Here is a 72,089-nt window from a genome sequence, read left to right on the forward strand (position 1 = left end):
AGTAGTTTATTAATAAAGTGTATTATCGACAGGCTCTCTTCTTGGGGTTCTTCGCGCCTTTGTGATCTTCTGTACAAAAGAGGAGGGATATCCGTTAGAAACAAGTACAGATGACAGATGTTTCTTCTCTCCAGCGATTACTGATGGTTTGGTCACGAGACGTTTAACCCGGTCGTACAGACACTTCACAATACCGCGCTTTACTGACTGAGGGTGGTGTGAATCATACGCTAGGTACTGATCAGTATGTGTTGGTTTCCTGTGGACACTGGTGGTAAGGCGGCTATCAGGTTCTCTGTAAACTGACGTGTCGAGAAAGGCGATCTTGCTGTTGTTCTTGATCTCCATGGTGAAAAGGATTGATGGTTATTGACTGTTCAGGTGTTGCAGGAAGACATCAACTCTATCCCGATCCAGGATGGTGAAAGTATCGTCTACGTAGCGTTTCCAGATCTTAGGCTTGCAAGGTGCGGACTCTATTGCTTGTTCTTCAAATATCTCCATGTAGAGATTAGCAATAACAGCGGATACAGGGCTCCCCATGGCTGCGCCGTCTCGTTGTTCGTAAATCGATCCGTTGTACTGGAAGTACGTAGATCTTAATACGAAATCCAAGAGGTCCGCGATTTGAACTGGTGTAAGTGTCGTGCGGTCAGCCAGGCCTGCGTCGTTCTCCATTTTTTGTAGCGCGGCTTGTACGGCGCCCTCGATCAGTACGTTGGTAAACAGTGACTCTACGTCGAAAGACACCATGATCTTGTGGTCCTGAATCTCTTCACTGGCGATAGTGGAGGCGAAGTCAGTTGAGTTCTTCACTGCGAAGTTCGAGTTACCTGCAAGAGGAGATAATACGTTAGCCAAGAAAGCAGACAGGTCCTATGTAAAGGTGTTGACACCTTTGTTGCCTAGAACAACAAGGCATTCGCACCGTCTTTAAGTCCGACACGACACCTCGGTCACACTTAGTGCGACCAAAGGACACTGTCAACCCGGCTAAACAAGATGGTGTTGTCTACAGGATTCCCTGTGAGTGCGGCAAAGTCTACATCGGGGAAACAGGGAGATCTTTGCAGGAGAGCATCAAAGAACACGACAGGGATATACGACTCGCCCGTACCCAGACCTCCAACGTTTCTGAACACACCCACGAGACCGGCCACTATCCTATCTGCAATGATGTCAAGTTTATTGATCGAGATCCTCACTGGTACACACGTAGGGTGAAGGAAGCTATTCACATAAGACTTCACCCTAATAACATCAACAGGGATAGTGGAATTGAAATTCCTGAAGCATGGATACCCACGATCAAGAAACACAACAACGGGAGAACGGTACAACAGCGGACCGCTGACGGAACAGCTACTCGCCGGAACAATGGAACAATAGGAGGATCGAAATGCACCAATCACAGCCGACTTTTGTGATATAAATGGTACCGTGCAATCAGTCGACCTTATCGCCCGAAGAAGACTAGCAGTAAGCAGTCGAAACGTCGCGATCTACATCTCAAGTGACTACAACGTGAGACAAACGATAATACACTTTATTATTGCATCTACCACGATGGATGACAACAACCTTTCCTCGACATTAAGTAGTTTATTATATGACCACCGGGACGTTCTTTCAAAAAACAGAAAATACACGTGTTATGACCGTTTCCATGGACACGGTTCTTATGGCAAAATCCCGACCCAGAAAGAACGAAACAGAACGCTGAGATCTGCTTAATAACTACCTTGCCATAAAATATAAACTGCTACTGATAACATTTGTCATTAATTATTCCGGATACTACAAAAACCTCCTCTAATAGGCCGGTAAGTCCAAGAATCAAAACTCCTGCCAGGAGTAATCTGCTAGAATTCTATTACTGACCTGCTTTAGCACATGCGTCATGCTCCTGCCGAAATTGTCGAAGTAGGACTTTACGCTATCCCATAACGAAAACAACTCTCTAATACAAACAAATGTGTATATTTATACTAGCCTTATTGTACAAAGAAAAACAACAACAGTTGGTGGGATGTTTTGTAGGAGAAGCATTACATACCAATCAAAGTCAAATTCAATCGTTCTGATATAGCTTGATTGACAGTAGCTCCAGTAAAACTTCGTTCGAATTTCCTCGATTGATAACTTGGTTTTCCAAAGTGCATCAAAGATTTTACACTCGCGAGTACCAAGTTACCCTACCAGGGGAGGGAGGCACTGAGGATAGCGACGAATGAAATCGGAATTGCTTTATTTTGTAGAGCATTTCCAGGCGTACCCATCAAGCATGCGTGAAAATACATTACGCAGGCGGGATGCGGGAGATTTTAAATAAGTTAATGGCGGAATGCGGAAGAGAAAACTGAAAAACGTTCTTCCTCTGTAAACTTCACAAACTCTCTAAACAAATTTTTTAAACCGCACTTTATGATCAGCTGTTTTCTTGGAATTTCTGGAAACACCCGAACCTGCAATTCGTACTTTTCACTTTTCAAAGGGAACCTACTGTAGTAAGTAGCTAAAATGGTATTGTTTACCCTCTCCGTTGACAATAATGTAGAGCTGTGACATTCATAAAAACCGAAAACGAAGACTTATGGCTAACTCGAAGCTGTTTGAGTCTGTGATGTCGTGGTCTGTTACAATGGAAATTAGGAAGAATGCATCGATCGCATCGATCGTGGAGAGTTTATTATAAAGTGACTGACATAGTTGGTAAATTCACATTCTCTCGCGTCTTAATCATGCGCATGAAGAATTAAAAAAGATCGAACGACATCAGCTAAATTCTTCTTAGCCTGCGAGCGAGCTCACGTTGGAGCACAAGGGCGCGTGGCATAGCAGCGAGCGAGAAATCCGGAAGCGAAGCCGCGACACGAGAAAGTAAACTTTGCGCCTCTTCACCAGCCGGATCGCATTGCTCGCATTGCTCGCAGGCTAAGTTCTTCTAAGGTCGCCCTCTGTCTTTAAAGCATGTCAGATAGGAAAAGATGTAACACACCCTAGATAGTTTTTTTCCTCTAGTCGCAGGGGAAGTAACTCAATATCATTTCAGTTTCTTGTTGAGCAATCATTGCGTGAATATCTGTGAACATGCTCAAATGTCACAAACGGCCTTATGACAAAATCACGTGAGCCCAACAATTTCGTTTTTGTCTTCACTTGGCACGTCAGATGCTGTGAAACTGATATTTTTTTATGAATGTTAATTACACGAGCGACCCTATTATGAACAGTGACACGCGGAAGTCTCTGTGCAATTTTTCTTGAGGAAAGCGGACGGCTGAACACAGACCACTGTGCAACGGTAAGTTACTCATTATTTTGTTTAAAACAATATTTGATTACAAGTTCGACTGATAAAAATTACCATACCAATTTTGCTCATTCGGGATATCGAAAAAAGCCTCCTCGTATAGTTGTATGGCCTAGTGGCTATTACCTTGAGGTCCTAAATCAAATGCTCTTGGCACCAATAATTTGGTAGCAGATTGTTCCAGTGACCCACATAAGCAAATGCTTTATTTCCCTCTTAACCAGTTTTTCGAATTTACCACATTCAGAGTTGGGAGTAGACTGCAATGAATCAATCCACCCCAAGTAGAAGTGAACACCTTAATCATAACAGGTTGATCCTGGACAGAGGTTTCTCTTCGCCACAAACAGATGTTCTATAAATACTGTCCTTCCTGTACGGAAGAACAAAAACAAAAACAAAAACAAAAACAAAAACAATATTACGTACCGCAAACACGAATTGAATCGTTCTTATATAGTTTGATTTAGCTCCATTAAAACTTCTTTCGATTTTGTTCGATCTTGATAACTTCAAAACCGCGTATTACATTAAGCTGCCGGAAGGACGAAAATACTAAATATGACGAGAAGAAAAAATATCAGGACAATTTCTTTAGACGGCCTCTCGAGGCGTATTTCCTGCCGCTTTAGACAAAATCCACTCCTCACAGTTCATTTTAGTAACACCGTGGAATTAAGAAACGATTCGCAATTTGCTGTTTGTCAATGCGTATCCCGCCATTAATTATTAAAGAGTGCATACTATGTTTTTACGAAGAAGTGTCATATTTCGGATCTCGCCTCTTGTTCAAACCCATCGCGCATTCCACCAAACCCCTGCGAAATATATATCATCCTTTTTCCTGAGTGTTTCATAGAATTCACTGTCGACCCTTTCCGATGTGAAATTCCCTGTGGTAGGTAAAAGTTATCCTTTATTTTTTGGTCTTTTCTTAACCAATTATCAATTGAATGTACTCGAGACTAATAGCAAACTCCAAGCTGTTTGGTTCTGTGACTTCAAGGCCTGTTACAACAGGAATGACGACGGATATCATCAACAGACTGACACAAATAGTAAATTTACTGGCGGTGACCCTGTATATGAGATTGTCTTTTAATACTTTGGCATTTAAAAGATTGATTAACTGAAGTATCAAACCATATTGGTCATGACGAAATTATTCCGAGCGGTCTGGTTTTTTATATCGGTAAACATAGAAAAGGTCATAAACGGCCGAAAGCAAAAATCACGTGCAGACAGCAATATCATTTATTTTGTTGTTCCGCTTATGACGTCAGATGCTGGGAAACTGAAATAGTTTTACGGATGAATAATTTGAGTGAGCAACAGAATTATTAACAGCAACACACAAACACGCTTCTGCAGTTTTCTTGAGGAGAATGGACGGCTGTATACAAACCACTGCGCAACGGTAAGTAAGTCATTGTTGTCGGCTTCGGCTAATGACATTTTACCATATCCATCGTGTTTATTCGGGATATCACGAAAACGTCCCAGTTAATTTTATTGCGTCTTGGTTAAAGCAGGAAGGTCTCGAACGAAAACCTTTCCTAGCAGTAATCTGCCAGAAGAGGATATTTGAGCTGCCTTCGCTAGCTTAAGTTATTACTACACATCCTTCCCGACTTCAGGCTTGAGCCAATAGACTGCAATAAATCGATAACACACCTTTTATTATAGTTAGGTAAGGAAGAAATTGTCCATTTCCCGACCCAAGAGGACAATACACTGAGTTCTCCTTCCGATACCTTCCTGGAGGGGGTGGGGGAGGCACTTAGAACTACGAGGAATAAAATCTGACCAGTCAGTTTTATTTTGTTTGGGCTCTTTAGGTGCATTTTGTGTTTCGTGAGCTAATAACGTATTCCCTAAGAGATCAGTTTCGCTCGCACAAAAGTACAAAATACGTTTCTCACGGGAATGCTTCGTAGTTTTCAGTTTTCAAAGGAAGTTCCACTATGGTAAGCAGCTAATCTTGTATTGTTTGTCCTCTCACTTGACAATAATAACTCGTTACCACATTCATAAAAAGAAAACACAGGGAAGGCTGAATTCGAACTTGAAGCTTGTTTGTTCTGTGATTTCCTTAGCAGAGGTCATAAATGGCTTTATCAGTCAAAGTGCACGTGCATACGGCAATGTCTTTTTCGTATTTTGTTTCTCTTTCCTCTTGTGATGTCAGATAATTTGAAACTGAAATATTTTTGTGGAACCATAATTTATGCGAACAGCACGCTATACTGTAACAATGTCACCTAGACGCCCCTCTGCAATTTTTCTTAAGGAGAGCAAACGGCTGTACACAGTCTGCTGCGCAACGGTAAGTTAGTCGTAATTATATTTTGTTTCTAACATTGTATAATTTCGGCTTCCACTGTTAACAGTTACCATATCGATCTCGCTTATTCGGGATATCCCGAAAACCTCCTCATATAATTGTATGGCCTAGTGTTTATGGTCTCGACATCCCGAATCAAATGCTTTTGCCAGCACTGCTAGTGCTCTATTAGTGACCTGCTTTAGCTAATGCCTCATGTCCCTACCAACCTGTTATGGAATACATTTAGGGTTGAGATAAGACTGCAATGGATCAAGAACACACCTCTATGATAGTCACTTTACAAAGACGTTGATCATCTCCACCAGGATTTTTCAAATGGGGGGTGGGGGGAAGTCACACTGTGTCAAAGTGACAGTACTCACCAGATTGTCATGTCGTTTTTGCCACCTGTTGTAGGTTGTTTCCTTAAAAAAGGCTTACAAAAGGGGGAGTCACGGACACCTTAGAATCCCCCTCCCTAAGCTACGCCCTTAAAGTAGAACCTAACTCTGTCACAGAACGGGCTTCTTTCAGTTACGAAATGCTGTACACATACTGGCCTCACTGTAAGGACGATAACTAATACAAATTTGGCATGTTTTGCTCTAGCAACATCACGAACCAATCAACCTCGAATTAAATCGTTCGCATATATCTTGAATGAGCTCGACAAATATAAGTTGGATTTTCTTCGATTGATAATTTGGGGGTCGCAACAAATCAAACGAGGCAACGTAGGATAACGAATGAACTCTGAACAGTAGTAGTAGTAGTAGTAATATTTTTGTTTTGTTTTGTTTTGTTTGTTTGATTGTTTGTATCTTTGTTTTTTTGTGGCCTCTAGAGGGGTATTTCGTGGTCATTGAGCTAATGCGCGCTCCTTGGAAATCACTTCACTGAAACTTTAGAGTTAACAGAGAAAATGCGATTTTCTGTTTTCTATATTATTCTTCTGTATCTTACCATGAACTCTAAAAGAGTCGCGCCTCCAGCTCGCCGAAAAGAGGATATTATCTTTCCACCAAGGTATTTTTACCCCGTACCCTTTTTTAAACCCACATCCCGGATACCCACAAACGCATGCGTGATACGATCATCTGTTTCCTTGAAATTTGGGCTATCTCGTCTGCATATGAAAACTAAAGAGAGCAAAGAATGTAATACTTATTAGAATTACTCTTTTATTTAGCTGTCTTCCAGCTATTTTATTTGTTTTGGTCATTGTCTGCCTTTATCTTGCAGGGGAATTCCCTCACTCTTATTTCAGTTTCTTGGTGGTGGTTTCCCTTTGATGTCAAGATAGTGTAACTAAACACCGTAAATTTACATCGTACTTCAAAACATGAGCTTTAGCTCTGCCAGAAAAGTCAATATTAAATACTATTAAATCATTTCCTGTGGAAGAAATTTGCATGTATAGCGTGACAAATGTTATTTGGGTTGCGAGCTCTAACAATGAGTCACGCAAGAAAATATAGTCACGCGAATGAATGCTCGCTAGAAGTAACGCATTTCGATATACAATCTGCTTAACTTCTTCTTTTTTATTATTGAAACAGTTACTGTTGTTGACGCGGTTTGATTTTGGATTCACCCTGTTGTTCTGAACAGACTGGTGAGTACAAATTACTTTACAGTAGGAGGATATCATTTAAAAGTTCTTCATAACTTGTGTGCAAGAAGCAAAACTTTGTTTATTGTGGAAGGTGCTGCATTCCCTAACCTGGGCTTAATTAATTTACCGTACTTCTGTACGAATTAAAACGGTTTACGATTTACAATTTTTTGGAAGTGAAATTAACTGCAGTGAAACCTGTATTTAGTGCACACCCTTAGGACCCTCATTAGTGTCCGCTTAATACAGGGTGTCCGTTCAAAACAGGTTCTAATATGTCGTGCGATAATAGTTAACTAGTAACTCTTTTATAGCACAGTGTACCACAGTGTAAGATCAAACATTGCTCATAGAACAATGTTCAGTCAGTAAATGTATCAATCTGGAATAATCGCTTAGCTTTAAAACGACATCGCTGAACAATGTTAAAAGAGTCTCAGCTAGACCTCTAGAAGTAAAAAGCTCTCGAAGTGTCAGCTCGTTGCTGGTTTTGTGCAACTTGGTGTCCGCGTCCGCTTAACAGAGGTGTCCGCTGAATGCAGAGTTTTTTTGCAGTGAATGTGGGATGAAAATTTTGGGACTTCAGCTAGTGTCGACCTAATAGAGGGTTTCCACTTGATATGGGGTCCGCTTAATACAGGTTTCACTGTAAATGCTGTTTCGTAGGATAAGACAAGCGAACTTTCTACAAAGTCGATTCGACAGCCACTGCACAGATTAGACACAGATTACACACAGATTAGCAGTATGGTTCAGGTCTTCCAAAACAACATTGTTAGCCATGAGACTGTCAACATTATTAAATTAAAGCTTTGCACTGTTCCTCTTTTTGTAATGGGTGACACGTTCAGGCGAGCTTAGTTATCGTAATCACGAGAAAGAAAAGAAATTCCGAAGACACTACGGAATTTCTTTTATTTCTTGCTATTTTACAGTGGAACTCTGTTAATACGGTCATCAACGGTCCATGAAAATTTGGCTGTATTAACGGGTAGGGTCAAATTTCATGACTGGTCTAAATTGAGTGAGGTCTTAACATATGTATCACAATTGCACTTGTAAAAAGAACTGTTCTTTAATCATTACATACCATATTAACGATGGAAAGATGAACATAACTGGTTTGAGTGGCAGTATAAACGGGATAAAATTATCAAGGATTATCCCGATTGAAATATCAGAATGTGGTCGTTGGCCGTATTAACGGGGTGGCCGCATTAACGGGGTTTTCTTATCAAGAAAAGTATGGCCGTTTCACCGAGACAAAAAAGGTGGCCGTCATAATGAGGTGATCGTAATGCGGGGTTCCCATGTACTGGAAACAATTTTGGCAGAAACATTTATCCCTCTGTAAACGAAGTGATGCACGTTCAATTTGCCTTTAAAGCTATTGGACTTTCCCATTAGTATGTTGACAAAAAATGGAGATAGCAAAAAAATTAATGACACACTTTAGAAGAATTGTTTTAGTTCAACTGGTTTGAGCCGCGTTTGAAAATAATACAAAATTTAATTTGCATTTTTCCTTGACTTCCACCTGCTTTGCAGGGGAAACTCTTACAGTGTCTTTTCAGTTTCTTTCACTTTTGGTTTCACTTTCATCACAAGATCGAGAAACTGAATACGGTAAGTTTATAAACAGCAAGCTGTCTGTGACTGATAGAGTTAGATGTACATAGAACAAATTATGAATCACGTGACTGATTTTCTTCATATTCTAAGAAGTATTAGTGAGTCAGCGAATAACTGTCCGCAAGAATCGTCTGCGCAGTGCTAATTGGTTTAACTTTACTTTCTCTTCCAAAGAGCGAACAACAACATACAACAAAGAACTTTGTCTTGCTTAATAACCATTTCCATTTATTATCAATGCTAAGAAACCCAGTACACTTTCAAAGCTATTGGACTTTACTGTCAGTATTTAACAAAGAATGGGAATAGAAACATGCAACTTGTTTTCGAGTGATTTTATTTGATTGTTATGATCAATGTTTGAACTCCTATTGTCTTGCAAGGAAACTCCCTTAGTTTTATTTCAGTTTGTATCCCTTTTGGTTTTCTTTTCACCAGAAGATTAAGAAACTGAACACGGTAAGTTTATAAACTGTGAACTGTCTATGACCGATAGCGTTGTGAGCACATATAATAAGTAGAGCTGATTTTTAATACTTTAAATTTACACTTGGAGAGGTTTGCATGAATCGCGTGGCTGATTTCTTTTTCTTGTAAGAGCAATTACTAAGTCACGCGAATAATTGTTTGGAAGCATCGTTTGCGCAGTAATAATTCGATTAACTTTTCTCTCTCTTCTACTTTTCAGAGGAAAAGGTCCTGTTATTGACGCATAGTCATTTTGGTTTCATTGTGGTCGACTCACCAAAACTAGTGAGTATATATCATTGTTTTAATAGCTTTGTTATTCATATTAGACTGAAACATTAAGTAAGCTGTTTGCAGTCGATCTAATTTTTGAATGTAAAGAAAGAACCTGGGAGAATTTGTTGCCGTAGCGTCGACCATAATCACTGACTACTCTTAACGTCATGTTATTAAAGGCTAATTTGAACCAGCTATAGTTAATGACGCTGGTGTGACTGAAACACGATTGAAAAATGTTTTAGAAACATTAGTGTTCCAAACACTCCCGAAAGGTAAATTTATTTCTCCAAGCATTGAGTAACTGTGATTTGCCGTTTTTCATCCCGCATCCCGTCCCTCAATATCAAATTTAAACGCACTTCCTGGTTGAAATGGGCACATGCTGCTCAAGCCAAAATATTTTTGTCCCGAATCCCACATCCCGCATTCCACATCCCGCCATGATTTTCAGCTTATCTCGCATATTCCTCCAAGTTTATGATTTGACACTCGAGAAACTTCGAAATAGATCTTCCATGGATGACGTATTATGACAATCAGTGTTTTCTCGAAACATCGAGAACTCCTCAAGTGGTTTTCGGGGTTTCATTTTGCATCGTCTGGTTTCTATCTTAACCAGTTAGAATAATATAGAGCTCGATTATGATATCCACGACCTTCAAACAATCATGCAGTGATAATTAACCCCAAAGTCAATTGTTTGCTGTAAGAAACGGAAAGTTTTTAGCTCTGTGAATTGATATTGTTGCCAGGAGATGGCGGCAGAAGGAAATCAATGAGATTGTGCAAACTAAATTATGAAATGAGTGCTCGCGTATAACAAATATGAGGAATTACAACAGAACGATGGCAAAAGCCATTCGTCTTTAGTTGTCGTATTTGTCTTGTGAGCAAGTCAGTTAGTTTCTATGAAAAGAAGGCGAGGAATGTAAACTTTATTCATTAATCAACTCATAGTTAGAAGAGGAGAAACTTGCCAAACTTCTAAAGAGCAAACAAAGATGCCACGATTTATGTTGGAAGGTCCACAACAGTAAACAGTCTTTCGTTTTGCGATCATATATAATGAGATTTTACTGTCACGCCAGTAAAATATAGTTAATGGAGCGTGACGTACGTTCTCAATGAGCCGTTCATGACGGCATCACTTTCTATAGAGCTATTGAGCAGTTATATTTCAAAGGTCAGCAAACTGTGAGCCTTATTGTAGCTAAACCTAAAACATTCTAGTTTCTTTACCTTCTGAACGTTATAACGTACCATAGCATTGGTGCAAAGCGTTAAAGCACTGTTCATGTTTAAGATGTTATACGTGTTAGGGTTAGCTGTTCGGTAGTACAGCCGTTCCTACTGGCTTACAAGCAGACGAGCGTCTCCATATAAAAGCTCGGAAAATTGTTCAGAGTCCATTCTGAGTTCTGAGTCTGCGCAGCGACTTCCCCCAAGCTTGTTGTTTTTTCATCGCCTTTGAACATCGCTTGCTAACCGATACTCTTGTCCGATCCAGCACATGCTGTCTGTCATTCAGCTCGTGGTGCTGGGGAGATAAGTGGGGTTGTTTTGTCACGCTATCGCCGGAAGTCGCATGGGCTAACCAAACGCAAGGCAGTGTTCCCCCATTAACGCCATCACAAGTTGTTTGTATTTGAGTAATAGCTCTGGTTCAATTGCAAGTCGCCACGGTTAACTTACTTTCGCTAGGAACAACGACATTAAGTAGGCATAAATCACATAACCGAAACTTTTTACTCGAGTTATATAGTCTGTGAAACAGAAATAATCACTTATTGTGTTTAATGCACGGTCAAGACCGAAATGAAAACAAAAACATACAACAAAGAACTTTGTCGGGCTTAATAATCATTTCAATCTATTAACTATAGTCAAAAACGCAATATGCTTTCATAAACATTGGATTTTGCCATTAGTAATTAATTCCACTGTTAATAATTTCCATTTGTTTTTGTTCTTCAGTCTCTATCACTTTTCATTTAATTTCGTCCGAGGATCGAGAGACTGAACACGGTATGTTTGTAAACTTTAAGCTGTTCGTGATTGATACCGTTTCATACACATACAACGTGTATTTCAAAGCGATGTTTAATAGTTTCAGTTTACACTGAAAGAGATTTTTCATGAATCGCGCGCGTGACTGATTTTTTTCAGTTTTTGAGCGCTGTAAGTCACGCGGACAAATAAATCAAACGAATTATTGTTTGGAAGTACCGTTGTGGAGTAAAAATTTGCTTAACTTTTCCTCCTTAACAACTTTTACAGGAAATATTATCGTTGTCGGCGCATATTGGTTGTAGTTTCATTCTAGTGACTCAACAAAAGTGGTGAGTGGAAATCAGATTTAGCTTTGTTATACATATTGGACTGAAATCATCACGTTAACTGTTCACAGTCGCTCCGCTTTTAGGAGAAGACTGACAAACCGAACACAGTAAGTTTATAAACTGTAAGCTATTTGTGACTAGTTGCGTGCACATATACAAGATCTAGAGTTTACACTTGAAGAGACGTCACGAATCGCGTGACTGATTTTCTTCCTGCTGTAAGCGCCAAAAGTGAGTCACGCGAAAAATTTAGTCACACAAATGATTGTTTGGAATCACCGTTTTTCAGTAGTAACAATTTGCTCAACTTTACCTCTTTGCTTACTTTTCAGGGGAAAAGGTCCTGTTATTGACGCGTATTGGTTTTGGTTTCACTCTGGTGACTCACCAAAGCTAGTGAGTATAAATGATGATTTTAGCTTAGTTATAACATATTCATAGGAGACTGAAATAGTGATGTAAACTGTTCACAGTCAATTTCATTTTTCAATACAAAGTCAGAACCTGAGAGAATTAGTGACCGCAACGTCGAAGCTAATCACTAACTACTTTTAACTCTGAGTCATGTATTTAAAGACTAATCAAATCCAGTTATAAGTAGCGACGTTCGTGTGACCGAAACACGATTGGCAATCTGTTTAAAAAACTCTTCCTTTTCAACTCATTAGTGTCTCGGGGCACTCAGCAAAGGTAAATTAATTCCTCCAGTCACTTTGTAACCGTAACTTTTTTTTCATCCCGCATCCCGTCCATCAATTCCAAATTTATCCCGCATTTCCTGGTTGAACTCAACACATGCTGCTCTCATCCCGCATCCCGCTTTCCACATCCCGCTAGGATTTTCAGCTTATCTCGCATCCTGTCAAGCTTACGTTTTGACACTCCAGAAACTTCAAAATACATCTTCCATGCTTGGCGTACTATGATAATCAGTGTTTTCTCGAAATTTCTAGAACGCCTCGAGCGGTTTTCGTAGTTTCACTTTCCAAAGCAAGTTCCGACGTGGTAAGTACAATTCTAGCTATCTTTGCATCGTCTAGTTTCTATCTTAAACAGTTGGAATACTATTATAAGCTTTATTATGATAGCCACGAAATTCAAGAAATCATAAAGTGATGATCAATTGCAAACTCCATTGTTTGCTAGTAAACAAAAAAGTTTGGGGCTCTGTCAGTTCTGATGTCTGTTGCCACCGAAAAAAGGAGTTGGAAATCAATCAAATCGTACAAAGTAGATTATAAAGTAATTACTGACGAAAAGTTAATTCAAGGCCTTCCATATTTTACAACAAAACGATGGCAAAAGTAGCTTTCATTAGTTGTCTTATTTCTCTTCAGAGCAACTCAGTCTGTCTGTGATAGGAACCGGCGTGGAATGTAGATTCTATTAATCAGCCCACACGGAGTTAAATTAATAGTAAACTGGAGTGGTTTCTAAGCCTGAGAAACTTCAAAAGAGCAAACAATGATGCCAAGATTTACGTTGAAAGGTCCAGGACTGTGAACAATCCTTCAATAGTATATTAATTAGATAACCGAAACGTTTCTGTTGGTTGATCTATAAGACAAAACTGACTTAACACCTATTGTGTTTTATCCATGGTTAAGACAAAGAACGAACAACATACGAGAAAGAACTTAGTCTCAGTACCTTGATAAATATTTCACTGATTATTAGCCATGGTCAAAAACCCAATCTACTTTGAAAGCTATAACGAAAAATGGGGACTAAAAAGATATAATTTGCTTTCAATTTCTTTTTTATTTGATTATTTTGCAGAACGTTTGAAACATATTTCAATTTCAAATTGTTTTAACTTTCTATTGGACCTCCTATTGTCCTGCAGGGAAACCCCCAGTGTTGTTTCAGTTTCCATCAATTTTGGTTTCATTTTCGTCAGAAGACTGAGAAACTAGACACGGTAAGTTTATAAACTGTAAACTGTCTGTGCATGACTGAAAGCGTTGTCTGCGCATTTAACAAGCATAGCCGATTTTCTTAACACTTTAAATTTACACTGGGAGAGGTTTGCATGAATTGCGTGACTGTTATTCTTCTTGTTGTAAGAGTTGTTATCGAGTCACGCGAAAAATGAAGTCACGCGAATAATTGTTTGGAAGCATCGTTTGCCCAGCAATAATTGGCTTAACTTTTCCTTCTCTTCTACTTTTCAGAGGAAAAGGTCCTGTTATTGACGCGTATTCATTTTGGTTTCATTGTGGTCGACCCACCAAAACCAGTGAGTATAAATCGATATTTTTTATAGCTTTGTTATTCATAGTAGACTGAAATCATTAAGTACACTGTTCACAGTTGATCTACTTTTTGAACAAAAAGAAAAAACTGGCAGATTTTGTAGTCGTAATGTCGACTGTAATTACCAACTACTTTTAACTCTGACGTCATGTAGTTAAAGACTGATTTGAATCGGTGTTAATATATGATGCGATTGGCATGTTTTATAAACCCCTACTCTTTAACTCATTAGTGTTTCCAAACATTCCCGAAAGATAAATTAATTTCCTTAGTCACTGTGTAACGTGAATTTCTGTTTTTCATCTCACATCCCGTCCCTTAATATCAAATTTATCCCGCATTCCCTGGTTGAAATGAACACATGCTGCTCAAGCCAAGATATTTTATCCTGAATGTCGCACCCCGCATTCCGCATTGCACATCCCGCCTTGATTTTCAGTTTATCTCGCTTCCCACCAAGCTTATGTTATGATACTCCAAAAACGTCGAAATAAAGCTTCCATGCATGACGTAGTATGATAATCAATGTTTTCTCGAAATATTTAGAACCCCTCAATCGGTTTTTCGCAGTTTCACTTTCAAAGCAAGTTCTGCCGGCCGTGTTAAGTACAACTCTAATTAACTTTGCATCCTCTGGCTTCTATCGATCAGTTAGAATAATATATAGCTGGATTCTGATAGCCAGGGCATTCGTAAAATCACAAAGTGATGATTAATTACAAGCTCCATCGTTTGCTGTTACATAGCAAAGTTTTTGGCTCTGTCAGTTCTGATGTCTGTTACCATGAGAAAACGAGAGTTTCAAATCGACCAAATCGCGCAAAGTGCATTATAAAGCGAAAACTGAGGAAAACTTAATTCACGGTCTTCCATATTTTACAACAGAACGATGGCAAAAGTAGCTTTCATTAGTTGCTTTATTCCTCTTTAGAGCAAGTCGGTCTGTCTATGATAGGAAGGCTTGGAATGTAAATTGTATTTATCAGCCAACAAATACTTAAATAGTAGACTGGAGCGGTTCTTTAGCCCGAGAAACTTCAAAATAGCAAACAAAGATGCCAAGATTTTTGTTGAAAGGTCCAAGATCGCTTTGCGATCATGCACTATGCATTAGTTACATAACCGAAACGTTTCTGTTGGTAAATCTATAAATCAGAACTGAGTTAACATCTACTCATTACTGTGTTTTATGCACGGTTAAGCCAAAGAGCGAACAACAATATGCAACAAAGAACTTTGTCTAGCTTGATAACCATTTCACTGATTATTAGCTATGCTCAAAAACCCAATATATTTTGAAATCTATTGGACTTTACCGTCAGTGTTTAACAAAGAATGGGAATGGAAAAAATGTAACCTACTTTCGAATGATTTTATTTGATTGTTTTGCGCAATGTTTGAAACTTATTTCAATTTTGATTTGTTTTGAATTCCTATTGGACCTCCTATTGTCTTGCAGGGAAACTCTCTAAGAGCTGTTTCAGTTTTTATCACTCCGGGTTCCACTTCATGAGAAGACTGACAAACTGAACACGGTAAGTTTATAAACTGTATTAAGCTATTTGTGACTAATAGCGTGCATGTACACAAGATGTAGAGTTTACACTGGAAGAGACTTCTTGAATCGCGTGACTGATTTTCTTCCTGCCGTAAGCGCCAATAGTGAGTCACGCGAATTATTAAGTAACACGAATGATTACTTGGAAGCACCGTTCTGTGCAGTAATAATTCGCTTAACTTATTCCCTTTTGCTTATTTTCAGAGGAAAAGTTCTTGTTACTGACGCGTGTTAGTTTTGGTTTCACTCTGTTGGCTCACCAAAACTAGTGAGTATAGCTTTGTTATTCATTGTAGGCTTAAATCATCAAGTAAACTGTTCTCATTCGATCTACTTTTTCAACACAAAGAAAGAACTCAGACCATCATTTTGATCCTGCTTTGGAAACTTTATGTTAACAATCAGAACCAGTTTCTAATCATATTTACTGTATGTCGCTGTTGTGACTATAGATGAAGCGCGATTGAAAAGTCGAAAATGCGTCCTTCGTGTCTCATCAGGGATTCCAATTAAGGTATATTAATGAATTCAGTTACTGAGTAGGCGTGATTTGCTGGCATTCATCATGCATTCCGTCCCTCAATAGGGATTTTACGCAAAACACGACGGCAACGGCAGCGAGAACGTCACCCAATAAAAATTTTAATGAGCAAAACAATGGCTGCTCACGTGCGTTATAATTCTTGGTACATTTCTTTGCCGTCCCCTGCAAATCTACGACGTGATCATGAAATGACCAAATTCTGCGTTGTCTGGAGAACGCGAACCACAACGGCTAATTTTTCGTATTTCTATTTGGAACTGAACACGTTTGTAGCATATTCAGTAGGGGCAAGTTTTAATACCGACAGACGCACTGGATAGATCTAATTAAATAAATGAGAAAATTAATTCCAAAGTAAAATAGAAACACATTTTTTTACCAGGCGTCGTCCTCGCCGTAGCCGTCGTATATGCGTAAGGTCCCTAATATCAAATTTATCCCTCATTTTCTGGTTGAAATAAGCACATCATGTCTTCTCAGGCCAGGCCAGTATATTTTATCCTGAATCCCGCATTCCGCATCCCGCCTGGATTTTAAACTGACTTATCTCGCCTCCCAACATGTGTTGACATTTCACATCGAAATGAATCTTCCATGCATGACGTGTTGCGATACTCAGTATTTTCTCGAAATATTTAGAACCCTCAAGCGGTTTACGTAGTTTCACTTCCCAAAGCAAGTTCCGCCGTGGTAAGTACAGCTCTAGCTAACTTTCCATTGTCTGATTTCTATCTTAACCAGGTAGAATAATATATAGCTCGATTAAAATAGCCATGACATTCAGACAATCATAAAATGATGATCAATTCCAAGTTCCATCGTTTGCTAGTAAACAACAAAGCTTTTGGCTCTGTTATTTCTAATGTCTGTTACCATGGGAAAACGACAGTTTGAAATCGATCAAATCGTAGTGCTTTTGTACTTTATGAGTGAAAACTGACGAAAAGTTGATTCACGGTCTTCCATATTTTCCAACAGAATCATGGCAAAAGTAGCTTTCATTAGTTGCCTTGTTTCTCTTCAGAGCAAGTCAGTCTGTCTATGACAGGAACCAGCGTGGAATGTAAATTATATTAATCAGCGGACACAGAGTTTAATAGTAAACAGGAATGGTTTTTAAGCCCAAGAAGCTTCAAAAGAGCAAACAAAGATGCCAAGATTTATACTGAAAGGTCCAAGATTGTCAACAATCTTTCGTTTTTTGATCATACACAGTGCGTTAATTACATAAGCATAACATTTCTGTTGGTTAATCAATAAGACAGAACTGAGTTAACATCGGCCTATTGTGTTTTATGCATGGTTAAGCCGAAGAGCGAACAACATACAACTGAACAAAGAACTTTGTCTAGCTTGATAACCAGGTCACTGATTATTAAAAACACAGTATACTTTGAAAGCTATTAGACTTTACTGTCTCTATTTAACAAAGAATGCAGATAGGACAAAAATGTAAATGTATTTCTTCAGTCACTAAGTAACCGTGAATTGCTGTTTTTCACCTCACATCCCGTCCCTCAATATCCAATTTATCCCGCATTTCCTGGTTGAAATGAGAACATGCTTCTCAGGCTGAGATATTTTCATCCCGAATCCCACATCCCGCATCCTGCCTGGATTTTCAGCTTTTCCCGCATCCCGCCAAGGTTATGTTTTCAAACTCCAGAAACTTTAAAAATACATCCTCCATGCATGACGTATTATGATGATCCGTGTTTCCTTGAAATGTCTAGAACCCCTCAAGCGATTTTCGTAGTGTCACTTTCCGAAGCAAGTTCCGCCTTGGTAAGTACAGCCCTAGTTAACTTTGTGTCGTCTGGTTTTTATCTTAACCATTTAGATTAATGTATAGCTCGATTATGATGGGCACGACACTTAGACAGTCATAAAGTGATGATTAATTGCAAGCTGCATCGTTTGCCTTTACATAGCAAAGCATCGTTAATCCATAAGACAGAACTGAGTTTAAAACCTATTGTGTTTTATGCACAGTTGAGCCAAAGAGCGAACAACAAAGAACTCTGTCTAGCTTGATAACCATTTCGCTGATTATTAGCCATGGTCAAAGACCCAATATTCTCTAAAAGCTATTCGACTTTACCGTCATTGTTTAGCAAGGAATGGAAATAGAAAAAACGTAACTTGCTTTCGAATGTTTGATTTGATTGTTTTGCCGAACGTTTGAAACTTATTTCAATTTTAATTTGTTTTGGCTTCCTATTGTCTTGCAGGGAAACTCCCTCAGTGTTGTTTCAGTTTCTATTACTTTAGGTTCCGCCTTTATCAGAAGAGTGACAAACTGAACACGGTAAGTTTATAAACTGTAAGCTATTTGCGACTAGTAGCGTGCACATACCCAAGATCTAGAGTTTACACTGGAAGAGACTAATAGTGAATAGCCAATAGTGAGTCACGCGAATTATCAAGTAGCACGAATGACTGCGTGGGAGCACGTTTTGTGTAGTAATAATTCGCTAAAATATCTCCCTTTTGCTTATTTTTCAGAGGAGCAGGTCCTGTTACTGACGTGTTAGTTTTGGGTTCACTCTGTTGACTCACCAAAACTAGTGAGTAAGGTAGTCGGTAGTAATCAAAGATTATAAATGCGTTCGACGCCGTCACTAATATATATACTTTAAATGACTTCACTTGCTGACTTTCAACCTCTGGCTATTACTAAAGTCAACATTTTTCATCAGCAATCGAGGTTTTACAGACAGACATATTTTTATTTTGAGGTCCGCCGTATAAAATACGATTTGTTGATACGTTGCGCGACGGCGCCTGTTTCCGTAGACTCACAAAAATATTTACATAAGCCTTCTAATTTCGCGCTAAAGATTTTCACATTAACTGGTAATCGGTTTCAGCGTCAAAGCTAATTTGTAAAAGTGTTTTTTTAACGTACATTATTTTAAGCTTTAAGCACAAATGTAAGCAAACATTTGCGATCGCGAACTGGTTTATCGTAAACATTCGAAGGAGCGATTATCGCGTCTAAGGAAAAAATAGCTCCGCACTGCGTACTTGTGTGTGCGTAACGTCCTTTTTTCTTTTTTTTTTTTTGAATTTTACGGGTTGAGGAAATTAAACTGGGATGCTTCTTGGAAACGAGCGTCTTCATCGGGATAGGGTGCTGTTCCCTTTCTTTCACGGGTTTTTTTTTTTTTTTTTGCCTCCCGATCCCTACCACGTCCCCGTTTGCGCCCGCAACATGGGGTATATTTGTTGGTATGTTTAGATAATAGCTAGTCTACTTACGTTAGACCGTTAGCGTCACTGTTACGTCACGTTGTATCGTTTCGTGCATGTTCTAATTCCCATAAAATGACGATCGAATCAATGACATCAAAAATTGTAGGGTCTAGATTTTCCTCCACATCAGTCGTTTGCCCTATATACACTTTGCAGCACATCATTTGTGTCAACCAAAGCATCACCTCATAATTGCACACTTTTTATTGGGTAACATGTTTCAATTTTGGCATGAGAATTAACGTCTTGGCTCAGAGAATTGTCGCAAATTCTCCACAATACGGCATCGTTGTCCGTAATTGAGGCCACGCACATCATATTTCATAACTGATCCTTAAAATGTGATAAGACTTCCTGTTGATTCACGAAATGGTTATAAAAGCCGATTCTTGACCGGTATTGTTCGTATACTAACTTTTGGTTTTGATAAAGCAACAACAGGGTGTCTGTTAACCCTATTCAAGTGTATTTCTAACAATTCAAGTACAATGCAAGTGCAATACAGTCGTTTTTAGTTTCTGACAATCCCTGACAACATGCTTAACTTTGAAATGCTTCCTACATCAGTCAGTTCAAGCCCATATAAATGTTGGCTAGCGAAATTACAATGACTCCCTTCGCTCTATTGGGCAGCCCGCGCCGAACATTCAGGCCGATAAATTTTAGCTCGCGAAAGCGTACCAGCCCCTGTGCAACCTGCACTAACCACATCAAACTACAGCCAATGAAACACAGCTGTTCCCACGGTAAACATCCCAAACCCACGGCGATTCAAAGTCGTGTTCATGAACATACAAAATAAACTATAAACCACGAGGTAGTCTTTAGATGCTCAGACTTGCTCACACCACAACGAAAACCTTGAGGTGTGTGATAGTCTTTGCGCATATGGCTTGTGACGTCATTCAAAATGGCGCAGAAAATGCAGACGTTCGAAGAAAAAATGTCTAAATAGGTCACCTTGAAACCACAGTATACCCAAGATTATGAACTGCGTCCTGCGAACGCAAAAAAAGTTCAGCTTTGTCATTCACAGTCCCTCGATATCAAATTTATCTCGAATTTCCTGGTTGAAATGAGCACCTGCTGCTCAGGCCACATCCCGCCTGCTTATTTTCAGCTTTTCTCGCCTCCCGCAAAGCTTATGTTTTGACACTCTAAAACCTTCGACATACATCCGTCCATGCATGATGTAGTATGATAATCAGTGTTTCATCGAAATATCTAGAACTCCCTCAAGCGGTTTTCGTAGTTTCACTTTGAAAGGCTAAGTTTCGCCGTGGTTAGTACAGCTCTTCAGTGCTAACTTTGCATCGTCTGGTTTCTATCTTAACCAGTTAGAATAATATATAGCTCGATTACGATAGCGACCATGTTCCGACAATCATAAAGAGGGGATTAACTGCAAGCTCTACCGCTTTCTAGTAGATAACAAAGTTTTTGGCTCTGTCAGATCTGATGTCTGTTACCATGGGAAAACGAAAGTATGAATTCGCCCAAATCGCACAATGTATATTATAAAGTGCAAACTGACGAAAAGTTAATTCACGGTCTTCCATATTTTACAACAGATCGATGGCAAAAACAGCTTTCACGAGAGATTCGTGCGATTTATGCTGGATGGTCTATGACTTTGAAAAATCTTTCGCTTTGCGATCATGAACAGTTCATTTAAAATTACTTAAGCGAAACAGTTAAGTTGGTTAACCAATAAGTCAGAACTGAGTTAACACCTATAGTGTTTTATGCACGGTTAAACCAAAGAGCGAAGAACAACAGACAACAAAGAAATTTGTCTAGCTTGATAACCATTATACTGATTATTAGATATGGTCAAACACTCAATGTACTTTGAAAGCTATTAGACTTAACGGTCAGTATTTGACAAAGAATGCACATAGGAAAGACAAAATGTAACATACTTTCGAATGTTTTTATTTAATTGTTTTGCTCAACGTTTAAAACATATTTCAATTTTAAATTGTTTTGATTTCCTATTGGACCTCTTATTGTCTTGCAGGAAAACCCCCCAGTGTTGTTTCAGTTTCTATCACTCTTGTTTCACTTTCATCAGAAGACCGAGAAACTGAACACGGTAAGTTTATAAACTGTAAGCTGTCTGTGCATGACTGATAGCGTTGAGTGCGCATATAATAAGTACAGCTGATTTTTAACACTTTAAATTTACACTGGGAGAGGTTTGCATGAATCGCGTGGCTGCTTTTCTTTTTCTTGTAAGAGTTATTAGTGAGTCACGCGAACACTACGTCACGCGAATAATTGTTTGGAAGCTTCGTTTGCGCAGAAATAATTTGCTAAACTTTTCCCCCTCTTCTACGTGTCAGAGGAAAAGGTCCTGTTATTGACGCGTAGTCATTTTGGTTTCATTGAGGTCGACTCACCAAAACCAGTGAGTATAAATCACTATTTTAATAGCTTTGTTATCCATAGTAGACTGAAATCATTAAGTAAACTGTTTGCAGTCGATCTAATTTTTGAATGCAAAGAAACAACCTGAGAGAATTTGTTGCAGTAGCATCGACGGTAATCAAGAACTACTTTTAACTTTAACGTCATGTTATTGAAGACTAATTTGAACCAGTTACAGTTAATGACGCTGGTGTGACCGAAACGCGATTGGAAAACTGTTTTACAAACTCATTAGTGTTTCCAAACACTTTCGAAAGGTAAATTTATTTCTCCAAGCATTGAGTAACTGTGATTTGCTGTTTTTTATCCCACATCCCGCCCCTCAATATCAAATTTATCCCGCATTTCCTGGTTGAAATGAGCACATGCTGCTCAGGCCAAGATATTTTTATCCTAAATCCTACATCTCGCATTCCACATCCCGCCATGATTTTCAGCTTATCTCTCATATCCTGCCAAGTTTACATTTTGACACTCCAGAAACTTCGAAATAGATCTTCCACGCATGACGTATTAGGATAATCAGTGTTTCCTCGAGATATCGAGAACCCATCAAGTGGTTTTCGTAGTTTCACTTTGCATCGTCTGGTGTCTTAACCAGTTAGAATAATATAGAGCTCAATTATGATAGCCACGACCTTCAGCCAATCATGCAGTGATAATAAATCCCAAACTCAATTGTTTGCTGTGAGAAAGAGAAAGTTTTTAGTTCTGTCAATTGATATTGTTACCATGAGACGGCGGCAGAAGGAACTCAATGAGATCGTGCAAAGTAACTTATGAAATGAGCACTCGCATATAACAAATATGAAGAATTACAACAGAACGATGGCAAAAGCCATTCGTCTTTAGTTATCGTATTTGTCTTGTGAGCAAGTCAGTTAGTTTCTATGAAAGGAAGGCGAGGAATGTAAACTTTATTCGTTAATCAACTTATAGTAAGTGGAGGGGCATATAGTTTTAAAACTTTACAAACTTCAAAAGAGCAAACAAAGATGCCACGATTTATGTTGGAAGATCCACACAGTAAACAGTCTTTCGTTTTGAGATTATATGTAATAGGCATAAACCACGTAACCGAAACTTTTCAGTTGAGTTATATAGCCTGTGAAACAGAAATAATTACCTATTGTGTTTAAAGCATGGTCAAGACCGAAATGAAAACAAAAACATACAACAAAGAACTTTGTTGGGCTTAATAATCATTTCAGTCTATTAACTATAGTCAACAACGCAATATGCTTTAAAAGGCATTGCAGTTTGCCAACAGTAATTAATTCCACTATTTAATTTGCATTTGTTTTTGTTCTTCAGTCTCGATCACCTTTGATTTAATTTCGTCCGAGGATCGAGAGACTGAACACGGTAAGTTTGTAAACTTTAAGCTGTTCGTGATTGATACTGTTTCATACACATATAACGTGTATTTGAAAGCGATGTTTAATAGTTTCAATTTACACTGAAAGAGATTTTTCATGAATCGCGTGACTGATTTTCTTCAGTTTTTGAGTGCTGTAAGTCACGCGAAGAAATAAATCAAACGAATTCTTGTTTGGAGGTACTGTTTTGGAGTAAAAATCTGCTTAACTTTTCCCACTTGACAATTTTTACAGGAAATATTATCGTTGTCGGCGCATATTGGTTTTTGTTCCATTCTAGTGACTCAGCAAAAGTGGTGAGTGCAAATCAGATTTAGCTTTGTTATTCATATTGGACTGAAATCATCACGTTAACTGTTCACAGTCGCTCTGCACTTTCGAGGAAAAAAAGGGGGACTTTCGCGAGCTCAACGATTGGAGAAAACGGGAAACGTTAAACAGTTAAAGTATCACCGTCATTTGAGTAGAGTAGCCAGAACTGGAATTAGCAGAGCACACCAGATACATAGTTTTATTATATATTTTAAAAAAATATGAATGTGACTGAGCTCGGCTATGTTCAGTGTGATTTACTTTTACTGATCGGACGCAATCTGCTCGGCCACATTTTTATTAATAGGCTAGAGTAGAGATTTTGAAGGACCCAACACTGATAAAATAATTTTGGGATCGATAAAAAGTCACAGCAATACTTAGCTAAAAAAAAGACTAGTAAGCAGCCTGAACTTTAACGGTGATTTTTGCTGGAAAAGAAAAAAGAAAAACAAAAAGTCAAATGCAACTCTAAGAAAAAAACGCATTGCCCTGAAATGATCAACACGACGGTTTTCACACACGCCAAGACAACTAACTGCATTCAACCAACGGCCTCTTATCTTCATCAGTTTTCTTTTCTTTACATTGGGACTATTTCTGCTCCCCTATGACAAAATCCATAACAGGACTACCCCCAGCTTTGAATTCGCCATTACCCACTTAGACAACCAGGTAGAAAGACGTACACAAATATATTATTACTCGAAATAGCTACAAATCTTGATTCCTGTTATCCGCTTGACAGGGCCTATAGAAAGGGACGCCATGGGCATCATAACAGACATTTTACAAGCCATCTCTATTGGCTTGGTTGTTGCTACTTTCCTTGTCAACACTGATCGTGGTCTAAAGGCCATTGAGGTCTGCCAAGAATGTTTGATCTGCCTAAATAACGAAGTACTAAAAGCGGGAAAACTTTTCAATTTAATCAACATTAGCATTTATCAAACTTTTTTCATTGCGTATTGTCATATCCCTGATTATACAAAAGCCTTAATCTACGGCAGGGAACTTCTTGAAATTTACCGCAAGTGTAGTAAAAAAGACGAGGAAAGGAATCTAACAATAGCAATGGCTAAAATATGTGAACAGCAATATAGATACAAAGAAGCAAAGGTACTTTATGAGAAAGCCATAAAAATCATGAAGGAAATGGGTGACAAAAAGGGAGAAGCCACTTCGTACGGAAACTTGGGAACTCTCTTCTTATCTCTTGGTGAATATCACAAAGCCAAAGAATATCTTGAAAAAGCACTTGCCATTAGAATACAAATTGGTCACAAAGAAGGAGAAGCAGCAGATTACGGAAACTTAGGAACTGTGTTTCAATCTCTTGGTGAATATCACAAAGCCAAAGAATATCTTGAGAAAGCACTTGCCATCAGAATACAAATTGGTGACAAAAAAGGAGAAGCAACAGATTACGGAAACTTAGGAACTGTGTTTACATCTCTTGGTGAATATCACAAAGCGAAAGAATATCTGGAGAAAGCACTTGCCATCAGAATACAAATTGGTGACAAAGAAGGAGAAGCAGCAGATTACGGAAACTTAGGAACTGTGTTTACATCTCTTGGTGAATATCACAAAGCCAAAGAATATCTTGAGAAAGCTCTTGCCATCGAAATACAAATTGGTGACAAACGGGGAGAGGCCACTTCAAATGGAAACTTAGGAACTGTGTTTACATCTCTTGGTGAATATCACAAAGCCAAAGAATATCTTGAGAAAGCACTTGCCATCAGAATACAAATTGGTGACAAAAAAGGAGAAGCAGCAGATTACGGAAACTTAGGAACTGTGTTTTCATCTCTTGGTGAATATCACAAAGCCAAAGAATATCTTGAGAAAGCACTTGCCATCAGAATACAAATTGGTGACAAAAAAGGAGAAGCAGCAGATTACGGAAACTTAGGAACTGTGTTTTCATCTCTTGGTGAATATCACAAAGCCAAAGAATATCTTGAGAAAGCACTTGCCTTCAGAATACAAATTGGTGACAAAAAAGGAGAAGCAGCAGATTACGGAAACTTAGGAACTGTGTTTTCATCTCTTGGTGAATATCACAAAGCCAAAGAATATCTTGAGAAAGCACTTGCCATCAGAATACAAATTGGTGACAAAGAAGGAGAAGCAGCAGATTACGGAAACTTAGGAAATGTGTTTCAATCTCTTGGTGAATATCACAAAGCGAAAGAATATCTTGAGAAGGCTCTTGCCATCAAAATACAAATTGGTGACAAACGGGGAGAGGCCACTTCAAACGGAAACTTAGGAACTGTGTTTACATCTCTTGGTGAATATCACAAAGCCAAAGAATATCTGGAGAAAGCACTTGCCATCAGAATACAAATTGGTGACAAAGAAGGAGAAGCAGCAGATTATGGAAACTTAGGAACTGTGTTTCAATCTCTTGGTGAATATGACAAAGCGAAAGAATATCTTGAGAAAGCACTTGCCATCAAAATACAAATTGGTGACAAACGGGGAGAGGCCACTTCAAATGGAAACTTAGGAACTGTGTTTACATCTCTTGGTGAATATCACAAAGCCAAAGAATATCTTGAGAAAGCACTTGCCATCAGAATACAAATTGGTGACAAAAAAGGAGAAGCAGCAGATTACGGAAACTTAGGAACTGTGTTTACATCTCTTGGTGAATATCACAAAGCCAAAGAATATCTTGAGAAAGCACTTGCCATTAGAATGCAAATTGGTGACAAAGAAGGAGAAGCAGCAGATTACGGAAACTTAGGAACTGTGTTTTCATCTCTTGGTGAATATCACAAAGCCAAAGAATATCTTGAGAAAGCTCTTGCCATCAAAATACAAATTGGTGACAAACGGGGAGAGGCCACTTCAAACGGAAACTTAGGAACTGTGTTTAAATCTCTTGGTGAATATCACAAAGCCAAAGAATATCTTGAGAAAGCTCTTGCCATCAAAATACAAATTGGTGACAAAAAAGGAGAAGCAGCAGATTACGGAAACTTAGGAACTGTGTTTTCATCTCTTGGTGAATATCACAAAGCCAAAGAATATCTTGAGAAAGCACTTGCTATTACAATGCAAATTGGTGACAAAGAAGGAGAAGCAGCAGATTACGGAAACTTAGGAACTGTGTTTACATCTCTTGGTGAATATCACAAAGCGAAAGAATATCTTGAGAAAGCACTTGCCATCAGAATACAAATTGGTGACAAAGAAGGAGAAGCAGCAGATTACGGAAACTTAGGAACTGTGTTTACATCTCTTGGTGAATATCACAAAGCCAAAGAATATCTTGAGAAAGCTCTTGCCATCAAAATACAAATTGGTGACAAACGGGGAGAGGCCACTTCAAACGGAAACTTAGGAACTGTGTTTAAATCTCTTGGTGAATATCACAAAGCCAAAGAATATCTTGAGAAAGCACTTGCCATCAGAATACAAATTGGTGACAAAAAAGGAGAAGCAGCAGATTACGGAAACTTAGGAACTGTGTTTTCATCTCTTGGTGAATATGACAAAGCGAAAGAATATCTTGAGAAAGCACTTGCCATCAGAATACAAATTGGTGACAAAGAAGGAGAAGCAGCAGATTACGGAAACTTAGGAACTGTGTTTAAATCTCTTGGTGAATATCACAAAGCCAAAGAATATCTTGAGAAAGCACTTGCCATCAGAATACAAATTGGTCACAAAGAAGGAGAAGCAGCAGATTACGGAAACTTAGGAACTGTGTTTCAATCTCTTGGTAAATATGACAAAGCGAAAGAATATCTTGAGAAAGCACTTGCCATCAGATTACAAATTGGTGACAAAGAAGGAGAAGCAGCAGATTACGGAAACTTAGGAGCATTGTATCGATCTCTCAGTGAATACGTCATGGCTGAAAGTTATCTTGAAAAGGCATTGTCAATTAGTCGAGATATTGAAGACTTAGACAGCGAGTTCAAATTTCTTTTTAATATTTCAGTGGTGAAGTTATGCCAGTACAAGATCCAGGAAGCGTTTGACTGTCTGTTTTTGAGTATGAACAGAAGCGAAACTTTACGAAGTTTGTTAGGGGACAACGACGATTTTAAGGTATCGTCTTCAGATGATCGCTATTTTCTCTACCGGAATCTTAGTGCATTCCTTTGTTTTTCGGGAAATCCGAACCATGCACTTTATGTTTTAGAGCTGGCTCGGGCTAGAGCATTAGCAGACTTGATGGCAACTCAGTATTCTCTTAAAAGCCAAATCTCGGCTGATCCGCAATCGTGGATTGGTATTGAAAATATTATGAAAAAAGAAAGTAACTCCTCTTGTCTGTACATTTCTTATTATAATAGTGATCTGTCTTTCTGGATTCTCAAGACCAGAGGAATCATTCAGTTCCGAAGAATAACAGTGGATGAGAAACTAATTGGTGCCGGACCAGTTGGCAAGTTACATGATTTCTTCGAAAAAAGCTTTCGGAGCTTTGGTATTTTATCCGAGGAAGATTGCGAAGATCGATCTTTAAGTGACGTTAAGAACCTCGCTGCATTGAGACTTATAGAGGAAGAAGATGAAGAAAGTCAAAACTCCGAATCGAACGTTTCTTTGTACTACAGAGCGTTAATCCGTCCGGTAGCTGATCTACTTGAGGAGCCCGAGCTCATTGTTGTTCCTGATCGCTTCTTAAACCAAGTTCCATTTCCAGCGTTAACAGATGAAGGCGGGAGGTATTTATCAGAGAAATTCAGAATCCGCATCGTTCCTTCTTTGACGACTCTCAAGCTCATTCAGGACAGTCCTGTATACTATCACAGTCAGACTGGTGCTCTGATAGTGGGGGATCCAGTTGTCGGTACGGTGCGTTACAAAGGAACGAAGATGTGGGTTTCTAGGTTACCCTGTGCAGGAAATGAAGCAGCCAGGATTGGACGACTGCTAGGTGTTCAACCTTTGTTGGGACGGCAGGCAACAAAGCAGGCGGTACTTGACGGGCTACATTCAGTGAGTCTTATACATTTTGCAGCCCATGGTAATGCCGAAAGAGGAGAAATTGCCCTTTCTCCAGTAGGACCTGCTAACAGGCTTCCAGAAGAAGAAGATTACCTATTGACGATGTCTGACATTGCAAAAGTTCAACTGCGAGCTAAACTGGTGGTACTTAGCTGCTGTCATAGTGCACGTGGGCAGATTAGAGCCGAAGGAGTCGTTGGGATCGCTCGAGCGTTCTTAGGATCCGGTGCACGGTCCGTTTTGGTGGCTCTATGGGCCATAAGTGACGAAGCAACAGAGCAGCTAATGTGTCGTTTCTACGAGCATCTTGTTCGTGGGGAGAGTGCCAGTGAATCTCTTCACCAGGCCATGAAATGGATGAGAGGTAACGGCTTTAACAACGTTCGCGATTGGGCGCCGTTTATGCTGATTGGAGACAACGTGACATTTGACTTTGGGATATAACGGTAAGTATTTGTTAGAAACAAAACGCTTTTTTGGCGGAGGGAGGGGGGGGGAGGGGGCAAGCTAATAAACGTTAACGAAACTGTTGCCATTGCATGTCATAAGTTACGAGATCCAAATCCTGCTAGACATGTCAGCAACGGTTCTTGAAATCGTTTGCATTTAGAACACTCGCGCAACGATTTGATCTGTTGGTAGTTCTCTCGAAGCCTAGCCCTCGCCAATGAAACGTGAGTGTTTATGCTAACCATGTAAATCATCAACTGGACAAACAATGTGATTTATAGACGCTTTTGTTTGATACTTTTCAGCAATAACCTCTAACAACTGAGTGCGCACTCTGATCATGAGTGTCTGTGTAGGCAAGGGTTATTTTCCTGTTTTTACGGAGGCGCATGGTAACAGCTACGTTTCCAGGCTTTTAAGCGTTGTAATTTAAGATTGCGCTCACATGCATCAAATAAACACTGTTTAAATTCGTTGCCACTTTTTCTCCGTGTGAGATGTCCTTCGAATAGAGACAATTTTAAATCAAATGGACGAGTGAGGTTTTTCAAGAAATAACTCCGTGGCAAGTCTTATGAACGAGCTAGAAAGGAAAGTAATAGCTAGAGATCAGAAAGTGAGTAGCCATTAGTTAAAGATCATCAACACATTGTCCGGGAGACAGGTGATGAGTATAGACCAATCGTCTTGATGTGACACTAAATTCTCAGAACTTACGTTAACAAAACTATACGGTAATTGAGTAGGGAGAATTAATTTTCTCTGAGTGTTTTTTAAGTCTAAATCTCTTCGATTTAACCCACTATCGCCGCTAAGCGACTGGTGGTTCAGTGTCGGTTGCAAGTTAAGGGCCTACTTACATGGTGAAAAGTTGTCCCTGTTGAGAATGTTTCCCACTCACCCCTCCTGCGACCCACTGTTACCGAGCGATTATAATGTATGAAAAATTAAAGTTTCCTTCTTACTAAGCCTAGAATTTGCCTTCTCCTTCAGGATAAGTGTTTCCTTGATTCCAGTTGTTTTTCACCCAGGAGTCACCTCGCGCACGACACAACTTCTGACTAGCGATTTAAACAGTGCGCCATTACTTTTAAAGTGTCGTTTATGGTATCATATTAAAAGTTCCATTTTTTAAATTGTTCGTGGGGATGAGTTTTCTCTTTGTGTTTTCATCACTCACTTTTTTTGACTTTCACTAATGTCCAGGAACTCAACAAACAAAAACACAACTAAGCAGGAAAAGTACTTTGCTGAAGCGTATTGGATTGTTTGCAGATTCTGTTCATTTGCAAAACGCATCAATCACTGAGTTTAGGTAGGCCAGTTAAGAAAGCTGTGTTTGAATGCTTGATAAATGATATTGATCTCCTTATAATACCATTTAATTTAATTTGCCTCAGGCAAATATCTTGTATTACTTTAGACTATGCGCCTACTGGCGACTCGAGAACTGATGATGACTTTAGGGTAGTTATTGTCTCTATAGTTGTATTAATGCGTTTGAAATTTAATTCAATCTAAATTTTAGCACTAGATAGTTTTTGACGTGTGTTGTAGTGCCTCTTGTAAATAAAGTGAGATCATTTTTAACATCACACAGTTTACTCGCTATCCCCTTTCTTATCGGTTCAGAGCTGTAGTCCAGACTGGAAACCATGCATTCCTGGTTTGCCTTCACTAATATGCAGCAGCTAAGTAAATGCATGCCGGGATCAAGTGCATGATTTCCGGGAGTTAACGCGCGGTGTCTGAGCATCTTGTATATTTGCACACAAAAAATTATAAACTTTTCTATATTGTTTTTTCCGCAACGGTAATTAAGAGGATATTTTCTTAGAAACAATGTAAAATATTAACCTGTTACTAACCTAGCTTGCTTAAGCCGCACTGGGGAATAATTGCCCAAGGTCGTTGCATTACGGACAGAGCGAAGCGAGGTCCATACAATAACGACCGCGCGAAGGCCAATATTCCCCAGTACGGCTCGAGCAAGCTAGGTTAGTAAGTAGTTTATTATATGACCACCGGGACGTTCTTTCAAAAAACCAAAAATATACGTGTTATGACCGTTTCCATGGAAACGGTTCTTATGGCAAAATCCCGACCCAGAAAGATCGAAACAGAACGCTGAGATCTGCTTAATAACTACCTTGCCATAAAATACAGGCTGCTACTGATAACATTGTCATTAAATGTTCCGGATACTACAAAAAAAGTCCAAGAATCAAAACTCCTGCCAGGAGTAATCTGCTAGAATTCTATTACTGACCTGCTTTAGCACATGCGTCATACTCCTGCCGAAATTGTCGAAGTAGGACTTTACGCTATCCCATAACGAAAACAACTCTCTAATGCAAACAAATCTATATACTTATACTAGCCTTATTGTGCAAAGAAAAACAACAACAGTTGGTGGGATGTTTTGTAGGAGAAGCATTACGTACCGATCAAAGTCAAATTCAATCGTTCTGATATAGCTTGATTGACAGTAGCTCCAGTAAAACTTCGTTCGAACTTCCTCGATTGATAACTTGGTTTTCCAAAGTCCATCAAATAATTTACACTCGCGAGTAGCAAGTTACCCTACCAGAGGAGGGAGGCACTGAGGATAGCGACGAATGAAATCGGAATTGCTTTATTTTGTAGGGCATTTCCAGGCGTACCCATCAAGCATGCGTGAAAATACATTACGCAGGCGGGATGCGGGAGATTTTAAATAAGTTAATGGCGGAATGCGGAAGAGAAAACTGAAAAACGTTCTTCCTCTGTAAACTTCACAGTCTTTCTAAACAAATTTCTTAAACCGCACTTTATGATCAGCTGTTTTCTTGGAATTTCTGGAAACACCCGAACCTGCAATTCGTACTTTTCACTTTTCAAAGGGAACCTACTGTAGTAAGTAGCTAAAATGGTATTGTTTACCCTCTCAGTTGACAATAATATAGAGCTGTGACATTCATAAAAACCGAAAACGAAGACTTATGGCTAACTCGAAGCTGTTTGAGTCTGTGATGTCGTGGTCTGTTACAATGGAAATTAGGAAGAATACATCGATCGCATCGATCGTGGAAAGTTTATTATGAAGTGACTGACTTAAGTGGTAAATTCACATTCTCTCGCGTCTTAATAATGCGCATGAAGAATTAAAAAAGATCGAGCGACATCAGCTAAATTCGTCTTAGCCTGCGAGCGAGCTCACGTTGGAGCACATGGGCGCGTGGCGTAGCAGCGAGCGAGAAATCCGGAAGCGAAGCCGCGACACGAGAAAGTAAACTTTGCGCCTCTTCACCAGATTCCTTCCCGCCGGATCGCATTGCTCTTCGTCGCTCGCGTGCGTGACTCAAAGGTGAGCCTGCTCGCAGGCTAAGTTCTTCTAAGGTCGCCCTCTGTCTTTAAAGCATGTCAGATAGGAAAAGATGTAATACACCCTAGATAGTTTTTTTTTCCTCTAGTCGAAGGGGAAGTAACTCAATATCATTTCAGTTTCCTTTTGAGCAATTATTGCGTGAATATCTGTGAACATGCTCAAATGTCACAAACGGCCTTATGACAAAATCACATGAACCCAACAATTTCGTTTTTGTCTCCGCTTGGCACGTCAGATGCTGTGAAACTGAAACTTTTTTTTATGAATGTTAATTACACGAGCGACCCTATTATGAACAGTGACACGCGGAAGTCTCTGTGCAATTTTTCTTGAAGAAAGCGGACGGCTGAACACGGACCACTGTGCAACGGTAAGTTACTCATTATTTTGTTTAAAACAATATTTGATTACAAGTTCGACTGATAAAAATTACTATACCAATTTTGCTCATTCGGGATATCGAAAAAAGCCTCCTCGTATAGTTGTATGGCCTAGTGGCTATTATCTTGAGGTCCTAAATCAAATGCTCTTGGCACCAATAATTTGCTAGTAGATTGTTCCGGTGACCCACATAAGCAATGCTTTATGTCCCTCTTAACCAGTTTTTCGAATTTACCACATTCAGAGTTGGGAGCAGACTGCAATGAATCAATCCACGCCAAGTAGATGTGAACACCTTAATCATGACAGGTTGATCCTGAACAGAGGTTTCTTTTCGCCACAAGCAGATGTTCTATAAACACTGTCCTTCCTGTACGGAAGAACAAAAAAACAAAAAAACAAAAAACAAAAGCAATATTACGTACCGCAAACACGAATTGAATCGTTCTTATATAGTTTGATTTAGCTCCATTAAAACTTCTTTCGGTTTTGTTCGATCTTGATAACTTCAAAACCGCGTATTACATTAAGCTGCCGGAAGGACGGAAATACTAAATATAACGAGAAGAAAAAATATCAGGACAATTTCTTTAGACGGCCTCTCGAGGCGTATTTCCTGCCGCTTGAGACAAAATCTGCTCCTCACAGTTCATTTTAGTAACACCGTGGAGTTAAGAAACGATTCGCAATTTGCTGTTTGTCAATGCGTATCCCGCCATTAATTATTAAAGAGTGCATATTATGTTTTTACGAAGAAGTGTCATATTTCGGTTCTCGCCTCTTGTTCAAACCCGACGCGCATTCCACCAAACCCCTGCGAAATATATATCATCCTTTTTCCTGAGTGTTTCATAGAATTCAATTTCGACCCTTTCCAACGTGAAATTCCCTGTGGTAGGTAAAAGTTGTCCTTTGTGTTTTGGTCTTTTCTTAACCAATTAACAATTGAATGTACTCGAGACTAATAGCAAACTCCAAGCTGTTTGGTTCTGTGACTTCCAGGCCTGTTACAACGGGAATGACGACGGATATCATCAACAGACTGACACAAATAGTAAATTTACTGGCGGTGAACCTGTATGTGAGATTGTCTTTTAATACTTTGGCATTTAAAAGATTGATTAACTGAAGCATCAAACAATAATGGTCATGACGAAATTATTCCGAGCGGTCTGGTTTGTTATATCGGTGAACATAGAAAAGGTCATAAACGGCCGAATGCAAAAATCACGTGCAGACAGCAATATCATTTATTTTGTTGTTCCGCTTATGACGTCAGATGCTGGGAAACTGAAATAGTTTTACGGATGAATAATTTGTGTGAGCAACAGAATTATTAACAGTAACACACAAACACGTTTCTGCAGTTTTCTTGAGGAGAACGGACGCTGTATACAAACTACTGCGCAACGGTAAGTAAGTCGTTGTTGTCCGTTTCTGCTAATGAAATTTTACCATATCCATCTTGTTCATTCGGGATATCACGAAAACGTCCCAGTTAATTTTATTGCGTCTTGGTTAAAGCAGGAAGGTCTCGAACGAAAACCTTTCCTAGCAGTAATCTGCCAGAAGAGGATATTTGAGCTGCCTTCGCTAGCTTAAGTTATTACTACACATCCTTCCCGACTTCAGGCTTGAACCAATAGACTGCAATAAATCGATAACACACCTTTTATTATAATTCGGTAAGAAAGAAATTGTCCATTTCCCGACCCAAGAGGACAATACACTGAGTTCTCCTTCGGATACCTTCCTGGAGGGGGTGGGGGAGGCACTTAGAACTACGAGGAATAAAATCTGACCAGTCAGTTTTATTTTGTTTGGGCTCTTTAGGTGCATTTTGTGTTTCGTGAGCTAATAACGTATTCCCTAAGAGATCAGTTTCGCTCGCACAAAAGTACAAAATACGTTTCTCACAGGAATGCTTCGTAGTTTTCAGTTTTCAAAGGAAGCTCTACTAGGGTAAGCAGCTAATCTTGTATTGTTTGTCCTCTCAGTTGACAATAATAACTCGTTACCACATTCATAAAAAAAAACATAGGGAAGGCTGAATTTGAACTCGAAGCTTGTTTGTTCTATGATTTCCTTCGCAGAGGTCATAAACGGCTTTATCAGTCAAAGTTCACGTGCATACGGCAATGTCTTTTTCGTATTTTGTTTCTCTTTCCTCTTGTGATGTCAAATAATTTGAAACTGAAATATTTTTGTGGAACCATAATTTATGCGAACAGCACGCTATACTGTAACAATGTCACATAGACACCCCTCTGCAATTTTTCTTAAGGAGAGAAAACGGCTGTACACAGTCTGCTGCGCAACGGTAAGTTAGTCGTAATTATATTTTGTTTCCAACATTGTATAATTTCGGCTTCCACTGTTAACAGTTACCATATCGATCTCGCTTATTCGGGATATCCCGAAAACCTCCTCATATAATTGTATGGCCTAGTGTTTATGGTCTCGATATCCCGAATCAAATGTTTTTGCCAGCACTGCTAGTACTCTATTAGCGACCTGCTTTAGCTATTGCCTCATGTCCCTACCAACCGGTTATGGAATACATTTAGGGCTGAGATAAGACTGCAATGGATCAAGAACACACCTCTATGATAGTCACTTTACAAAGACGTTGATCATCTCCACCAGGATTTTTCAAATGGGGGATGGGGGGAGGTCACACTGTGTCAAAGTAAGAGTACTCACCAGATTGGCATGCCGTTTTTGCCACCTGTTGTAGGTTGTTTCCTTAAAGAAAACTTAAAAAAGGGGGAGTCACAAGCACCTTAGAAACCCCCCTCCCCCCAAGCTACGCCCTTAAAGCAGAACCTAACTCTATCACAGAACGGGTTTCTTTCAGTTACGAAATGCTGTACACACACTGGCCTCAATGAAAGGACGATAACTAATACAAATTTGGCATGGTTTGCTTTCGCAACATCAGGAACCAATCAAACTCGAATTAATTCGTTCGCATATATCTTGAATTACCTCGCCAAAAATAAGTTTGATTTTCTTCGATTGATAATTTGGGTGTCCACAACAAATCAAACGAGACAATTTATACCTGCGCGCATCATGTCACCCTACTGGGGAACGGAGGACCCAGGGAGACACCGAGGATAACAAATGAACTCTGAACAGTAGTAGAAGTAGTAATATTTTTGCCTTGTTTTGTTTTGTCTTGTTTGTTTGTTTGTCTGTATCATTGTTTTTTTTGTGGCCACTAGAGGAGTATTTCGTGGTCATTGAGCTAATGCGCGGTCCTTGGAAATCAGTTCAGTGAAACTGTAGAGTTTCCAGAGAAAATGCGATTTCCTGTTTTCTATATTATAATTCCGTGTCTCACCATGAACTATAAAAGAGTCGCGCCTCCAGCTCGCCGAAGAGGGCAGATTATCTTTCCACCAAGGTATTTTTACCCCGTATCCTTTTTTTAAACCCACATCCCGTATACCCACAAACGCATGCGTGATACAATCAAAAACATGCTTCCTCTGTGAACTCCATAATCTTTCTAAACTAATTTCTTGGAGCGCACTTCGTGATCACTTGTTTTCTTGGAATTTCTTGAAACACCCGAATCTGCAATTCGTACTTTTCAAAGGGAACCTACTGTAGAAAGAAGCTAAAATGGTATTGTTTACCCTCTTGATCAGTTGAGAATAATGTATAGCTGTGACATTCATAAATACCGAAAACGAAGATTAATGGTAAACTTGAAGCTGTTTGATTCTGTGATGTCGTGGTCTGTTACAATGGAAATGAGGAAGAATGTCATCGATTGCATCGTGGAAAGTTTATTATGAAGTGACTGACATAAATGGTAAATTCACAATCTCTCGTGTCTTTTTTTTTTTTTTTTTTTTTTCATTTATTTAGAGTAACACGTCTTAACAAATTACACGTATCACAAATTACAAAAATTACAATAACAAAGTACTCTGGTATGGCTACTCCGATACTACAATGTACATTACTTATTTACATCAGGTGTTACTTACTTACATTAGGAAAACGAATAACATAAAGTAATTAATTAATTCTGACAGCACACATTAGCTACAATTAAATTAAACAGGATAAAAAGCAAGAAATAAAAATAAAAAGAGAAAGAAAAAACAATAAAAGGAAAGGAAAACTTAAAATTACAAAATAAGCAAAAAAGCAAACAAACAACTAGTAGCGCGGGGAAGGGGGAGGAGGAACGATTTTTAATCTTGATTTAATACAATTAAAAGTAACTTAGTCTATAAAGTTTGTGCGGAGCATTGTTACGTTACGAGTACTTTTTCGGTGTTAATTTACAAATTTTCAACTTTGTATTTATAGTTGATTCTAGCAATAAAGTGACCTGTTGTTTAGTTTACTTACATACACGTAGAAATTCATAAAAAGGAGGGTGTAATTGAATTTTCTCACTAGCTCCATGTATGTTGGGTGTTTAAAGGTGGCGAAAAGCGTTTCTTTTGTATCTGGTTTAAAGTTTGAACCATTCTGAGTGTTAAACCAATTAATGACTTTGCATGTGAAGGTTTTTGTAAATTCGCAGTCGATAAAGGTGTGATTGATGGAGTCTGGCTCACCACAGTAGATGCAGTCACTGCCTGTATTTATCCCATATCTGAAGAGTTCTTTCTTTGTAATGACAATCCTATGGATAAGTTTGAATTGGAATTCTTTCAACTTATTTTCTTTGCATGTTTTTGAAGCTCTTTTAAAATCGTCTGTCCAATTCTCTATGTCTATTGAAATATCTCTTTTCCATCTTTCCGGGCCAGTATGAGGTGATTGGTGTTTCTTAACAAGAAGTAGGCGGTAATAGTCTCTTGCCTTATACGTTTCAAAATTGATTTGATTAGTTTCGTTCAGTAAAAAAGATTTCCAGTTTTCTCTATAATTAAAGATCGAGTTTTGCTCTAGCACTCGCGCTCTGTTCTTCAAGCTCACAGGAATTGCACTCAAGATTTGATAGAACTGGAGAAAGTTTGTGTTACAATAATATTTAGCGTGAAATTCTTGAAAAGTTAGGTATTGACCGTTTTCATTAAAAAGCTGTTGGGTCGTGTGGATACCCTTGATAAACCATTCCCTTATAAACAGCGGTTTTCCATCAACTAAGATTTCTTTGTTATTAAAGAGAATGGTTTCGGTTCCTTGATCATAATTGTACAGAGTCTTGATTTCATCAAATGCAATAAGTATGTCTCTGTAGAATGTTGGAATGTGCCTTAAATATTTGACATCGTAGTTACATCGAAGCAGGAAATTGAGACCTCCGTGTTTGTTAAAAAAATAGTCCGGTACTACTTTCCAATTGCAGTTATCTCTAAAGAGAAGTCTTTTGATCCATGCAAGTCTGAGCGATTTTATCGTAAGTTCGATGTCAACCATCCGTAAGCCTCCCGTGGAAAGGTCTTGGTACATACTAGTCCGTTTTATTTTGTCCTTCTTATTTTTCCAAAGGAAACGAAACATTTTATCTTTTACCATTGGCACTATTTCCTTAGGGACGTTAACATTTGAAATTGAGTATATTAAGTTAGATAACCCAAAGATATAATTTTTAGTACGTTTCCAGAGAGTGTTAATGCTCTCGATTTCCAAAATGTTTAAATTTGTCTGCAGTTTTTGTACTTTCAAATTAAAGTTCATCTGGTTATTACCTTTTTCGTCATAGGAAATGTAGATTCCTAGTAATTTTGTGGTAGTATTCATCCATTTTATCCCTAGTGGTTTGGTTCTATTATTCAACCATTTCCTTAACCAGAATGCTTTTCTTTTCTCTACGTTGAGCACTAATCCAGAGAAATTCCCAAAAGCGCTCAAAGTTTTCAGTGCTTGTTCGGCAGAAGCCACTTCAGCACAAAATAAGTTGGTATCGCCTGCAAATTGGCTTAGTTTGATCTCTGAGCCCAAAATTCTGATTCCTTTTATGGTTGAGTTTTGTCTTATTTTGTTTGATAGTATTTCTGCTGTCAGGATAAACAGATATGGCGAGAGTGGGCATCCTTGTCTAACTCCTCTAGAGGGTTTAAACCAGTCCGTTGCAAAACCGTTGTTTAAAGCTGCGCTTTCTTTGTCCATGTAGAAGATCTCGATCCATTTTCTTAAGCTATCACCAGAATTGAATTTTTTGAGAGCACTTTGAATACAAGAACATTCCAGTGAGTCAAAAGCTTTTTTAAAATCAACTGATATTAACATACCTGGAGTGTTGTTCACCTGAGTTTGCTCCATAATATCACTTATTAATCTTACATTTTCTCCAATATATCTTCCTTTTATGAAGCCCGTTTGGTCCGGATGTACGAGTTTTGAGAGCATTGGCTCAATTCGCCTTGCGATGGCTTTTGATGCAATTTTATAATCCACTCTAAGTAAAGTGATTGGTCGCCAATTCTGTAAAAGCAATAATTCAGCGTCGTCTTTCGGTAAAAGCGTAATTATGCCTCTACGCTGAGAGACCGATAACCTCCATTCAGGCTTGCTAATAGATCTGCTCCTACAAGATCAAAGAAATGCTTATAAAATTCTACCGTAAAACCATCCTCGCCTGGTGATTTTCCGTTTTCAAAAGTCTCCAATGATTTTTTACATTCTCCGTAAGTCAAAGGACCGTCTAAAGCATCTCTTTCTGCATCGTCTAATTTAGGAATTTCCATGCTTTCGGAAAATATTTCAAAGCTATCCTGTGCATCTGTTGTTTGAGAATTGTACAAATTACTATAATATATTTGGATCATTGATAGAATTTGTGTTTCATCAGTAGTTGTTTCATCATTTTCCAATTTAATTTCGTTGATAGTTTTTCTATTATAGTTCTTTTTTTCTAAATTAAAAAAGTATTTTGTGGCTTTTTCGCCCTCTTCTACTCAGCGGCATTTAGATCTGAAGATTGCAGCTTTACCTTTATTATTATATTGATGTTGCAGTTCTTTTTTGAGGTCATCATATTGTTTAAGAATTCCGTCAATGTTATCAAGGTTCTGGCTATTGCAGATTATTTTATCCAGCTCATCAAGTTGTTTTTTGATCTCCACTTCATGCTTACGAATCGCCTGTGCCTTTCCTTTAGAGAACGAAATGGTCGTGCATCTTATTTCCATTTTAATCAGTTCCCAAAAGAGCTGTTGGTCATTTACATAATTATATTTTTCGCGAAGCTGAGGATATAATTCTAGAATTTTGGTTGTGTACTCCTCGTCCTCTAATAGAGAATTATTGAATTTCCAAAAACCCGGTCCTCGAGGATTCTCGTTCGGCCACGACAATGATAATAATATCGTGTTGTGATCTGGTGCTTCTGAGGTTTGGATGTCCACTTTTTAAACAAATTTTGTCAAGTACTTGGATATTAAAAAGAAGTCTATCCTTGATTTCACGCCTAACGTTTTAGACCTGCAAGAGAACTTGCTAACATTCGGATAACGAGTTCTTTGTATCTCGACAAGGTCAAGGGTATCCATGGTGATATTTACCAAATTCCTATATGCTGTTGGCCTCCAAGGAGAACCACCTTTTTTGTCTTTTTTAGATAGCGTACAATTCCAATCACCTCCTACTACAAGAGTTGTAATTTCCGATTTGTCAATTAAGGGACAATTTAGTTCTTGAATGAAACTTACTTGTTGTGTGTGGTCGTTGGGCGCGTATATATTACAAAATGACAATTTTAGACCGTTGTAAGTGAGGTTCATTAAGATTAATCTACCGTCCGCGTCACTGGATGTGAAGGTCACTTTTTCTTTCACCGCTCGATTAATCAAGATACAAACACCTTTGCTATGAGAAGTCCCGTGAGAAAAGTAAATTTCACCTCCCCATTCATTTCTCCAAACGGCTTCGTCGCTTACTTTGGAAAACGTTTCTTGTAGAAAATAAAAATTGGCCTCCTGATCTTTCAAATACGTAAAAATGCTCCTTCTCTTAACCGTATCTCTGAGACCTCTCACATTCAATGAAATTATCGAACATTTGTGTAGGTGTAATTTATGCATTTAAGGATAGATTTTTGGAATAAAAAATTCGGTTCGCGTTACCCCTCGTATTTACAATTGTAAGCACCAAAACAAAACAAAACAAAACAAAAAAATTACCAAAAATGAATTTAAAAAACAGACCTATTTTAAGGAGTTCCTTCGCTTAGCAATCCAGTCCGTAGTCCCTTCTTTTATTTAGCAGTCCTTTGATATTAATACAGTTTAGAGATCGTCCAAGTCCTCTACACGATAAATCCTTACCGGTGCTCCGCTTGGCGATGTCTTTACGAATATTTTTCCATCCATTGTCCAAGTGCTGGTAATGATGTTATCTTTCTTCATCTTGTTTGCTTTCCAGAAAAGCTTTCTTCGATAATTCGTAAGATTCTCGTTGATGAATATACGCTGGTCTTCTCGAGACGCGAAAGCATAGCTTAGAAATACGTCAGAGGTTTTCACGTTTTTAAGCTTGGTTCTCGCTTTGTAGAGAAGAGATTTTACTTTGTGGCTCACGAATTTGACAATTACGGGTTTAGCGGTTTTTCTTTTGCGTTTGTGTGATATTTCTATATCTTCCGGTTTGATATCGACGTTTATGGCTTCTCCAATACGGATAACAACTTCGTCGGTTGATGTGTACGCGCCTTCAGGTACGCCCAAAATTTCCAACGAATTCTTACGAGAATATTGCTCCAGGTTGTCATATTTTTCGTCTAAGTTATTCATTTCTTCAATCTGATCCTTTAGTTTCATTCTTGTGTGGTTAAGCTCGTTCCTCAACGTGTCATTTGCTTTCTCGGCTTTGGTAAGTTTCGTTTTAAGCTTCTCCGTTTCCCTTTGGTTGGCATTTAGGGCGGATTTCAGCTCTAGAATTTCTTGCTTCAGTTCTTGGTTTTCCCTGAGTATCGTTGCAACTGTAGTTTGTATGTCAACTAGCATCTCCTTGATGTCAATTAGGTTTGGTTCGGGCTGAGTGGCTGCAACAGTTGGACTTCGCCGACACTATCCGCCATATTGCATCGTTTCGAAACGTTATCTTCTTCCAATGAACCTCTTTCTCCTCTTTTATGTTTCCCACTAGTCTTCTTCATTGAAATTCGCACTACATAGCATCACTCCAAGATGTGATTAAGGTCGAAAATACCAAGGAAATATTATAAAAGAAGGAAACTTAAGCTTCGCTCAGAAACTACGTCCGACCATGACGGGCTCACGCATGAATCTCTCGTGTCTTGATGATTACAAATCTTGTTAATTACAAAATATCGAGCGACATCAGCTAAATTTTTCTTAGCCTGCGAGCGAGCTCACGTTGGAGCACAAGGGCGCGTGGCATAGCGGCGAGTGCGTAGTCGGGCGGCGAAGCTGCGAGACAAGAAAGTAAAGTTTGTGCCTTTTCACCAGACTTCTTCCCGCCGCATCGCATTGCTCTTTGCCGCTCGCGCGCGTGACTCAAAGGTGAGCCTTCTCGCAGGCTAAGTTCTTCTAAAGTCGCCCTTTGTCTTTAAAGCATGTCAGATAGGAAAAGATGTAACACACTCTAGATAGTTTTTTCCTCTGGTCGCAGGGGAAGTAACTCGATATCATTTCAGTTTCTTGTTGAGCAATTATTGCGTGAATATCTGTGAACATGCACAAATGTCATAAATGGCCTTATGACAAAATCACGTGAACCCAACAATTTCGTTTTGTTACCACTTGGCACGTCAGATGCTGTGAAACTGAAATGCTTTTATGAATCAGCAATGTCAATTACACGAGCGACCCTATTATGAACAGTGACACTCGGAAGTCTCTGTGCAATTTTTCTTGAGGAAAGCGGACGGCTAACCGCAGACTACTGCGCAACGGTAAGTTACTCATTATTTAGTTTTAAAAGAATATTTGATTTAAAGTTCGACTGATAAAAATTACCATACCCATTTTGCTCATTCGGGATATCAAAAAAAACCTCCTCGTATAGTTGTATGGCCTAGTGGCTATTATCTTGAGGTCCCAGATCAAATGCTCTTGGCACCAATAATCTGCTAACAGTTTGTTAGTGACCTTCATAAGCAAATGCTTTATTTCCCTCTTAACTAGTTTTTCGAATTTACCACATTCAGAGTTGCAATGAATCAATCCACCCCAAGTAGAAGTGAACACCTTAATCATGACAGGTTGATCCTGAACTGAGGTTTCTTTTCGCCACAAACAGATGTTCTATAAATACTGCCCTTACTGTACGGAAGAACAAAAAAAAAAAAAAAAAAAAAAGAACAAAAGCAATATTAAGTACCGCAAACACGAATTGAATCGTTCTTATGTAGTTTGGTTTAGCTCCATTAAAACTTCTTTCGATTTTGTTCGATCTTGATAACTTCAAAACCGCGTATTACATTAAGCTGCCGGAAGGACGAAACTACTAAGTATAACGAGAAAAAAAATACCAGGACAATTTCTTTAGACGACCTCTGGAGGCGTATTTTCTGCCGCTTGAGATAAAATCCACTCCTCACAGTTCATTTTAGTGACACCGTGGAGTTAAGAAACGATTCGCAATTTGCTGTTTGTCAATGCGTATCCCGCCATTAATTTTTAAAGAGCGCATATTAGGCTTCTGCGAAGAAGTGTCATATCCCGTACCCTGCCTCTTGTTCAAACCCATCGCGCATTCTGCCAAACCCCGGCGTAATATATATCATCCTTTTTTCTGAATGTTTCATAGAATTCAATTTCGACCCTTTCCAATCTGAAATTCCCTGTGGTAGGTAAAAGTTGTCCTTTATTTTTTGGTCTTTTCTTAACCAATTAACAATTAAATGTAGTCGAGACTAATAGCAAACTCGAAGCTGTTTGGTTCTGTGACTTCACGGCCTGTCGGCAACGAGAATTAGGACGAATATCATCAAGAGACTGACACAAATAATAAATTTACGGTGTCCCTGTGTGTGAAATTGTCATTCAATACTTTGACATTTAAAAGATCGATGAACTAAAGTATCAAACAACATTGGACATGACGAAATTATTCCGAGCGGTCTGGTTTTTTATCGGTGAACATAGAAAAGCTCATAAACGGCCTAATGCAAAATTCAGGTGCAGACAGCAATTTATCTTGTTGTTTCCGCTTATGACGTCAGATGCTGGGAAAATGAAATAGTTTTACGGATGAATAATTTATGTGAGCAACAGAATTATCAACAGTAACACTCAAACACCCTTCTGCAGTTTTTCTTGAGGAGATCGGACGGCTGTACACAAACTACTGCGCAACGGTAAGTTAGTCGCTGTTGTCGGCTTCTGCTAATGGAATTTTACCATATCCATCTTGTTTATTCGGGATACCAGAAAAACGTCCCAGTCGATTTTATTGCGCTTTGGTTAAAGCACGAAGGTCTCGAATTTAAACCTTTGCTAGCAGTAATCTGTCAGGAGAAGATATGTGACCTGCCTTCGCTAGCTTAAGTTATTACTACACATCCTTCCCGACTTCAGGCTTGAGCCAATAGACTGCAATAAATCGATAACACACCTTTTATTATAGCTGGTTTTCACATGACGTCACCAAAATTCGAAGTACAAAACTATTGATCTTCCTGAGATTTTACTATGATGATGTATAAGAGCAGCTGAAAACTAATATTCATACAAATTTTCGCTTCGAATGGGTTCTTGGGTTTGTGATACACTACTTTTGAATTTCTATGCGTGACACGGCATTTACATGACGGTCTAGAGAGCTGTCATGATGGTTAAAAAAGTGACTTATTTCGGGAAACTTGGCTATCTGAACAGTTCATGTCTTAGAAAAAGTATTATTTTAATGTTTTAGAGTTCCTCGAGGGATAAATTCACGCTTTTGTAGCAAAACTCAGTGATAGATGTTTCTCTTGGTTTCCGGCCGCCATGTTGGTGCCCATACCGACGGGCACCAGCATGGCGTCTCCATACAAATCTCTATAAATTTGGGTAAAAAATTTTTCCGCATATCTCGCATGAGAAAAATTGCTGTGACCAGAATTTTGGCGAGAGTCTTTGTATATTTACCTTCTTTCATATCCCAGATTCTGGACTTTATCTATTGACCGGTTTTGACTTTTATTTTAATCTATTTTGAATTGCGTGACACTGAAAACCAGCATATAGTTCGCTAAGGAAGAAATTGTCTCGATATCCCGAATCAAATGCTTTTGCCAGCACTAGTCTGCTAGCACTCTATTAGTGACCTGTTTTAGCTAATGCCTCATGTCTCTACTAACCAGCTACCAGCGAATACGTTCAGGGTTGGGATAAGACTGTAGTGGATCAAGAACACACCTCTATGATAGTCACTTTACAAAGACGTTGATCATTTCCTACCCGTAACAAGAAGCTAACTCTATCGTTGAACGGGTCTCTTTCAGTTACGAAATGCTGTACAGATAAAGTTACCTCACCGTAAAGATAAAAACTAACACAAATTTGGCATGTTTTGTTTTAGCTAGCTTAAGTTATTACTACACATCCTTCCCGACTTCAGGCTTGAGCCGATAGACTGCAATAATCGATAACACACCTTTTATTATAGCTCGGTAAGGAAGAAATTGTCCATTTCTCACACCGACTCAAGAAGAGCAATACCCTGAGTTCTCCTTCCGCTGGAACAAAATGCTTCACGCACAACTGAGCCCTACTGTGCTAACAAAAAAAGGTTTTGGTATGGGATTGTTTTGTACAAGCAACAGTACTAACTCCACTTTAGTAGTACACAAATGGCTTGATTTACCCTCAGCAAAACTTCGTTCGACTTTCTACGTTTGATTACTCGGGTGGCACATCAAACTAGACAATTTACACCCGATACCCTCCTGGAGGGGGTGGGGGAGGCACTTAGAACAACGAGGAATAAAATCTGACCAGTCAGTTTTATTTTGTTTGGATCAGTTCTTAAGGTGTATTTTGTGTTTCTTGAGCTAATAATGTATTCCCTAAGAAAGCAGTTCCGCTTGAATAAAAGTACAAAATACGTTTCTCACCGGAATGCTTCGTAGTTTTCAGTTTTCAAAGGAAGCTCTACTATGGTAAGCAGCTAATCTTGTATTGTTTGTCCTCTCAGTTGAGAATGATAACTCGTTACCATATTCATAAAAAAGAAACATAGGGAAGGTTGAATTCGAACTCGAAGCTTGTTTGTTCTGTGATTTGCTTCGCAGAAGTCATGAATGGCTTTATCAGTGCAAAGTTCAGGTGCATACGGCAATTTCTTTTTCCTATTTTTTCTCTTTCCACTTGTGGCGTCAGATGCTTTGAAACTGAAATAATTTTGTAGAACCATAATTTATGCGAACAACACGCTATATTAACAATGTCACATAGACCCCCCTCTGCAGTTTTTCTTGAGGAGAGCAAACGGCTGTACACAGTCTGCTGCGTAACGGTAAGTTAGCCGTAATTATATTTTGTTTCTAACATTGTATAATTTCGGCTTCCACTGTTAACAGTTACCATATTCATCTCGCTTATTCGGGATATCCCGAAAACCTCCTCATACAATTGATTGGTCTAGTGTTTATGGTCTCGATATCCCAAATCAAATGCTTTTGCCAGCACTAGTCTGCTAGCACTCGATTAGTGATCTGCTTTAGCTAATGCCTCATGTCCCTACCAACCGGGTATGGGCGAATACATTAAGGGTTGAGATAAGACTATAATGGATCATGAACGCACCTCTATTATATTTACTAAGATATTGATCATCTCCCCTCCCTAAGTTAACAGGGGCTTAACCAGGATTTTTCAAATGGGTGGGGGAGGGGGGGTCACAATGTGTCAAAGTGAGAGTACTCACCAGGTTGTCATGTCGTTTTCGCAACTTTTGTAGGTTATTTGCTTAAAAAAAGGCTTATAAAAGGGGGGTCATGGGCACCCCAGGGCCCTCCTAGCTACACCCCTGAAGTAGAACCTAACTCTATCGCAGAACGGGTCTCTTTCAGTCACGAAATGCTGTACACATACTGGCCTCACTGTAAGGACGATAACTAACTCAAATTTGGCATGTTTTGTTCTACCAACATTAAGAACCAGTCAAACTCGAATAATATCGTTCGCATATATCTTGAATTAGGTCGCCAAAAATAAGTTCGATTTTCTTCGATTGATAATTTGAGTGTCCACAACAAATCAAACAAAACAATTTATAGCCGCGCGTATGTCACCCCACTGAGGGAGGGAGGATCCAGGGAGGGAAACGAGGATAACGAATGAACTCTGAACAGTAGTAGTAGTAATTTTGTTTTGTTTTGTTTTGTTTCTTTGTTTCTCTGTTTCTTTGTATCTTTGTTTTTTTTCTTGTGGCCTCTAGAGGGGTATTTGGTGGTCATTGAGCTCGTGCGCGCTCCTTAGAAATCAGTTCAGTGAAACTGTAGAGTTTACAATGAAAATGCGATTTCCTGTTTTCTATATTATAATTCTGTATCCCGCCATTAACTCTAAAAGAGCTGCGCCTCCCGCTCGCCGAAGACTGCTAATGATCTTTCCACCAAAAACAAGGTATATTTTTCCGGTACCCTGTTTTAAACCCACAATCCCAAATACCGACAAACGCATGCGTGATACAATCATCTGTTTCCTTGAAATTTGGGCTATCTCGTCTGTATATGAAAATGAAAGATAGCAAAGAATGTGACACTCATTAGAATTACTCTTTTATTTAGCTGTCTTCCAGCTATTCTATTTGTATTTGTCATTGTCTGCCTTTATCCTACAGCGAAATTTCCTCAATGTGATTTCTTGGTTTCACTTTGATGTCAATATAGTGTAACTAAACACTGTAAATTTACATCGTGCTTCAAAACATGAGCCTATAACACTGCTACAAAAGTCAATATTAAATACTATTAAATAATTTCCCCTGCGAGAAATTTGCATGCATAGCGTGACAAATGTTACTTGGGTTGCGAGCTCTAACAATCAGTCACGCAAGAAAATATAGTCGCTCGAATGAATGCTGGCTAGAAGTAACGCTTTTCCATATATAATCTGCTTAACTTCTTTTTTGTTATTATTGAAACAGTTGTTGTTGTTGACGCGATTTTATTTTGGATTCATCTTGTTGATCTGAAAAGACTGGTGAGTAGAAATTAATTTATAGTCTTGAGACAAAGGGTGGCCGTAATAATGAAGTGACCGTAAGGCGGGATTCCACTGTACTGGAAACAATTTTGGCAGAAACATTCATCCCCTGTACACGAAGTGATGCACGTTCAATATGCCTTTAAAGCTATTGGACTTTCCCATTAGTACGTTGATAAGAAATGGAGATAGCAAAGAATGTAATTACACACTTTAGAAGAAGTGTTTAATTTCAATTGGTTTGAGCCGCGTTTGAAAATTATACAAAATTTAATTTGCATTTTTCCTTGACTTCCACTTACTTTGCAGGGAAACTCTTACAGTGTTTTTTCAGTTTCTTTCACTTTTGGCTTCACTTTCATCACAAGATCGAGAAACTGAATACGGTAATAAACAGCACGCTGTCTATGACTGATAGAGTTGGGTGTACATAGAGCAACTAATGAATCACGTGACTGATTTTCTTCATGTTGTAAGAAGTATTAGTGAGTCAGCGAATAATTTTTTTGCAAGAATCGTCTGCGCAGTGCTAATTGGTTTAATTTTACTTTCTCTTCCAAAGAGCGAACAACAACATACAACGAAGAACTTTGCCTTGCTTAATAACTATTTCCATTTAGTATCAATGGTCAGAAACCCAGTATACTTTCAAAGCTATTGCAACTTGCATTCGAGTGCTTTTATTTGATTTTTTCGCTCAATGCTTGAAATTTATTTCAATTTTATTTTGTGTTGACCTCCCATTTGAACTCCCATTGTCTTGCAGGGAAACTCTCTTAGTTTTCTTTCAGTTTCTATCACTTTTGGTTTCATTTTCATCAGAAGATTAAGAAACTGAACACGGTAAGTTTATAAACTGTAAGCTGTCCATGACTGATAACGTTGCTTGGATGCAAATATAACAAGTATAGCCAATTTTAAATACGTTAAATTTGCACTTGGAGAGGTTTCCATGAATCGCGTGGCTGATTGTCTTTTTCTTGTAAGAGCTATTAGTGAGTCACGCGAAAAATTAAGTCACGCGAATAATTTTTTGGAAGCATCGTTTGCGCCGTAATAATTTGCTGAACTTTCCTTCTCTTCTACTTTTCAGAGGAAAAGGTCTTGTTATTGACGCATTGTCATTTTGGTTTCATTGTGGTCGACTCACCAAAACCAGTGAGTATAAATCACTATTTTAATAGCTTTGTTATCCATAGTAGACTGAAATCATTAAGTAAACTGTCTGCAGTCGATCTAATTTTTGAATGCAAAGAAAGAACCTGGGAGAATTTGTTGCCGTAGCATCGACCGTAATCAAGAACTACTTTTAACTTTAACGTCATGTTATTAAAGACTAATTTGAACCAGTTATAGTTAATGACGCTGGTGTGACCGAAACGCGATTGGAAAACTGTTTTACAAACTCATTAGTGTTTCCAAACACTTTCGAAAGGTAAATCTATTTCTCCAGGCATTGAGTAACTGTGATTTGGTGTTTTTTATCCCACATCCCGCCCCTCAATATCAAATTTATCCCGCACTTCCTGGTTGAAATGAGCACATGCTGCTCAGGCCAAGATATTTGTATCCCGAATCCTACATCCCGCATTCCACATCCCGCCATGATTTTCAGCTTATCTCGCATATTCCGCCAAGTTTACGTTTTGACACTCCAGAAACTTCGAATAGATCTTCCATGCATGACATATTATGACAATCAGTGTTTTCTCGAAATATCGAGTACCCCTCACGTGGTTTTCGTAGTTTCACTTTGCATCATCTGGTTTCTATCTTAACCAGTTAGAACACTATAGAGCTCATATATGATAACCAAGACCTTCACCCAATCATGCCGTGATAATAAATCCCAAACTCAATTGTTTGCTGTAAGAAAGAGAAAGTTTTTAGTTCTGTCAATTGATATTGTTACCATGAGACGGCGGCAGAAGGAACTCAATGAGATCGTGCAAAGTAAATTATGAAATGAGCACTCGCATATAACAAATATGAAGAATTACAACAGAACGATGGCAACAGCCATTCGTCTTTAGTTGTCGTATTTGTCTTGTGAGCAAGTCAGTTAGTTTTTATGAAAGGAAGGCGAGGAATGTAAAGTTTATTCATTAATCAACTCATAGTTAGTAGAGGGGTATATAGTTTCAAAACTTGACAAACTTCAAAAGAGCAAACAAAGATGCCACGATTTATGTTGGAAGGTCCACACTGTAAACGGTGTTTCGTTTTGCGATTGTATATAATAGGCATAAACCACATAACCGAAACGTTTCAGTTAAGTTATATAGTCTGTGTTTAAAGCACGATCAAGACCGAAATGAAAACAAAAACATACAACAAAGAACTTTGTCGGGCTTAATAATCATTTCAGTCTATTAACTATAGTCAACAGCGCAATATGCTTTAAAAGGCATTGGAGTTTGCTATCAGTAATTAATTAATTCCACTATTTAATTTGCATTTGTTTTTGTTCTTCAGTCTCTATCACTTTTGATTTAATTTCGTCCGAAGATCGAGAGACAGAACACGGTAAGTTTGGAAACTTTAAGCTGTTCGTGATTGATACCGTTTCACACACATATAACGTGTATTCAAAGCGATGTTTACTAGTTTCAATTTACACTGAAAGAGATTTTTCATGAATCGCGTGACTGATTTTCTTCACTTTTTGAGTGCTGTCAGTCACGCGAAGAAATAAATCAAACGAATTATTGTTTGGAGATACCGTTGTCGAGTAAAAATCTGCTTAACTTTTCCCTCTTAACAATTTTTACAGGAAATATAATCGTTGTCGGCGCATATTGGTTTTTGTTTCATTCTAGTGACTCAGCACAAGTGGTGAGTGCAAATCAGATTTAGTTTTGTTATTCATGTAGGATTGAAATCATCACGTTAACTGTTCAGTCGTTCTGCCTTTTCCATAAAAAAAAGGAGACTTTCGCGAGCCCAATGATTGGACAAAACTGGAACCATTAAAATACTAAATTATCACGGTCATTTGAGCAGAGTAGCCAGAACTGAAAATAGCAGTCGCACACCAGATACATAGTTTTGTCATATATTTTAAAAAGATGTGAATGGTACTGCGCTCGGCTATGTCCAGTGTATTTTTCTTTTACTGATCGAACGCAATCTGCTCGGCCACACTTTTATTAATAGGCCAGAGTAGAGATTTTGAAGGACACAACACTGATAAAGTAATTTTGGGATCGATAAAAAGTCATAACAATACCTGTGAGAACTGAGTTAAACAAAAAGAAAACAGAAAACAGGCTTTGACGGACACATTCTATAAAATGAAACTCGTAAATACATCAGTTGAATCTAAGATCTCGCTTTTGATACACATTTTTTAATTTTGGTATTCGCCTTCATTTGGTTTTAGTTGTCTTTAATTTATTTGCCTTTGTTGAAGTGTCTCTTAACTAAATAGTAATGCTGTTTTCTCCTGATCCCTTTTTCCGTAATGAGTTAATTCAAACTGTCAATTTTAAATATAAGCCTCTGTTTCTCTAAATTTGGTGATATCAGCTTTAGAAAAGATCAACCAATCCAGGCGCGATATGTGGTTAAATTTTTTGTTGGAACTTGCCCTTGCTTAGATAATGCAACTTCAAAACATTCCTCTGCCTAACAAATTGGACTCAAAAAAATAATGAAAAGCTAAAACAAGACTTGTAAGCAACCTCAACTTCACCGGTGATTTTTGCTGGAAAAAAAGAAAACCAAAATGGCAGATGCAACTCTAAGAAAAAACGCATTGCCCTGAAATGATCAAGACGACGGTTTTCACACACGCAAAGACAACTAACTCCGTTCAACCAACGGCCTCGTATTTTCATCAGTTTTCTTTTGTCTAGATTGGGACTGTTTCTGCTCTCCTATAACGAAATGCAAGTCCATAACAGGACTACCCCCAGCTTTGAATTCGCCATTACCCACTTACACAATTAGGTAGAAAGACGTACAAAAGTATGTTATTACTCGAAATAGCTACAAATGTTGATTCGTGTCATCCGTTTGACAGGGCTTATAGAAAAGGACGCTATGAGCATCATAACAGACATTTTACAAGCCATCTCTATTGGCTTGGTTATTGCTACTTTCCTTCACAACACTGGTCGTGGTCTGAAAGCCATTGACGTCTGCCAAGAATGTTTGATCTTCCTAAATAATAAAGTACTAAAAGGGGAAGGAGAACTTTTCAATTTAATCAACATTTGCATCTATCAAACTATTTTCATGGCGTATTGTCTTATCCCTGATTATACAAAAGCCTTAATGTACGGCAGGGAACTCCTTGAACTACTTTACTGCAGCTGTAGTAAAAAAAAAGAGGTTACCAATCTTACAATAGCAATGGCTGAAATATGTAAACAGCAATATAGATACGAAGAAGCAAAGGAACTTTATGAGAACGCCATAAAAATCGTGACGGAAATGGGTGACAAAAAGGGAGAAGCCATTTTGTACGGAAACTTGGGAACTATGTTCCTATCTCTAAGTGAATATGACAAAGCTAAAGAATATCTTGAGAAAGCACTTGCGATTAGAATACAAATTGGTGACAAAAAAGGAAAAGCAGCAGATTACGCAAACTTAGGAATTGTGTTTCTGTCTCTTGGTGAATATGACAAAGCTAAGGAATATCTTGAGAAAGCACTTGCGATTACAATACAAATTGGTGACAAAAACGGAGAAACAACAGATTACGGAAACTTAGGAACTGTTTTTCTGTTTCTTGGTGAATATGACAAAGCTAAATAATATCTTGAGAAAGCACTTGCCATTAGAATACAAATTGGTGACAGAAACGGAGAAGCAGCAGATTACGGAAACTTAGGAACATTGTTTCTGTTTCTTGGTGAATATGACAAAGCTAAAGAATATCTTGAGAAAGCACTTGCCATCAAAATACAAATTGGTGACAAAGAAGGAGAAGCAGCAGATTACGGAAACTTGGGAAATGTGTTTAAGTCTCTTGGTGAATATGAGAAAGCTAAAGAATATCTTGAGAAAGCACTTGCCATTAGAATACAAATTGGTAACAAAGATGGAGAAGCAACAGATTACGGAAACCTAGGAACTGTGTTTCAGTCTCTTGGTGAATGTGACAAAGCTAAAGAATATCTTCAGAAAGCACTTGCCATCAAAACACAAATTGGTGACAAACGAGGAGAGGGAGCAAATTACGGAAACTTAGGAACTCTGTTTCAGTCTCTTGGTGAATATGAAAAAGCTAAAGAATATCTTGAGAAAGCACTTGCCATTAGCTTACAAATTGGTGACAAAGAAGGAGAAGCAGCAAGTTACGGAAACTTCGGAACTGTGTTTCAGTCTCTTGGTGAATATGAAAAAGCTAAAGAATATCTTGAGAAAGCACTTGCCATTAGAATACAAATTGGTCACAAAAAAGGATTGGCAGCAGATTACGTAAACTTAGGAGACTTGTTTCACTCTCTTGGTGAATATGACAAAGCTAAGGAATATCTTGAGAAAGCACTTGCCATCAAAATACAAATTAATGACAAACAGGGAGAAGCCTCTTCAAACGGTGTCTTAGAAACTGTGTTTAAGTCTCTTGGTGAATATGACAAAGCTAAAGAATATCTTGGGAAAGCACTTGACATTAGAATACAAATCGGTGACAAGCGAGGAAAGGCAGCAGATTACGGAAACTTAGGAACTGTGTTTCTGTCTCTTGGTGAATATGACAAAGCTAAAGAATATCTTGAGAAAGCACTTGCCATTAGAATACAAATTGGTGACAAGAAAGGAGTAGCAGCAGATTACGGAAACCTAGCAACTGTGTTTAAATCCCTTGGTGACCATCACAAAGCTACAGAATATCTTGAGAAAGCACTTGCAATTAGAATACAAATTGGTGACAAACAAGGAATAGCAGCAGATTACGGCAACTTAGGAGCATTGTATCAATCCCTTGGTGAATATGTCGTGGCTGAAGATTATATTGAGAAGGCTCTGTCAATTAGTCGAGACATTGAAGACTTAGAGAAAGAGTTCCAATGTCTTTGTAATCTCTCAGTGGTGAAATTATGCCAGTACAAGATCCAGGAAGCGTTTGCCTGTCTGTCTCTGAGTATGAACAGAAGCGAAACTTTACGAAGTTTCTTAAGGGACAACGACGATTTTAAAATATCGTCTTCAGACGTTCGTTCCTTTCCCTACCAGAATCTTAGTGCATTTTTTTGTTTTGGGAGAAGTCCGAACCATGCACTTTATGTTTTAGAGCTGGCACGGGCTAGAGCGTTAGCAGACCTAATGGGAACTCGGTATTCTTTTGAAAGCCAAATCTCAGCCGATCCGCAATCGTGGATTGGTATTGAAAGTATTATGAAAAAAGAAAGTAATTCTTCTTGTCTGTACATTTCTTACGATGATTATAATCTGTTTTTCTGGATTCTCAAGACAAGTGGAATAATTCATTTCCGAAGGATAACGGTGGATGAGAAACTAGTTGGTGCCGGACTAGTTGGCAAGTTAGATAATTTCTTCGCGAAAAGCTTTCGAAGCTTTGGTATTTTATCCGAGGAAAATTGCGGAGATCGATCATTAAATGACGTTAAGAACCTCGCAGCATTGAGACTTATAGAGGAAGAAGATGAAGAAAGTCAAAACTCCGAATCGAGCATTTCTTTGCACTACAGAATGCTTATTAGTCCGGTAGCTGATCTACTTGAGGAGCCCGAGCTCATTGTTGTTCCTGATCGCTTCTTAAACCAAGTTCCATTTCCAGCGTTAAAGGATGAAGGCGGGACGTATTTATCAGAGAAATTCAGAGTCCGCATCGTTCCTTCTTTGACGACTCTCAGGCTCATTCAGGACAGTCCTGCATATTATCACAGTCAGACTGGTGCGCTGATAGTTGGGGATCCAGTTGTCGGTACGGTGCGTTACAAAGGAAAAGAAATGCTTTTTTCTAGATTACCCTGTGCAGGAAATGAAGCAGTCATGATTGGACGACTGCTAGGTGTTAAACCTTTGTTAGGACAGCACGCAACAAAGCAGGCGGTAATTGAAAGGTTACATTCAGTGAGTCTGATACATTTTGTAGCCCATGGTAATGCCGAAAGAGGGGAAATTGCCCTTTCTCCAGTAGCCACTTCTAACAGGATTCCAGAAGAAGACGATTACCTATTGACGATGTCTGACATTGCACAAGTTCAATTGCGAGCTAAACTGGTGGTACTTAGCTGCTGTCATAGTGCACGTGGGCAGATTAGAGCTGAAGGAGTCGTTGGGATTGCCCGAGCGTTCTTAGGATCCGGTGCACGATCCGTTTTGGTGGCTCTATGGGCCATAAGTGACGAAGCAACAGAGCAGCTGAGGCGTCGTTTCTACGAGCATCTTGTTCGTGGGGAGAGTGCAAGTGAATCCCTTCACCAGGCCATGAAGTGGATGAGAGGTAACGGCTTTGACATGATTTCCGACTGGGCGCCGTTTATGCTGATTGGAGACAACGTGACATTTGACTTTGGGATAAAACGGTAAGTATTTTTTAGAATGAAAACTCTTTCTGCCGGGGGGGGGGCAGGGAGGGAGAGAAGGGCCAGCTAATTAACGTTAACAAAACTTTCGCCATTTCATGTCATAAATTGCGAGATCCAAATCATGCTAAACATGTTAACAACGGGTCTTCAAATCTTTTGCATTTAGAATACTCGCGCAGGGTTTTTATCAGTTGATAGTTTTCTCGAAGTCTCGGCCTCGCCCTCGCCAATGAAGCGTGAGTGTTTATGCTAACCATGTAAATTATCAACTCGAAAGTCAATGTGATTTCTAGACGTTTTTTGCTTTTCCGCAATAACCTCTAGTAACTGAACGCGCACTCTGAGTATCTGTGTAGCCAATGAGATTGCGAATTTGCAGAGATTGCAGTAGTCAGACACTTAAGTACTCTGATTAACAGCTCGATTGTGAACTGGAGATTTCTATCGCGTGATTGTTTAAGAGGACGCAGTCGGAGTCAACCATCACAGATAGAAATTAAGAGCGAATAGTCTAATTGCTTAGTGCTAATCTAGTAGTCGTTTAAAACTTACGCTTTGAAAACGGAAAGGAGCGGCTCCCAGCGCACCCTACCAGGCATACGTGATAGAACGCTAGTATATTTATGCTAACATTCGATAGCAACCTCTCACTGGCTGGTCGCTAAAAACAAGTCAGGATATTTTGCTAAACATGACCTAAAAAGCTGTGATCTTATATCCCTAAGTCGAACGGAGCAAAAGCTAGCTTTGCAATGTAAGACATATTGGCCTGTCACGAAGAATTAATTTCTAACTTACCTCAGAGTTTCGTTACAAGAAACAATGTGCTATCCTTGCCAATCCTTGCCAATAGTGAAAATTTGGAAAATTTCCCGATCGGTCCAGCCAAAATTGTCTTACATTTACATTCTGACCGAAATTAGCGCAATTTCCGGGTAAATGGTGAACAATGACAGGCATTGGTTATTTTTCTGTTCTTGCAGAGACGCATGGTAACAGCCACGTCCCAAGGCTTTCAAGCGTTGTAATCCAAGATTGCGGTCACATGCATCAAATGAACACTGTTTAAATTCGTTACCTCTTTTTCTCCGTGTGAGAGGTCCTATGAACGAGAAATGAAAGTGATAGCTAGAGATCAGAAAGTGAGTAGCCATTAGTTAAAGATCATCAACACAGGTGATGAGTGTAGATAAATAGCTGTTATTGCAGTTGAGTCTTCGGTCAAATAGTCTTTTGTTTTAAAAAGCATGTAAATGAGGCGAAAGGGTCAATACAATGCAGAATTGACCCTTTCGCCTCGTTTGTGTGTGAAACTGCTGACAACTGCAATAACAGCTATTGTCCTGATGTAACACTAAATTCTCAGAACTTGCGTTAACAAACATATATGTTAATTAAGTAGAGAGAATTAATGCAATTCTCTGAGTGCTTTTTAAGCTTAAATCTGTTCGATTTAAACCACCATTGTCAGTAAGCGATTGTTGGTTTAGTGTCGGTCGCAAATTAAGGGCTTACTTACATGGTGAAAAGTTGTCCCTGGTGAGAATGTTTCTCACTCACCCCTCCCGCGAGCCACTGTTAACAAGCGTTTATAATGTATGAAAAATTAAAATTTTCTTCTTACCAGGGCTAGAATTTGCCTTCTCGTTCAGGATAAGCGTTTGCTTGATTCCAGTTATGTTCCATCCAGGAGTCACCTCGCGCACGACACAACTTCTGACGCGATATAAACAGTGCGCCATTACTTTTAGAAAGTGTCGTTTAGTGGTATCATATTAAAAGCTCGATAATTTAAATTTTTTGTATTTTTGTATTTTTGTCACTCAGTTTTCTGACTTTTATTAATGTCCAGGAACTCTACAAACCAAAACATAAGCAGAAAAAATACTTTGCCGAAGTGTATTGGATTGTTTACAGATTCTGTTCATTTGCAGTACGCATCAATCACTGAGTTTAGGTAGTTTAGTTAAGAAAGTTTTGTTTGAATACTTGATAAATGATATTGATCACCGTATAATACCATTTAATTTAATTGAAAAATAACTTGTATTATTTTCGAGTAGTAACTGTCTCTATAGTTATATTAATGCGTTTGAAATTCAATTCAATTTAAATTTAGCACTAGATAGTTTTTGATGTGTGTTCTAGGACCTCTTGTAAATAAAGTGAGATCATTTTTATCATCACACAGTTTACTCCCTATCCCCTTTCTTATCGGTGCAGAGCTGTAGTCGACGCTGGAAACCATGCATTCCTGTTTGACTTCACTAATCTGCAGCAGCTAAGCAAATGCATGCCGGGATCAAGTGCATGATTTCCGAGAGTTCACGCGCAGTGTATGAGCATCTTGTATATTTGCACAAAGAAAACTAAAATTTTTTCTATATTGTATTTTTCACAATGGTAATTAAGAGGATATTTTCTTAGAAACAATGTAAACAGTTAACCTCTTACTAACCTAGCTTGCTTCAGCCGTACTGGGGAATATTGGCCCAAAATCGTGGCATTACGGACGGAGCGAAGCGAGGTCCGTACAAAATCGACCGCGCTAAGGCCAATATTCCCCAGTGCGGCTTGAGCAACCTAGTGTGTTAGTGAGTAGTTTAGTATATGGCACTCAGGACGTGCTTTCGAAAACCAAAAATACACAGTTTATGACCGTTTCCATGGCAACGGTCCTTATGGCAAAATCCCGACCCAGAAAGAACCAAACAGAACTCTGGAATTTGCTTAATGACTATTGTGAAATAAAATACGGGTTTCTACTGATAACACTTGTCATTAAATATTCCGGGTACTGCAAAAACCTCCTTTAATAGGCCGGTAGGTCCAAGAATCAAACCTCCTGCCAGAAGTAATCTGCTAGAAATCTATTACTGACCTACTTTAGCACATGGTTTAATTTCCTGGCGAGACTTTGATAAAGAATAGACTGCAGTGAATGGCACACACCATGGTGGTGGTGGCAAAGAAATTCTCTAACTAGAACTTCACGTTGTCCCATAACGAAAACAGCCCTCTACTACAAACAAATGTTTATATTTATACCAGCCTTATTAATTGTACAAAGAAAAACAACAACAATAAGGAGATTTTTTGTAGAAGCAACATTACGTACCGATCAAACTCAAATTCAATCGTTCTGATATAGCTTGACTGACAGTTGCTCCAGTAAATCTTCGTTAGCATTTCTTCGATTGATAACTTGGTTTCTCCAAGGTGCATAATAATTTACAATGGCGAGTACCAAGTTACCCTATTAGGGGAGGGAGGCACTGAGAATAGCAACGAATGAAATTGGAATTGCTTTATTTTGTAGGGCATTTCTAGGCGTACCCATCAAGCTTGCGTTAAAATACCTTGCGCATCCTCGGCAGGCGGGATGTGGGAGATTTTAAAAACGTTAATGGCGGAATGCGGAAGGGAAAACTGAAAAACGTGCTTCCTCTGTGAACTTCATAGTCTTTCTGAACTAATTTCTTGGAGCGCACTTTATGATCATCTGTTTTTTTGGAATTTCTGGAAACACCCGAATCTACAATTCGTGCTTTTCACTATTCAAAGGGAAGCTACTGTAGTAAGTAGCTAATCTGGTATTGTTTACCCTCTCAGTTAAGAATAATGTATAGCTGTGACATTAAAAAAAAAAACCGAACACGAAGACTGTAATAGTAAACTCGAAGCTGTTTGATTCTGTGATGTCGTGGTCTGTTACAATGGAAATGAGGAAGGGTGTCATCGATCGCATTGTGGAAAGTTTATTATGACGTAACTGACATAAATGGTAAATTCACATTCTCTCGTGTCTTGATAATGTGCATGAACAATTACAAAAGATCGAGCGCCATCAGCAAAGTTCTTCTTAACCTGCGAGCAGGCTCACGTTGATGCACAAGCGCGCGGGACAAGAAAGTGAGCTCACTTTCGATGCGGCTCTTCACCAGACTCCTTCCCCCCGGATCGCGTTGTTGTTCGCCGCTCGTACGCATGATTCAAAGGTGAGCCTGCTCGCAGGCTAAGTTCTTCTAAAGTTGCCATGTCTATCTTTAAAGCATGTCAGATAGGAAGAGATGTAACACACCCTAAAAGATGTTTTCCTCTAGTCGCAGGAAAGGTAACTCACTATTATTTCAGTTTCTTGTTGAGCAATTATTGCGTGAATATCTGTGAACATGTTCAAATACCATAAACGGCCTTTTGACAAAATCACGTGAACGTAACAATTTCGTTTTTGTTTCCACTTGGCAGGTCAGATGCTGTGAAACTGAAATGTTTTTATGGATGAGCAATGTCAATTACATGAGCGACCCTATTATGAACAGTAACCCACAGACGCCCCTCTGCAGTATTAGTTCTTCTCAAGGAGAGTGGACGGCTGAACACAGCCTACTGTGCAACAGTATGTTACTCATTATTTTGTTTAAAACAATCTTTGATTTTAAGTTCGAATGATAAAAATTACCATACCCATTTTGCCCATTCGGTAAAAGCCTCTTCATATATTAGGTAAAAAGGCAAATAAACAGAATCTTGAATCGTAAAACAGAATCTTAGATCCCTTGAACCTGAAATGAGTGCTCTTCTATGACAACATTAATGGTATAAAGTTCCTGAATGTATCCGTAAGCCTCTCAGAAATAACTATACAGCCAGCATCACGACCTTTTTACTCAGCCTTTAACGCATGTCGGGATCAATGATTTTTCCACGTTTGAAGTGTTTGTTAGCTGATGCACGAAATGATATGCAATTGCAAAGAAAATTTTGAAAAATTAGCAAATAAATTATTTCAAGCAAGCCGTGATTATATTTTCACGGCCATGAGCTCCATTTTGCCACTCTCACTTTCACAGGTGTCCGAAGACGTCGTCATGAGATCTGATTTAGATGTCAGAGTCACTTAAAGATGTTTATGAAAGGTACTAAACATGGCAACACCGGAAAAAAGCAGAAGGCAATGCGCCTAAAAAGGTTTTTTATTTTAAATTTATCCGAAAAATAGCCTTTCGTTAGGGCGATGGAAAGCGAAACATTTTGGCGATGGCCTTAGTCTGTGACCAGGTTTCCCGAAATATGTCTCTAAGCCCGTTAGCCCTATACAGACATGGGTGCACTTTTATGCATTAAAAGAAATATCAGGCTAGCCGATTACTGATCTTTGAATCCGAGTTGAAAAAGGCGTAAGGCAGGAAATTCGCAGCCCAAATACACTTTCATCTCAGAAAATCAGTGCATCATTACAACTGTGTAAACATTTAAATTGAAATACAAAATCGAATTAGCTTTAGTTTTCACGGAAAATATCACGAAAAGAAGTGGCAGAAAAGAGTTTGGCCTGTATACAGTAATCACTACCATGTATGATGTTTAGCAAGGAACAGATGTTTTAGAAGGAACGAAAAAAAATGCGTCATTAAAAGGGGTGGTGGGGGGGAGGGTTGGAGGACTGGAGCGTCCTTGCCCCACGTTCGCTGTGTCTAATGGCAATCTTGCAAAGAAAGGTAACAGCTCACAATAACCATGTGCTGAATATTTTCCTAAGTATTTAACTACCCATTTCCTACATCTGAAAAGACTACTATTTCCAGAGTTTCTAATCCAGTGAACTCTTGATCAATAGATCTATTTTTTGGCGTAATTTAATCGTTCGTCTTAGAATAGAAACGTCATGGAGAGCAGTACATGTTCGTTTCGTGCCATTGTTGGCGGCCATTGCGGTTCCGATACGAACTGCCGGAGTCAGTGAAAATGGTTCCTTTGCTTAGCTGTGATCGAGATATTTCAAGACACAAGTCTACCTGAGTCGGATTGAAGATTTTGTGAAGAAGTGTAACTGCTGTCCATCATAAATGCTTTCTCGCTTTGGAATGTGGTCATCGTATTATGTCAAGAAAAGATGGCGCGGTCACACTGAGACCGCAAAATACAAATAACACAGAAAGGGTACGATAAACTGCCATTGACAAGCTCCAGGGTAAAGGGCCATTTAATTACTACGTACGTTAATAAAGCGATTGATTGATTGATCAATCGTTCGATCGATCGATCGATTGATTGATTGATTGATCACGAACGAAATGATGTTCCGGTTATGTTAAAGCCTTTCCCTCCCAACTTAACGACATAAACCCAGAGATTTTGATCCTGTATTAATTTAATCGTAATGGGCGAGGTCACGTGATGACGCGGCGCAGGTAAGACGCACGAGTTTGAGCTCTCCACTTTGAAGTTGGTCAATCTCATTTTCTCGACGGATGACGATCTTCTAAGCTCAATAAACGTTCTATATAAATGTGAGAACCAGATCTAAAACCTTACAAATGTCCAATACTGACTCAACCTCAAACAAGCTGGACGCCGTCCTTGCCAAAATGGACGACTTACTCAAGTCAAGAGACTTACAGGAAACAAAGTTAAATAGTGTCCTTGAGAAATTATCTAGTTTAGAGAGTTCACAGAGAAAAACCACTGCCGACGTTGATGCCCTGAAAGACTACCGCTCACTGGACGCGCAAATGATAGATGTAGATAATGAGCTGACTCGCAAAGCGAGCCGTGAAGAATTAGCGTCAGTTTATAAAAAGATGGAGGACCTGGAAAATAGGTCGAAGAGAAATAACATTGTTATCTGGGGTCTCAAGGAAGGTGCAGAAGCCGCACACAATTCCTTAGATTTCCTGAGGGTTGAATTCTTCGAGAGACACATGCAACTTCAAAACGTTGAGGTGATGAGGGCCCATCGAACGAATGTCAACCAATGAGCCACGGAGGCAAACACCTCTACGGTTAGGCCGATTCATATCTATCTTTTGAGGTATTCTGACAAAGTTCAAATTCTTAAAGTCGCCTCAAATGCTTTGAAGAACAATCCCTTTCTGGACAGTCAGATTCTTATTTCTGATGATGTCTCAAAGAACGTCCGTAAAGACCGAGCAAAGCTTCCAAAAGACTATCTCAAGGGGATTAAAGAAAGAAGTGGTGTCGAATTTGCATTCATACCTTGGTCGGTACCGTCACAAATTTTGTTCGAGGATCGAAACTGCTCAAAATGAAAATCTTTCAACCTTCCGGATGGGTAAATACGTTCAACTTTCTTATTTTTCTGTTTTTGAAATCGATCTACTGACGGAGGAACATGTCTACGCTTTGACGTTTATTAATATTTAGCTTAAATATCTTCGATTGATATTGATATAGGTTATCTCGCTGTTAACAATCTGATATTGAATGGTGAGTTTGTTCGTTACGCTAGTTATTAATTCGAGTTCACATTTATTAACACCGATAATGACATATCATGTATAGTTATTGTAAGAACATTACCAGGGTACCACTGCGGTGTATGTCAAGCTCTAAGAGCTAGAATACTCCTTTGGCTTTATTTTAGTTTTCTTCTTTAAGTATAAGATTGAGTATAAGTACGCTAGTTCAATTCGAGTGATAATCGCCTTTATGTGGAGATCCCGACGGGAGTGCATTGCAACCAGAGGATGGTAAGTGCGCTTTCGTTTATATGTATGTGAGTTTTTGTCATTCTGTGTGTGTTGATTTTTGTTCTTGCTTGCACTGCGCGGAACACTTTACTGTTGGATGCAATAATCTCTACTTTTAAACTGATACCATGCATATTGAAAAAATTATCTCTAGCATCATTGTATTTAAAAAAGTGGCAGTTACTCCAGGCAATGAAACAACCTCCCGTATATAGTTTAAAATGCTGAGTAAACAAAACTCGAAGCCTGATACAATTAAATTATTATCCTTTAACGCGAGAGGCCTACGTAATTTCAAAAAAAAGAAGAGCAATATTTTCCTGGTGCAGAAAGCAAAAAGCCGATTTGATATTTTTTACAAGAAACGCATTCAAGCAAGGAGCGTGAGGCTCAGTGGAAAAAAAGAATGGGGTGCAGAGATATTATTTTCACATGGGAGCACAAACGCCAGAGGTGTCGCGGTGCTTATAAAGAACGGCTTTGACATTGATATAATGTGGTCTCAGACAGATTCGAGTGAAAGACTTTTGTTGTTTGAAGCTTTGATCAAAGAGGAAAATTATACAATTGCAAATATCTACGGGCTCAACAAAGATGCAGAAGTTGTTCAATTTTATCATAAACTATCAAAACTATTAAGAGGTGCCCTCTGTAAATTTCAACTATGGCCATTTGGACCAGAAAAATCAAATTCCTCAAACTTTCTCAGATGAATGGTCTAGATAAGTGATTCACAAAAATATAACTTTCAGTTCAATTCGATTCGTATTTTAGCGTTGGGACCACCATCTTGGTTTTTCCCCTCTAAGAGGGCTTTTAGCGGCCATTTTAGGGCACATTTTTAACAGTTTGCCATACAAAGAAAACGATATAAATTCGGGTAAAACCCTTTATTCGAGACAAGCAAATGCTTCTTGCTACATTGAGAGGCTGTTTTGGCAATTTGATCATCACCTGATTTTTTAACAGAATTTTAAATTTCTTCCCTTTCGGACTACTCATGAAGCGCCATAAAAAAGGCGAAGTTTAAAGGAAAAGATCGCCAAAAGTACATCACTTGAGATCTCAAAACTCCCCTCCACTTAAAGAGCAATGTCTCATCTGTAAAAACATGTAATAAAATTTTGGGGCAGTTAAAACTGTAAAATGTTAGAAGAAGAAGTTTAAGCTGTGCTTTTGTCAACAAAGACAGCCGTCCTAATTAGCATAATAACGTGAAAATAACGATACACAGAGAAAATAATGATATATTCCACTTACCTCGCGACATGTCGACAACTGGATGTTCCACGATGCCTCATATTATATTTCCAGTATGTTTCAGCCCCATTTTCGGTGATTAGTGTACGAAATCACTCTCAGACATCGCCACGGTTAAGCAGATTTCAACTCGCCGAAGTCCGCTTCATAACATCTATCAAAATTATTTGTCTTTCGTCTCATAAGCCGCCGTTTACAAGAAGTTTAACAATTTGCTGAAATCCTAATTGACCCGGAAGTCTGTTAGCAGCCTTTAAAATCCTCCTCTTGATTGAAGATTCTCATCAAGAACTCGTTTAAGCTCAGTTCTGGTTTGATCTATTGTGCACCCACCATTATTCCACAGATTGCGTTACATTTGATAAATGCACATTCCAACGGGTAGGGATAGGGTGGGTAGGAAGTGAAAATATAACCGCCATTAAAACCATTTTACGCATTTCTGTGGCTAAACTAGTATCTGGCTTTCCCAGAATGATTTGAACGTGAGCTTCTGCTTGCAGGCATTTTCTAGGTTATTTTTGCAGGGTAGGTGGGGGGGGGGGGGGTATTAAACAAACAAAAAAACGAAAGAAAACGATGGACAGTATCAGGTCACAAGATTATGATCTGTGTATCGTGATCACCTTTATAGTCCATGGGCCCAGGGGCGGGGGAGAACACTCTGCGACGCCTGGCAATTTTTGTGTATCTGAATCATCCAACAAAAAATGACGTCACATCCGGTAAAAAAGAGCGCTGAGCGACAAAATCAAATTTGAACATGGCATAATCGTTCTCTCAGTAAGTAAAATGGTAATATTTTGCAATCGGCCGGATATTTTTAACGTTTTATTTGGCCACGATAAACAAAATTGTCTTCTTCCTCGTCATATCAGTTTGTTTGAAGGACAGGGTAATTATTTATTTAAAAACAGCTGTTTTGAAGGCGTGTTTTTTACGAAATGTCGCCATTTCTTGCTCGCTGAATTCCACAGGAGTCATCGTTTGTGTGGAAATAATGAATTCTAGGTAAGTTGCACTCAATTCAAATATCCTATTCTCTTAGGTAGGCATCACACTAAGAAAAATGCACAATGACAGGTTTCTAGACATGAGGGAACCTTATTAACAGAAGCGCTTTTTTTAAAATTTACTGTTGCCAAACACTCGAGAGTGCTTGAGTGCTGTTAATCGTATCACTGCAAGAATAGACCCACACACATAACGCGCTTTGCAGAACTTTCTTGCCGATCGACACTAACACAAACTCGTGTGTTTGCTCATGACTCAAACTGATGCCATAAAATATGTTACGATTGGTTAAGAACCTTAAACAAGATATGTTTTCCCTAAGCAATCCCTTAATTGATAAACGCTTCGTTACAGGCAGGCCGTGAACCCCTTAAAAAAAAGCAAGAGGATTAGTTTTAACGGCGATTAAGTAATTTGGACATGTCGTGGTTTTTTCTCATTTATAATCAAATTTATTTTTCCGTTTCAACAGTGTTAGACGTCAGTAACGCTAAGTTCCAATACCCCCCCCCCCCCACACACACACACACACTGAGGTCAAGCATGCACCTTTAATTTCTTCAAACCCTCTCATTTGCCCTGTTTGCAGACCAAGTTCCTCATCTATTAATCCCTGTCATATTGGCAACCCATTTTGAAAGGTTACTAAAAAATTGTGCATTATATTTCAGTGTGCTTTCTCTTTGTAATCTTACATCAAGATATTTCAATCCCTAAGGAAATGAGAGAACACTAGCAATACTGACAATTTTCAGTAATTCATCACTTTCAATATGCCATCTAAACAAATTGTTCGTAAACAGTAGTGAAATTTCATGCCCCTACACCTAGCCATAAAAGGAAGTCTGGGAACAGGCAATAGCAACAGTGACACTGCCAGGCTGGTGAATTTTACAAGCTAATGAACTCATGTCTAACAATGATGAGTGATGATGAAGCATGGTGCAGTGAAACTGAAGAATCAGACTGTGAGTGACAGTGATAGAGTCAGTGTCATGAGAGTGATGCTGGTGTCTGTGAACTTGGACCAGGTCAGCAAAGAAATGGTTTTGTACTAGAAATTGACGGAGAGCAACAAGTTTGTGCTAAAAAACTGAAGAAGCTGGCTCAGACCAGTCTTAAAGCCAGCATCTACTTACAGTACTGGTCAAGAGTTCGTGACTTGTGTATGTGGGAAGGCTCTCTGTAATGACCTATATGGGGAAGCTCAGCTCACGATGAGTACCTTTTTCAGGCTTCAGGTATAAAATTAATGATAGGGATTTCACAAGTTGAGGTGTATGAAAGGGTAGGAAAATCTGTCATTTAGGGATTCCATTCTTCTGGTTCTAAAATGTTGTTGAAAAGCTCTCATTTACTCTCCTCAGCCAGGATGAAGAGATTCTGTAATATTATTTATTAACTTCTTTCCAAGGGAATGGAAAAGGGATGCAGTATTCTTAAATAGGTTTGTTAAAGGGGTACATTTACCCTTTTGCAATGTAAGGTCGACAAAAGAGGTGCCATTTCTATCAAAATGGTACAAATGTATACAAAAGGGTAAGGGGTAATGGACCTTGAGATAAGGCCTTTCCATTTAAAACTTTGTAGAATACCCCTCCCCCCCCCCTCCCAGCTTGTGAAACAAAGATGTTCAATTTATTGTTTTGTGAAAAAAGGCAATTATTAAAAAACAAAACAGTGCCAAGAGATTAAGTGATTGTCAATGCAAGTTTCCATTTGTATTTTGAATTAAAATGGGTATAACATGATCCTCAAGTATACTATGCAGCTTCACAGAGAGAACCGAACTGATGATGAAAACATGTGTTTTAACACTTAAAATTCTATTTTTGCCTCTTCCCTCGTACCTTGTGACCTTTGTAGGGAAATTCTGAAAAGGTCCCCACCCCCACCCCAAAAAATTCAAATTTTATATACAAATCACTTTTTTATCTTGAAAATGGTCTCAGAGACAACAAAACATTTTTATGGCTAGCTAAACTACTTATTAGGAAAATAAAAATGTTCAAGGAAAAAGTGAACAGGAAGAAACAACAACAAATTAACTATTTTTTTTCAGAAGAGCTACTACTTGTATATTTTTTTAACTTACATGTAGGTCAACATAATTTGTTTTCACAATTTACCACAAAAGAAAACACCACAGAAAGGAGAACTATAGTTGTGGCATCTGAGCTACATTTTTAAATGGAAACATTTCCCATAAAAAATTTCCAAATTATATTCTTACCAGTACAACAACATACCAACTATATTTTGCAGAGAATTATACTTAATTAATAAATTTGATGTAGTGAAATTTTCTATTTAATTTTTGTACACCTGATCTAACAGAGTGCAACCTTTGGTTTAACTGGTTCACTTTACCGTTAAGGAATAATTAAATAAATCACACCAGAGTGGCTTTGTATCTTTATTATAATTCTCATTATCAGTAGAGAAATCACACTTGTACACTGGTCCACTGATCAATACTCTTACGTGTATGTTGAACATGGGAAAGCAGGTTGCATCATCTAAATCATAACAATGTATGCCTGTGTGGGGTGTATATGCCAGGAGGTAACCACCTAAGAAAAGACAAACATAAATTATGTCATTGTTTCAATGACTCACCCTAAGTGGGTATTATGCTTATTGCCACCTTAATAAACAAGATATATTAAAGTATAATTTTTACCTCCACTTTAAACTTTTCAAACCTACAGTTTGTTTTCACTTTCAGAGAGGTTCTTAAATTCACAAGCACACCACCCACCCCCCTCAGCCCCGATTCCTACTCTCCCATAGCCAGGATCCCATTTCAACCCTCCAATAAATCAGTAATTTTTTTTCTAATTTTGGTCTGACTTAGATTCATCTCCACTCAGCCATGAAAGCAATGGTGGTAGATTTCTGTATATTTGTTGGTCTAGTTCACTATTGTTCTCAGATTCCCACCTCCCTTTTGACAGAATTAAATTCCGTTAAAAAATAAACTACAGTAGTTTAATCAAATTAATGCAGAGGCAAACATTGAACCAGAAACTTACTATAATTTTGGTATGAACGATACCAAAGTATAACTTACATAATTAATATCACATCTTTTCTATTGTAATTTAAGACAGTGCAACTACTAATAGATTGACCCCAAAAACTTAAAAACATGACTTTAGAAACACAGGTAAGTGAGAATATTGCCAGTTTTGCTTTTGCTACCAACCACTCTGCTTTTAAAAAAAATACATGGAATATAATGACAAAGCAATAACAAAACCAACCAACCAACCTCTGGCAATTCAATAAACACACCAAATTCCCCTCCAAAATTCTCTTCAACACCTTACAGTACATGTAAATGTCAGCAGCATAAATTCAACTCAATGATTTGGCATGCTACTATCGTCAAATGTTTACCCCTTGATTCAGAATTTTTAGGAGTATCAAATAGAATTCCGCTCTAGATTACAAATGCTCTTTACCTTAACAAATATTTGCATTAATTCTGGAGATATTTAAGTTTAAAATGTGTAAAATATATGCAAATGAGAGGACTGGTGATGTCATACACCAAACCCAATATTACATCAAGTGCAGACCATATATACAGCAGAGATCATTGAAACTTGGTAGCCTTATAGTTCTACAGGCAACACACTAATATGGCTATAAAAATATGTTCCCAATTGGCAACTCAATCTTTTCCAGTCCCCTCTAACCCAATTTCAATAATGCAGTGATTTTCAGCTTGAAAAACATTAATCAAGGCCATGAGGTGGCCAGAAAAGCCTAGAATATCAGGGAAGGTCTGAAATGCAGTCTGTTGCCATGGTAACAAAACTGTTAAGCTCATATTATGTAGCACATCTGCAAATTGCATCGTAATAGCACCGTCCCCATTGGAGCCCATGGTTCAGTAGTTTACTTGGACAATAAATTTCATAACTTTCCTGGGGGACTGGATGATCTAACTGGTATGTGGGAGACTCCCAGAATATTTGCAAGAATGTATGACTATCTCTTCACAGGTATTCATTAATAAATAAATAAATAAATAAATAGATAAATAAATAAATAAATAAATAAATAGACACTAACACTACTAACATGATTGAGTTTGGAAAATATATAATTATATTTTTAGTCTATGATATTTTGAAAAATTCCCCTCTCCCATCTAACATGCTGATCTTCTTTAATTTGGTACTTGAAATTGATAACAAGGATGCTACACCTTGGCAACTCGTTGGCCAGGATATGTTGCACAGTCTTCACATCAGATAATGGGTCTGTACATATTATTTATGTATTTATTAAACAGAGATCTCCCCATCCCATCCCTATGGAAATTCCAATTTTTATTAATACTTTTCTTTAAAAAGTTTGGCTTTTGAGACCCTCCCCATCCCTGGAATTTCCAATAATCTCCTTGGGGTGGGTATGGACATTTTCTAGAACCACACAATAAAACAAATAAACAAACTTTAAGATAAAATGTTGAAGTATAAGTCAGTCGGACATATATACATTGATCAACTTATAAAGATATGATTGATCATTGCAATGTACTATACACAACTTAAGCAAAGGTGAAATTATAGCCTGAAAAAAAAAATTAGGTGTGAACTGGATTCTATTTACCCATGACCTCTGTGATACCGGTGCGATAACTTAATTAATTAAAGTTCTATGCTACAACATACCAAACTGCTAATTTACTATGAAGTGACACAGCTAAAGGAGAGTTGTCAAGAAATCAACTTTTTTGTGAATTCTAAGATCAATATGAGTCTTCTAAATTTAAGATTATTATACCTAACAAAAGACATACAGTAGGGCACTGCACTGTGTGCCCTCTCTACACACTCTTCCAGGCAGGATAGTAATACATATACATGTACTTTTTTTTTTGTTTGGAATATACTGTTACTACATGGTCATACAAGAGGTACTAGTTGCTGCTGAGTAAGTCTTAAAATAAGTGAACTAAGTGTGACAAAATATAATGTATATTAAATCTGCACCAGTTCAGTACAATTTAATACCAAATTTTAATCAGCCGCAAAAAAAAAAAAAATTGTTAGCACCTGATATTACATGTACTTTGTGAAGGCTTCTGGAGGGGTTATACTTTTATAAAGTACCTGGCAGCAAGTACTATTTTGATTTACTAAAGCAAGACTGTAGTAACTGCTGAGAAAATGTGTTTTGTACATCCCAGAAAAATTGGGTGGGGGTCAGTGCAGCCCTCTTCACAAAAGTTAAACTCTTAACCTATTTATGACCAAAATCTGTGATTTTCCCTACCCCATTTATGACTGTTGCAACTGCTACAGTTTTTCTAAACATTAGTTTTGAAGGACTTTTGTTGATGGTCTTATCAATAATGATGAAAATTGAGGTAGCTTATTCTAAAAAACATAACAAATTAAAGACTAGAGGGCAAAAGCCTTACCCTAGAGTATTTATGACCAAAACGACTGAATAACCATACCCTTTGGGGCTGCACAGCTGTATATAGCACATAGAGGAGAGTTTCCCCCCCCCCCCCCTACCGCTGGAGCAGGAATCAAAATATTATTGCCTTGATGACATAATAAAGATAAAATCTCAAAATAATCAAGAGTTACATATATGCATGGGACTTCACCAACAAAATGATGCCTGTTGCTTGCTGTGAATTGTATATAAATTACTCCTACAATGTGCCAGAATTCTGTTAATCTGGTCACCAACAGGTCACAAAAATCTGACTGTATAATTAATAAATAAGAAAATGACCGACTGAGCTTTTGTTTGAGCCAGAATAGAGTGGCCATAATAACTAGGTGGCTGTGTTAACGGGGGTGGCTGTATGGTGAGGTACATTCCACAGTAGTGATAAAGATGACACTCTCAAACACCAGTACCCATAAAGAGTTTGGACAGTATATTTCGCATAATCAGTTGGAAGAGGAAGAGGGAAAATGGAAATAAAATAGAATGGCTCTTGTGTACCAGAGACAACCCTTTCCCCGAGTTACCCTGGCGGAGCTAACTTTTCACTTATTTCTTTGCAAAATTCAACCAACCGTTTACACGAGGATGACAAACCAGACTTGGGGGTGAGACAATTCAGGTGGGCAAGTTGACTCGCCTTGGCAGCTAAAGTAACCAACAACTTTTCTTTGAGTATACATAAACGCTTTGGCTCGCCTAACTGGAACAACTCTCGGTATGGCGAGTGTCACGTAATGCCTAGATTTAAGATTTGAAGTAGCAATTTGTATCAAAGAAGAGAAAATTAACTCAGCAAAACCCACTGTGATCAAATGAGTGAGGGAAACTTAAACAAAAAGGGATAGTTGCACATTTGATTATTCAATAAGAGTTACGAATAATCATGCAAGGTCAACTTTTACTCGGCCTACAGGGGCTACACTTTCTCATACAAACACTTGATAAAGTTGCCTCAGGGGGAGGGTTATCCCGGGTACCCGAGACCATACAAATGGGACCTGTGTTGCCTCAAAGAACACCCCCACGATTTTCAAAGGAGAAGGTCTGTAAACAGGACCTTAACTTTGGGCAGCTTCGATGGCAGATTCCCTCTGATGGCTTGGATTTGAATAATTGATTTAATTACTTTTAAAGAGGACTAGAACTTAAAAATCTTGCTCGAATTTCGATCCAGCGAGGCATAAGCTTCCATGCCGTGAATCAAGTTTTTACTGGGCGTTTTAAAAGCACTCACCGAAGAGAAAGAGACTGATGACCCCAAACTACCGATACATATGTACTGTATCTTACTGAAAACAACAATCTTCAACGAGAGATGTAGGAATGTGGGATACTGACCTTCAGCATGCGATCCAGTTTGTCTCTTCTACCAATACAC

The 72,089-nt window shown here is 38.6% G+C and overlaps 1 protein-coding gene, 1 long non-coding RNA gene and 1 pseudogene across 4 annotated transcripts; all 3 read left to right on the forward strand.

Annotated features, from left to right (window-relative positions):
• The first annotated feature begins 3,207 nt into the window (after positions 1-3,207).
• LOC145484483 (uncharacterized) lies at positions 3,208-5,584 on the forward strand. Its single transcript, XR_014049022.1, has 2 exons — positions 3,208-3,304; positions 4,597-5,584. It is a non-coding gene; the product is annotated as an uncharacterized LOC145484483 (long non-coding RNA).
• An 18,824-nt stretch (positions 5,585-24,408) lies between these two features.
• LOC145461513 (uncharacterized) lies at positions 24,409-56,701 on the forward strand. 3 transcript variants are annotated; one of them, XM_081445653.1, is made up of 2 exons: positions 24,409-29,129; positions 56,444-56,701. In XM_081445653.1, the coding sequence occupies exon 1, from the start codon at positions 24,475-24,477 to the stop codon at positions 29,125-29,127; it is 4,653 nt and encodes a 1,550-aa protein (XP_081301779.1). In that variant the 5' UTR covers positions 24,409-24,474; the 3' UTR covers positions 29,128-29,129; positions 56,444-56,701. The 3 variants fall into 3 exon arrangements, with proteins under 3 accessions (XP_081301779.1, XP_081301778.1, XP_081301777.1); XM_081445652.1 differs by lacking the exon at positions 56,444-56,701 and adding an exon at positions 30,340-30,389; XM_081445651.1 differs by lacking the exon at positions 56,444-56,701 and adding an exon at positions 29,439-29,489.
• On the forward strand, positions 51,916-55,461 carry LOC145461575 (uncharacterized; annotated as a pseudogene).
• Positions 56,702-72,089: the final 15,388 nt, after the last annotated feature.

This window comes from Orbicella franksi, chromosome 1 (assembly GCF_964199315.1).
Source record: "Orbicella franksi chromosome 1, jaOrbFran1.1, whole genome shotgun sequence".
NCBI classification, from domain to species: domain Eukaryota; kingdom Metazoa; phylum Cnidaria; class Anthozoa; order Scleractinia; family Merulinidae; genus Orbicella; species Orbicella franksi.

Excerpts from the sequence above, each read along its gene's own strand:
- LOC145461513 (XM_081445653.1), top strand. The coding sequence starts at position 24,475 with ATGGGCATCATAACAGACATTTTACAAGCCATCTCTATTGGCTTGGTT.